A 72,089-nucleotide genomic window follows, 5' to 3' on the forward strand; every position below is an offset into this window, starting at 1 on the left:
ATTGAGAAGTTGAAGGAAATCAAAGAACCTGTTAAAGCTGAAGCACTGGAGAACATCAAGAAGAGAGCAGAATCATCAAACCAAGCACGACATGCAGCTCAACACCTTAGCTTCATTTAGTATACGCAGATCAATAAACATGCAAATAAGTGCTCCCTCAAATCACACCAGCTTGGCCTAACTGATCCACTGTAATCGATTGCAAAAATAATTTGTGACATTCTCCTCACTCCTTACACAAAAACACCAGAGAAAAGATGCCTAGCGTTCCTGCTCATACTGTATGTGTGAACATGCCATAGACCTGATGCAGGGGGATGACAGATTTGACCAGAGCAATCTTCTACAGTATCTGTTACGTGAGACACCTAATACAACATAAAGGGTGGCAGGACGGACAGATGATCATCCCAGCAATGGCTTACCTGGGATTTCTAGGGCCATTCCCTTAAAAAAATTCAAAAGTTTGTATGGTAACACATCAGAGCAAGAACAGGCAAATCTGCTGTATAACCTTAAGAGATTTGATTTGATTTGATTTGATTCAATTTATTGTCATTACACACATACAAGTACAGTGCAACGAAATGTATTTTTAGTGCAACGAAATGCACTAAAAAGACATGTTTTACATTTTTACAAGACAAGTAACAAGAATAAATCGATTTGGGGAATAATTTATATAAACTATAGATGCAGAAAATCCCACTATATTAAAAGCAAAAACTCTCACTGTATACACATATATAATAAACATTTTTTTAACACTTACGATTATGCTGAAATAGGCATAAACTTTGGAAGCCTCTGGAAGCTCTCATTGAAATTTACTCTCTGAACGTTATTTCATAAATAAACATTTTGAAAACACTCTTTGTGTGAGAAACAGACCGACATCATCTCTCCCCCACTGTGTGTTTGTGTCTGATCACTGGCAACATGTGAATCTTCCTGCCTCACTTTGTCCATCTCTGAGACAAAAGCCTGAGAGACGGAACAGTAAATGCTGGAGACTGAAAACAAACAAATACTGTATATGAGGGCAAAACAACAGACTCTTGAGTACATTAATCTGATACAGTACAAGTCATTTAATATTTGTGACCTTCTGTCCATTCAGTCCTGATATGATGAAAGACATGATATTATTCTCTTTTGTTCAAAATCTGTAGTTATGTTGTCTATGTACTATATACTATATGGCGAAAGCTATTAATTAAAAGTCTATTGTTTTACTGCTTATTAAACTGATCAAATATACTTTTTTCTAGAAAGAAAATTTAATGCAATTTACAAGCAAATATGAATTGATGAAGTAACATTGCATTGTTGTTTAACATTTACTGTAAGAGACAAAAGACAACCAGCACGACCTGTAATTTACAATATAAAAATAACATTAAATCAATGTTCATTAACTGTTGTGTGTTTTTATTGTGTTCAATTGTGTATCTACACATTAAGTTGAAGCACGAAAATACTTGAATTTTATTATTTTATTAATAATATAATATTTTTATTACATGCAACTGTCTGTAAACTGTCAGTTAGTTTACAAAATCTGTAGTATTTACTTACAGTATGTCTATTTATAGGAAGCCCCTTTGGGTGTCAGCGAATCAATGGTTGGTTGAGTGAACTGAGTCTAAATGTGCGATTGATTTGATGACTTTACACAGACTGAATGCAAGAACGTGAAATTCATTTATTTTTACAGGAATAATTTCAGGGGTTTGTGTGACTGTCTGGGATCTCATGGGTTTTCGTGCTCAACAGGTGTGACCACACATCCATATGTCACAAACCCCACCCTCTCTTTTTAAAACCAAGGGGACGTGAGACAATAATAATAATAATAAATTAAACAATATAATGTTGGCATAGATGGCTTCTGTCATTTTAGTTCTTATCACAATGATGAAGGCCTATATTTAGGTATATTTATTTCTCTAATGTTAGAAAAAGTAATGACTGATGATACTTGGTGTGTTTAAAGTTCAGTCTCTGGAAATACGGTGCCACATCTTACAATCATTAAGGCACAGACTTTTGTTCCAAATGAAAATTTCTGAGACATTTTGTCTTCATTCTTTTTACAGCGGAAGCATATGTCGGAGATCTTTTTATATGAGGTAGCTGCCTTAATTTTTTACCAAAACACTGTTTGTTGTGTGTATCTTGTCATGACCTGGCTCAGAAGTTGTGACAAAAAGAAGGGATGCAGAACTTTGGCCAAAAATACAACAAATTTGTTTTATAAACAAAGAATAATCCAACACAAAAGCTGGAAAATAAATATCAAAAGCCAAGCATGGAAGAGTGGGGCTCTCTTAAATAAGGAGGACGGAGCTTTTTATTAGGAGAGAAGATTCTGGTCCCAGGGGTCCTCGATCTCCACTATGGACTGCAGCACTGCCCCGGAAACACAAAGAATAAACCTACACAAACAAACCAAGACACAAACCAACACAAAAAGCAGGTATGCAGGCCGTCACAATCTGCAATAAATTGTGCATGAAATTATGTGATTCTTTATATAGTTATTGAACCTTTTTTTTTACTTTTGCTAAATGAATGAAGTCTACATCTATGCATGTGGATAAAAGAAAAATGTTCTGAAAAACATGAATTTGTATAAAACAATTTGTTGTCAGACTACAGAAATCGCAAATGTCATATTTCTAAACAATTCAGATGAATCCAGCTTGTCCGAGTAGGATTTCCATTTTAAAATAAAATGTTTTTCTTGAATGTGCAATTTGCAACAGCTATTCTGCAGAATTCAACAGAATGGCAAAAAAAGTCTGTTTCATGTGTTCAATACATCATGTTTATCATAAATAAATATTTGGGTGATAATTAACTTTTTTAAAGTAAACATTGGGTCCCACAGACCTGAACACCAGTGTAGCAAAAATATACATAAAACATTGAATAACCTCAAGATTGGCAAAAAATGTACTGTATTTAAAAAAAATACACTCATCTGTGTTTTGGGATTTAAAAAATCTTTTAAAATTAAAAAAATGTGGTACTCAATGTACAGACGTTATACTGTATACCATGCATAGCAAATTTTAAAGAAAAAGAAAGCAAAGCACTTTTTGTGAAAGTCATACGAGCAAACAAAAAGCCACAGAGTTATAGGAACAAAGAATAATGAGTCAGAAGCCATTTGGACATTTCGAGAAGTCACGAACAAAAAAGTGATTGAGTTAGCAAGACCACAGACATGTGCCAGCATAATCCATTAGCAGTGCATTAAAGATCAGACTCTAGAAGACCATCATCTCTACGCATACAACATGTTATAAAGCAGTGGAGGCATCTGTCAGATGAGAGAAAGGAACAGCCGGAAATATCAACAACACTGTGAGCAGGGCCGGACTTAGGAGGATGCAGCCCCTGGGCTTGAGTTGTTTTCGGGGCCCCCGCACTATTTAAAATCATCTGCTTGTTAGCATTAGTGAAATGTTTTTTTCTCCAATGACACTTGTTCATATGTTTACACGTTTATAATGCTTGTTTTGACATTGGAAGTCACAAGTGGTGCGTTTATAGCCAGCAGGATGTTTCAAACATACGTAAATGTAAAATACAATACGTGCATGCGTTTCACCCTATTCTGGAGGATCTAGAGAGATCATACGTCTCGGATGTAAATTTACATTTTAGACTATGTACAATAAACATTGTGGAACATAAGATAATATAAACGCTACAATAATAGTTAAACTAGCATAAGCATGTCAAATTATTACAAACCAACTGGCTAATATGTATTGTCATTTGAGCAGCACATAACAATACTTAATGTCTCATTAAGTTAACAATATTGTTAACAATACTTAAAGGCAGCGTTTGTGGATTCGTCATGCCCACACTGCGGGCGAATGATGATACAGACGTTGCGGTCACGGGTGGCTGTGTTCTTTCGGGAATCAGCCACCACCTCGAATGCTTCCCGTCCCGCGTCAGCAGTGGCATCAGCCCTGCCGTCCGCCTCGGCGAGCAACGAGGGTGATAGGGGGACCCAGGACTTATGCCGGAACTCCGCACTGCCACTGACCTCGCTCTCCGGGCGACGAAGGTGACAGCGCGGGCCCTGGGTCGGACGATGTCCACACTTGTGGTCCAGGAGAGACACCTTTGGTTGAACCTTGCGCAGATGCGGGACGCTGAGAAGGTTTGCTTTCTCGACGCTCCCATCGCTCAGGGTGGGCTGTTCGGTGACACGGTCGAGGACTTCTCCCAGCAGTTCTCGACTGTGAAGAAGCAGACGGAGGCGATCAAGCACATCCTGCCCCGACGCGACCCGGCCGCATTTCGCCCGTCGAGGTCCCGCTCCCCAGCAGCCCGCCCCTCTACAACCCAGACTCCGGCTCCAGCGCCCCCTGCACAGGCTGCCTCCTGGAGAAGGACGTCGAAGAGGAGAGCACCATCCCGTCACCAACCTCCACAGAAGCAGAAACGTTCCTGACGGGATGAACCCAGGGAGATCGAGTTCACCGGGCCCGACCCAAGCAACTACATCGCTAGAGGGTCGGACTGGGACGGTGCCTGCCCCGTCCCAGCAACACCAGCCGGGCCCTTTTCAGGGCCTGGTGCCCACATCCTCACAAAAAGAGCTTTCTCTCTCCCTGGGTCTTCCTCACAGCCGCTCTCACCCTCCGCAGGACGGTGCTCGGCAACCCCACGTGGTGTCCCGGCGAGACACACGGGCGGGTGTAACCCTCAGTGAACACCAGCACCCTCAGTCAGACGGTGGGGTGTGCCACGGTATCGCCAGGCAGGCATCTCGGCAGAGCATAGTGCGGTACAAAACGAAACTGATGACAACAACGCTCAACAAAACTCAGTGGGAAACTCAGGCTTAAACAGACAACAGGTGTGGTGGATGAACAATCCAAGCTGGCGGGTGAGTGTGCAGTGCATATTGGGAGTTGAAGTCCTTTAAAAGTCCGGAGATGAAGATCGTTTGAAAACAGCAGGGGGTGATGATCTGGGGGGTGTGATCGGAGTTCTTACACATACAAGAGCAATAATACAATAATACCAAGTTACTAGTTTCAATAAAAAACAGAACAATACCTGTTGAGAGAAAGAGAGAGTTTTATTTCATTTGGCAATTATAGAATCATTATTTCCATTTTACTAAATGCTACTCTTTCACGTTCCTGTCTCATTCTAGTTTTTTATTTGTTTTTAGCGCAGCACTGCCACAGCACTTGTCAGCCATTATAACAGCGTCTTAATGCAGACAGGTTTCATCTGCGGTAAACGTGACAGATAGAATCCACAAATAACCAATCAGGAAACGCCAACATGACTGACGGAAAGTTTAGCCAATTAAACGACATCAATCCCAGACAGCAAATAGTAATTGAAACAATGTTAAATCAACATCCCGCTGTCAACGATAAATTCATTGAATCAACGTTGAACTCTGATGTTGATTCTTCATCATGTTGCACCCTTATTATCATTGAAACAACGTTTAAATCATACCTAGAGATCAACAGAATTTCAATGGTATTTCGATTACAATGTTGAAATCCCAGCATATCAACAAAAGTTCAATGATGTTTTAATATACCACAGGTTTAATCTGAAGGTCTGTAATTTTAATATAGGCCTAATATTAAAAACATTATTATTAGGCTATAATCCTGCTTTATCGACAGCCAGGATTTAGAAAAGAGAAACTATACCTTTAGGCTGTAACCTAGACTAGCACAAATGACACCCCACGCATTCTTTAAAAATTAAACAATCATTTTTATTGTATTATTTCTTTTTTTTTTAACATGCTATAACTCCTGCTGCGTCGGTCTTCCAGCTCCTCCAGCTCGGTCTGGGGCGTATAGCGCAGCCACTTCTGTACTGCTTGAGTGAAGTCATAGGTGTTTGCCGTAGTAAGACGTTGAGTCAAGGCATCTAGAAGTAAAAGTATGTTATGATTTAGTCAATGATTTGTTCAATCAAGCTGTCGTCAAGGATTGGGAGCAGAACATGGCACGAACACAGTAGCCTACACACAAAGTCAAATACACACACACGCTACACACACAGGGGTGGATGCAGCCACCCTTCCCACACAAGGGTCACACACGGGGTAGAATTAAAAGGGTAATCACAGTACACTAAAACACGTACATAAACAGTAATTAAGGCATAACACACACAAAACAACCCCAAAGTTCTCCCAGAATCCCAGCATGCATCATCGTCAGAGCCGTAGTGCATAGGCACCGACGTTACAGTACAGTTTAACATTAGCCTATGCCTGTGCCTGTGAACGAAATAGGCTAAACTTGATAACCCATACAGCCTTGAAATGTAGAAAAAAGTGTGTGGCATAGCTATCCTTCCCTCAAAACGCCTCACACCCAAGTCTTAATAGACCAATGGACATTAACAGTGTTTTTCTCTTAGCCTACTTATATTTTATACCTGTTGAGTTTAAATTTTTTAATTAAATTGACTAATAATGTGAATCGGCGCTATATTCCAGTCTTTTTAAAATAGTTGAATTAATCGCGAGGTGCCTGTAACGCTACATAGGCTATTTAATTAATCTTCAACAGTACCTAACACAGCTTAGAGGAGAATGACAGTCAACTTCTTTGAATATTAATTAAGGATTTTGGGCATGCTGAACATGTAAATAGTAAAAATAGTAAATATAGTAAAAATATTGACATTGACAAATTAGCCTACACAGAATGATTAAAATATTTAATCCAAATAAATAAATGTTCGTGGTTCATCGCGGTCACTAGTGTAGACGAACACTGACACCCTGTGGTGAAATAATGGCGTATTTTTAACAGCCGCATCTTTCTCAGATTGGCTTGGTTTGGATAAAAATTTCATGTTCCGATGAGTTTGGAAAATTATGCACACAGTAAACATCAGAATATCCCTTCTTCTGTTTGCAGTCACTCATTTTAGGTGGCGTTTGTTCAACTCACTGACCACAGTATTGAAAGTAGACATGACCGGAAATAAGTGATATGTATTGTTTCCAAACGGAAGTGCGTCATGAAGTTCAGTGCAAGTGGTCCATTGACTTGACTAATTTAATTTGTGCACGCCCATGTATTTTCCGCTGATGCCCTTCAGCTGGGCAAAAATCTTACATTAAACCTTGTAAAATTCAATCAATTCAATCAATTTTTATTTAAAAAGCACTTTTCAACAACCAAAGTTAATCAAAGCGCTGGACAGGGACAGAAGTAAAGGCAAAATAATAAATGAGTGAAATACAAAACAATACAATAAAATACAACACATCTATAAAATTATCCATGGTATCCCCAGGAATGAAATTTAGAAATCTGGGTCTTTTATAAAGTGTATTTAACATAAAATGCTGTTTTTTTTTAGTAAAAAGACTATTTAAATAAATATTTATTTATTTATTTAAATTAAAAAAATATCATAAATCCTCCAAAAACTGCACAAATGTTGAGTAAAAACATTAATAAACAGAGTAAAATTATATTTGTTAAAAAAAAAAACTTGTTCTGTTACAAAATTAAATGTTATTGTCTGGGGTCCAATAGACCCCAAAGGCTGATAACGTCACTTTTTTTAAGACCATCAAGAGGGTTAAGTACAAGATACCTATATCACGTCACATCACGGAATTTTCTGTCACATGTGCTATAATGTCTGAATGGAACATATATCTGTGACTGGTCGAGTGGCAGGTCCACCTGCCACGCAAAGATTTTACCCCCTCTCTCATCTTGCCATCTCATAGTTAGGTAAATATTTGTATATTTCTGGGTAGAAACGCATTTTTGTTGAGGCTGTATAAGACGGACTACATTCAAAGCACTTTTCAAAACTGCCCAATATGTTCATGGATGTATTTGAATTAAAGGGAGGCAAAAAGTGACTCTAAGAAAATCATGTTTATTATTTTATTAAATCAGAACTAATTGTTAACTCAACAAATTAAATATAAATAACTGGATACTTATAACTAATTAAATAGTAAATGTATTGATTAGAGTTACCATAGACAAAAGATTTTTCTGGTTGACTAAATTGCACATTAATTTCTGCTTAAATGCTGGGTGCATGGAGGAATATGCATAAATCTCACCGCAAAAACAGGCTAATAATAAGGCTATGTCTTTTAATTGTTTCTAAATGAAGTATGTGGGGCTAATGCTGCGTTCCAGGCAACCTGTAACTCGTGTTTTTACAACTCGTAACTGGGAGTACATCGATAGTACGTGTTCACGAGTGGGAAGTCACGGGTTTGACTGCCGTTCCAGTGCACTTTCACGGGTATAAGGTTGGAAAAACACGGGTTACAGGTTGCCTGGAACGCAGCATAATACTCCCCCTTGACGCCAGGCCTGGTTGTCAGGCGCTGTATAACAGTGCGCGCGCCCCGCGCTCAGAAAAGGTGCAGAAGATCATTCTTTTTAAATGATTGAAAAAAAAATTATTTCGTCTTTGGCTGAATTGTATACGTACCTGTGCGTCTTTAAGTGAATCCGTATTAGGAAATTAACCAAAATCATTCTCTGGGTGAAACTCCCAGGGTGGTGTAGTCGGTGTGTTGGGGCAGGTTTGATTTAGACCATCACCTCCTCAGTTTTGTCTGCTTTCTACACTGTTCATGCCACACATAGAACATAGACATATCATGAAGCAAGACTAGAAATTTCCATTACATTCCCCCCCTTTTATCATATATGATAACCAAAATCTTTATACTTTGACCTGGAAGATGAGCAACGCCCTTTCTCTTACAGGTTTCATTCTTTTATCTAAACAGTTCTTAAAACAGTGAATTAAACATGGTAACATAATCATAACCAACAACAACCCACAAGAGTCGGCAACACCACCTGCTTGAGCCCCACTCTCCAACCTATGCAGTTCCACCACTTCACCTGAGTTACACGTACCTCTACACAAATACATATTCGGTCCCCAGTATCTAGCAGAATTAGGGTCACACTGTCCCTCCCCATACCATTTTATTAAACTTGGAATATAGTGTTGAACAGAAACAAAATTCTATAATCTCTAATTTCTCTGGGTTCGATGCGTCCCGACTCAAACAGTTGATTCCCTTTTAAGAGCTCTAGCAGCGCCGCTCCTCCTGTCGCTTGAGACAGCACGACCATAACGAAGCGCCATGTGGATGCCATTGTGATGGGCCTACAGTTGGGGTTGCCACTCCTTTGTAGACCTTTTTGCAGTGGGAGGTGTGTCTTTTCAACGACTTCCTCCCACAAAGTCTCCTGGCTGGAAGCTGTGTAATGATTTGTCAGCTCCGTCTGCTACTGCTCTTTTGACCTGCACAAATATTTTGAGAGCAAAAACACAAAAACACATTGCCTGTAACATCCCCCCAAAATCGCAAAAGCAGGGAAAAAATGTTTTGGCAAACAGGTGAGACCATTTTGGCCCCCCCAAACATTGTCTGTGTATTTACATGAGCACTCCATCCAGAGTGCACGCTCAGCTGGTTCTGCAAAATGTTTACGTCTCTGCAAGAGAAAGAGTTTTGTTAGTGATTTCGGGAGAAAATCTGTCTGTGGCTCTGATGTTGTTTGCTTTGCTGCAAGGTCAGCTCGTTGGTTTCCTGCAAAAATAGTTTCAGATACAAAAGTGTGTGTGGCACAGTCACACACAACAATGGCTGATGGGAGAAGAATGGCAGATAGCATATCAGCAACCTGTGTGTGATTACGAATGTTTATACCATCAGCTTTTAAAAAGTTTCTGTGTTTCCACAGTGTGTCATAATCACGAGTTACACCAAATGCATATCTACTATCTGTGTGAATGTCTACATTTTTACCCTTTGCTAATTCGCATGCGTGTGTGAGTGCAATGAGCTCTGCTGTCTGAGCAGGGAAATGGTCCCTAAAAATGATATCAATTGCTTCTTTGCTTTTGGACTTGCGATGTCTGTAAATGCAGACATGCTTTGCGGACAGCTGTCTGCCGCGGTCTTTAATTTCGTGACCCAAAAAATGAACAAATTGTTTTGCCAGCTGGACTTTGGAGACATTTACATTGTGTTTTTACATTGTGCTGCACTGCAAATCAATCGGGCAGCAGTCAGACAAGAGAAACCTGTGTTGAAATTTGACACTCCCAACTCCCATTGCACCCTTTTGACAAAAATTATTTTACATTAGAGCCACTAGCATTTAGGGAATACACAGCTAGTTTAGACTCTGGCAAATTAACACACTTCTTGTGAATCACAGTAGGCTATTTGTTGCCCCTGAATCTATAAAAAAATCAAGCAGTTTGTTGCACACAAGCATTGTGCATTTTAGCAAAGTTCAGAAAGCGGTTTCATTCATCATGGAATGTGAGCTAAGCAGATCGTCATTGCATACAGTAGGAAAAAGCATTTCTTCATTGCATATGCTAAGGAAAATCATACTCACCACCCTCGGAATGATGCCTCACCTCCTCACTTAAATCTCCCTTTTCTTTTGACCTCCGCGCTCCTGGAGGCTCAGGATAGTCTTTGTGCCAGTGCCCCAAGTTCCCACAGTTGAAACACTTCTCTTCATAAGTGCCAGAGGGTTTAAAACCTCCTCTCCCTCTTCCACATCCACGCCAGTTTCCTTTCCCTCTATGCTCTTCTCCGATGTTTACTAGAGCCATGTGAAGTTCTTTGTCTTGTTTGTGTTTCCTCTGAAGCTCTTTTTTTTCTGTTTATCTTTCTGCGTGCACAGCATGACGGACGATCTCACTCATTCTCGCACGATCTGGCTCGATGCACGATTTTTCCACTTCTCGTCCCAGCTCTCCTCGGAGGTTTCGCAGAAAAGCGAACCTGAGATGTCCTTCGAACGGACCAATGTCTGGTCCGTCTGCATCCGGTTGAAGTCCAGAATGTTATTTACATACCTCCTCCAGTCTGGCCAAGAAATCCTCCACTCTTTCATCCGTTTTTTGCACACAAGCGGCGATCTTGTCCAGGTTCAGAGATCTGGGAAACGTAGTTATTAGTCCCTCTAAGAATTCCAGAATCCTCCTGTACTCGGCATTGTCTGCATGTGACCAGTTGACATGTTTCCTTCTATAATCCTCCACAGGCCATTTACCCTGTAACTTTCATAGGTAAGACGGTTTCAGTTTGACTTTCAACAGTCTCTCTAATTCTCTCGTTCAGGGGGAGAATTCTTTGCCACCTCGACCATAGGGAACTGCTGTCCATTTTCATCAAAAGGTTCTTTAGGATACCAGTCGAGTGAAGTATTCTGCCAAACGGGTGGAGCATTCAGCTGTGTCTGTCTTTTTTCCGCTCCTCTCGTCATGGGAACTCTGGCGACTGGCGAGGCTGGACGGGCTTTTTCTTGCTTTGGGGTCACCACGGGCTCTGGCATGTGCGGCACTGGTGCTGGTGGAGACACTGGTGGGGGCACTGGAGCTGCCTCGATCGGGTCTGGGATTGGGTTCAGATGTCGGTGAGGAGGGACACAATCATCCTCCGGTTGATTGTGGGGGCGTTCATTAAGGGGGGGGGGGTTCTGTCATGATTCTGCATTCTCTTGTCTTGATTTTCTGGTCTAGGGGCAGAATCATGACAGACCCACGTATTTTATGTGGAGAGAAACATATTATTGTCAATCAGGACATAATATGCATTCTCTCCAGTCTCAGCATTTGGCCCGCCCCTCTCGTTGCTAGTATAGCTTTCCTCCTGTGTCTCATTACCCACACCTGCCCATTGTTATCTCCTTTGTTAGTCTCCCTATTTAATGCCCTCTTGTCTATTGTCTTGTGCTCGCTCGTTGTACATGTTTCCTGCCCTGTATTAGTCTGCCAAGTCATGTATGTAAAGTGTCAAGGTCCTTGTTTGTTTTTCTAGTTGTTTATTTTTGCCCCACTTCAGGGAAGTATTTGGTTTCAATTTTTGTATCAAGTTTGGTTAGAATGTTTCCGCATCGTGCATGTTTGTTTTGTGCTTTATAATAAAGCTTCTATTAACCCCTTCATTGTCACTGCCTGCAATTGGGTTCTTCCTCTGTGATTCGTGACAATTTCAGAGTAGTCCCTGCTCTACAGACTGTTTAGAAATCTATTTCTTATTTCAGAGTAGTCCCTGCTTTACAGACTTTGTAGAAATCTATTTCTTATTTCAGAGTAGTCCCTGCTTTACAGACTTTGTAGAAATCTATTTCTTATTTCAGAGTAGTCCCTGCTTTACAGACTTTGTAGAAATCTATTTCTTATTTCAGAGTAGTCCCTGCTCTACAGACTGTTTAGAAATCTATTTCTTATTTCAGAGTAGTCCCTGCTTTACAGACTTTGTAGAAATCTATTTCTTATTTCAGAGTAGTCCCTGCTTTACAGACTTTGTAGAAATCTATTTCTTATTTCAGAGTAGTCCCTGCTTTACAGACTGTTTAGAAATCTATTTTCTATTTCAGAGTAGTCCCTGCTTTACAGACTGTTTAGAAATCTACTATTTCTATTTCAGAGTAGTCCCTGCTCTACAGACTGTTTAGAAATCTACTATTTCTATTTCAGAGTAGTCCCTGCTCTACAGACTGTTTAGAAATCTACTATTTCTATTTCAGAGTAGTCCCTGCTTTACAGACTTTTTAGAAATATATTTTTTATTTCAGAGTAGTCCCTGCTCTACAGACTTTGTAGAAATCTACTATTTCTATTTCAGAGTAGTCCCTGCTCTACAGACTGTTTAGAAATCTACTATTTCTATTTCAGAGTAGTCCCTGCTCTACAGACTGTTTAGAAATCTACTATTTCTATTTCAGAGTAGTCCCTGCTCTACAGACTGTTTAGAAATCTACTATTTCTATTTCAGAGTAGTCCCTGCTCTACAGACTGTTTAGAAATCTACTATTTCTATTTCAGAGTAGTCCCTGCTTTACAGACTTTTTAGAAATATATTTTTTATTTCAGAGTAGTCCCTGCTCTACAGACTTTGTAGAAATCTATTTCTTATTTCAGAGTAGTCCCTGCTTTACAGACTTTGTAGAAATCTATTTTTCATTTCAGAGTAGTCCCTGCTCTACGGACGTTTTAGAAATCTATTTTTTATTTCAGAGTAGTCCCTGCTTTACAGACTTTGTAGAAATCTACTCTTTCTATTTCAGAGTAGTCCCTGCTCTACAGACTGTTTAGAAATCTACTATTTCTATTTCAGAGTAGTCCCTGCTTTACAGACTTTTTAGAAATATATTTTTTATTTCAGAGTAGTCCCTGCTTTACAGACTTTGTAGAAATCTACTCTTTCTATTTCAGAGTAGTCCCTGCTCTACAGACTGTTTAGAAATCTACTATTTCTATTTCAGAGTAGTCCCTGCTTTACAGACTTTTTAGAAATCTATTTTTTATTTCAGAGTAGTCCCTGCTCTACAGACTTTGTAGAAATCTATTTCTTATTTCAGAGTAGTCCCTGCTCTACGGACTTTTTAGAAATATATTTTTTATTTCAGAGTAGTCCCTGCTCTACAGACTGTTTAGAAATCTATTTCTTATTTCAGAGTAGTCCCTGCTTTACAGACTTTGTAGAAATCTATTTTTCATTTCAGAGTAGTCCCTGCTCTACGGACGTTTTAGAAATCTATTTTTTATTTCAGAGTAGTCCCTGCTTTACAGACTTTGTAGAAATCTATTTTTTATTTCAGAGTAGTCCCTGCTCTACAGACTGTTTAGAAATCTACTATTTTTATTTCAGAGTAGTCCCTGCTCTACAGACTTTTTAGAAATATATTTTTTATTTCAGAGTAGTCCCTGCTCTACAGACTTTGTAGAAATCTATTTCTTATTTCAGAGTAGTCCCTGCTTTACAGACTTTGTAGAAATCTATTTTTCATTTCAGAGTAGTCCCTGCTCTACGGACGTTTTAGAAATCTATTTTTTATTTCAGAGTAGTCCCTGCTTTACAGACTTTGTAGAAATCTACTCTTTCTATTTCAGAGTAGTCCCTGCTCTACAGACTGTTTAGAAATCTACTATTTCTATTTCAGAGTAGTCCCTGCTTTACAGACTTTTTAGAAATATATTTTTTATTTCAGAGTAGTCCCTGCTCTACGGACTTTTTAGAAATCTATTTCTTATTTCAGAGTAGTCCCTGCTCTACAGACTTTGTAGAAATCTATTTCTTATTTCAGAGTAGTCCCTGCTCTACAGACTTTGTAGAAATCTATTTCTTATTTCAGAGTAGTCCCTGCTCTACGGACTTTTTAGAAATCTATTTCTTATTTCAGAGTAGTCCCTGCTCTACAGACTTTGTAGAAATCTATTTCTTATTTCAGAGTAGTCCCTGCTCTACGGACTTTTTAGAAATCTATTTCTTATTTCAGAGTAGTCCCTGCTCTACGGACGTTTTAGAAATCTATTTTTTATTTCAGAGTAGTCCCTGCTTTACAGACTTTGTAGAAATCTATTTTTTATTTCAGAGTAGTCCCTGCTCTACGGACTGTTTAGAAATCTATTTTTTATTTCAGAGTAGTCCCTGCTCTACGGACTGTTTAGAAATCTATTTTTTATTTCAGAGTAGTCCCTGCTTTACAGACTTTTTAGAAATATATTTTTTATTTCAGAGTAGTCCCTGCTCTACAGACTTTGTAGAAATATATTTCTTATTTCAGAGTAGTCCCTGCTCTACGGACTTTTTAGAAATATATTTTTTATTTCAGAGTAGTCCCTGCTCTACGGACGTTTTAGAAATCTATTTTTTATTTCAGAGTAGTCCCTGCTTTACAGACTTTGTAGAAATCTATTTTTTATTTCAGAGTAGTCCCTGCTCTACGGACTGTTTAGAAATCTATTTTTTATTTCAGAGTAGTCCCTGCTCTACGGACGTTTTAGAAATCTATTTTTTATTTCAGAGTAGTCCCATCTCTACGGACTGTTTAGAAATCTATTTTTTATTTCAGAGTAGTCCCATCTCTACGGACTGTTTAGAAATCTATTTTTTATTTCAGAGCGGTCCCATCTCTACGGACTGTTTAGAAATCTACTATTTCTATTTCAGAGTAGTCCCTGCTCTACGGACTGTTTAGAAATCTATTTTTTATTTCAGAGCGGTCCCATCTCTACGGACTGTTTAGAAATCTACTATTTCTATTTCAGAGTAGTCCCATCTCTACGGACTGTTTAGAAATCTACTATTTCTATTTCAGAGTAGTCCCTGCTCTACGGACTGTTTAGAAATCTATTTTTTATTTCAGAGCGGTCCCATCTCTACGGACTGTTTAGAAATCTACTATTTCTATTTCAGAGTAGTCCCATCTCTACGGACTGTTTAGAAATCTATTTTTTATTTCAGAGTAGTCCCTGCTCTACAGACTGTTTAGAAATCTACTATTTTCTATTTCAGAGTAGTCCCATCTCTACGGACTGTTTAGAAATCTATTTTTTATTTCAGAGTAGTCCCATCTCTACGGACTGTTTAGAAATCTATTTTTTATTTCAGAGTAGTCCCTGCTCTACGGACTGTTTAGAAATCTATTTTTTATTTCAGAGCGGTCCCATCTCTACGGACTGTTTAGAAATCTACTATTTCTATTTCAGAGTAGTCCCATCTCTACGGACTGTTTAGAAATCTATTTTTTATTTCAGAGTAGTCCCTGCTCTACAGACTGTTTAGAAATCTACTATTTTCTATTTCAGAGTAGTCCCATCTCTACGGACTGTTTAGAAATCTATTTTTTATTTCAGAGTAGTCCCATCTCTACGGACTGTTTAGAAATCTATTTTTTATTTCAGAGTAGTCCCATCTCTACGGACTGTTTAGAAATCTACTATTTCTATTTCAGAGTAGTCCCTGCTCTACGGACTGTTTAGAAATCTATTTTTTATTTCAGAGCGGTCCCATCTCTACGGACTGTTTAGAAATCTACTATTTCTATTTCAGAGTAGTCCCATCTCTACGGACTGTTTAGAAATCTATTTTTTATTTCAGAGTAGTCCCTGCTCTACGGACGTTTTAGAAATCTATTTTTTATTTCAGAGTAGTCCCTGCTCTACAGACTGTTTAGAAATCTACTATTTCTATTTCAGAGTAGTCCCTGCTCTACAGACTGTTTAGAAATCTATTGTCTATTTCAGAGTAGTCCCTGCTCTACGGACTGTTTAGAAATCTACTATTTCTATTTCAGAGTAGTCCCTGCTCTACAGACTGTTTAGAAATCTACTATTTCTATTTCAGAGTAGTCCCTGCTCTACAGACTGTTTAGAAATCTACTATTTCTATTTCAGAGTAGTCCCTGCTTTACAGACTTTTTAGAAATATATTTTTTATTTCAGAGTAGTCCCTGCTCTATAGACTTTGTAGAAATCAATTTCTTATTTCAGAGTAGTCCCTGCTCTACGGACTTTTTAGAAATCTATTTTTTATTTCAGAGTAGTCCCTGCTCTACAGACTGTTTAGAAATCTATTTCTTATTTCAGAGTAGTCCCTGCTTTACAGACTTTTTAGAAATATATTTTTTATTTCAGAGTAGTCCCTGCTCTATAGACTTTGTAGAAATCTATTTCTTATTTCAGAGTAGTCCCTGCTCTACGGACTTTTTAGAAATCTATTTTTTATTTCAGAGTAGTCCCTGCTCTACAGACTGTTTAGAAATCTATTTCTTATTTCAGAGTAGTCCCTGCTTTACAGACTTTGTAGAAATCTATTTTTCATTTCAGAGTAGTCCCTGCTCTACGGACGTTTTAGAAATCTATTTTTTATTTCAGAGTAGTCCCTGCTCTACGGACGTTTTAGAAATCTTTTTTTTATTTCAGAGTAGTCCCTGCTTTACAGACTGTTTAGAAATCTATTTTTTATTTCAGAGTAGTCCCTGCTCTACAGACTGTTTAGAAATCTATTTTCTATTTCAGAGTAGTCCCTGCTCTACGGACTGTTTAGAAATCTACTATTTCTATTTCAGAGTAGTCCCTGCTCTACAGACTGTTTAGAAATCTATTTTTTATTTCAGAGAAGTCCCTGCTCTACAGACTGTTTAGAAATCTATTTTTTATTTCAGAGTAGTCCCTGCTCTACAGACTGTTTAGAAATCTATTTTTTATTTCAGAGAAGTCCCTGCTCTACAGACTGTTTAGAAATCTATTTTTTATTTCAGAGTAGTCCCTGCTCTACGGACTGTTTAGAAATCTACTATTTCTATTTCAGAGTAGTCCCTGCTCTACAGACTGTTTAGAAATCTACTATTTCTATTTCAGAGTAGTCCCTGCTCTACAGACTGTTTAGAAATCTACTATTTCTATTTCAGAGTAGTCCCTGCTTTACAGACTTTGTAGAAATCTATTTTTCATTTCAGAGTAGTCCCTGCTTTACAGACTTTGTAGAAATCTATTTTTCATTTCAGAGTAGTCCCTGCTTTACGGACTGTTTAGAAATCTATTTTTTATTTCAGAGTAGTCCCTGCTTTACGGACTGTTTAGAAATCTATTTTTCATTTCAGAGTAGTCCCTGCTCTACGGACTGTTTAGAAATCTATTTTTCATTTCAGAGTAGTCCCTGCTCTACGGACTGTTTAGAAATCTATTTTTCATTTCAGAGTAGTCCCTGCTTTACGGACTGTTTAGAAATCTATTTTTCATTTCAGAGTAGTCCCTGCTCTACGGACTGTTTAGAAATCTATTTTTTATTTCAGAGTAGTCCCTGCTTTACAGACTGTTTAGAAATCGTCTCGGTTACGTATGTAACCTCTGTTCCCTGATGGAGGGAACAAGACGTTGTGTCGAAGCCGACAGATGGGGTTCGCCCTTGAGAACCAGTCATCTCTGACTATTTTGAAAAGGCCAATGAAATTTGGCGAATGAAATTTGCATGCCGGGCCCCGCCCCCGGAAATCCGGGTATAAAAGGGGCGCCGGGGTGCTCATTCATTTACCTTGTGTGCTGAGGAGCCTAAAAGCATCTCGTGACTGCTGCAGCGGACGGCTATTGTCGTGGCAAGAAGGACACAACGTCTTGTTCCCTCCATCAGGGAACAGAGGTTACATACGTAACCGAGACGTTCCCTTTCTGTCGGTCTCTCGACGTTGTGTCGAAGCCGACAGATGGGGTTCCTATGGAAAACGCCACGGCAATAGTCGCGTCACAATCTCCAGCGAAGCGACGTTGGCCAGCCTAGGCGAGTCGGACGAAGCGCTCTCGCGAGATTGTAACCTTCCAGTAGGTAGACAGGGGGACTCAGAGCTTCCAAGAAAAGATGGGTAGCCCCTGTCCTCTGCCAACTCAGACGGCCCCAATGGCGAGAGCCGTCCGGCCCTAGGACCACTGGGTAAGCGCTATTCCCTCAAGGGGGAGGTGCGCTATGGAGACCACTTCCCACCCTCGGGGGGAATACAGTGGAGAAACAGCATGGTCTTACCGGCAGGGAAGAACTCATGGGAGGTATGTGCGAGAATCCGCAGGGTGGATGCTCACTCGGGGAAGGTCACGAGTTCCGGGGGAACAGCTCATGACGGAATCTCAGACGGAACCACCCTGCTGGGGGGTTACCACGTCTGGAGCACTGAGGTCGGTTAGAGTCACACGTAGATAACTCAACTTGTGCCCGCCAAAGGTGGCAGGCTGCTCTGCCCAGCCCGCTGCCTTGAGTGCTTAGTGATGGATGGAATGCCTATTCTTCGCCCGAGGGGAAAGAAGGGAGGCAGATGATTGCGCACTGACCCCCCCCAAGAGGGGGGCTGGCGCTTGTCGCAGGCGTACGCCCTGCCGGCCGCCGGTCTTACCTGGTGTTATCCTGCAAGACTCGAGCTGACACCGGATCCACGCGGAGGTTGTAGAACCTCGCGAAGGTGTGGGGCGTAGCCCAACCCGCAGCTCTGCATATGTCTGCCAGAGAGGCGCCCCGAGCCAGTGCCCACGAGGAGGCAACACCCCTGGTGGAGTGCGCCCTCACTGCCAGCGGGCACGGGCAATCTTGAGATCGGTACGCCGCCATGACGGCGTCCACGATCCAGTGCGCCAGTCTCTGTTTGGAGACAGCTTTCCCCTTCTGCTGACCTCCAAAACAAACAAAGAGCTGCTCAGAGCCTCTGAAGCTCTGCGTGCGGTCCACGTAGAGGCGCAAGGCGCGTACTGGACACAACACGGACGGGGTTGGGTCTTCCTCCCCGGTGGGGAGCGCCTGCAAGGTCACCACCTGGTCCCGGAAGGGAGTGGTGGGAACCTTGGGCACGTAGCCGGGCCGAGGTCTCAGGATCACGTGAGAATCACCGGGCCCGAAATTTAGGCACTCTGTGGACACGGAAAATGTTTGCAGATCCCCCACCCTCTTGATGGAGGCGAGCGCCGTCAGGAGAGCCGTCTTCATCGAGAGATGAGAAAGATTGGTCTCTCCGAGGGGCTCGAAGGGAGGCCTCTGGAGGCCCGCCAGGACCACATTGAGGTCCCAAGAGGGTACGGAGCGCGATCGAGGTGGGTTAATCCTCCTCGCGCCCCTGAGGAACCTGATGATCAGGTCATGCTGCCCTAGAGGTTTTCCAGCAACTGGTTCGTGATGAGCGGCGATAGCGGCTACATACACTTTCAGTGTGGACGGAGAGAGTTTACTCTCCAACCTCTCCTGCAGGAAGGACAGCACGTGCCTGACCGAGCAAATCCGTGGGTCTTCTCTGCGAGAAGAACACCAAGACGAGAAGAGGCGCCACTTAAAGGCGTACAGCCGCCTCGTGGCAGGTGCCCTAGCCTGAGTGACTAACCACCGCGGGGGGTAGACCACTCAGGATCTCCTCGTCCCATCCAGGAGCCAGACGTGGAGGTTCCAGAGGTCTGGTCTCGGGTGCCGCAACATGCCCTTCCCCTGAGAAAGAAGGTCCTTCGTCAGGGGAATCGGCCAGGGGGGAGTTGTCGTCAGGAGCATTAGCTCCGAGAACCAAGTCCGGTTGGGCCAGTACGGCGCAACTAGTACCACTTGATGCTCCTCTTCCCTGACCTTGCACAGGACCTGTGCAATGAGGCTCACTGGGGGGAAGGCGTACTTCCACTTGTCCCGTGGCCAGCTGTGCGCTAGGGCATCCGTGCCGAGGGGGCCCTCGGTCAGGGAGTACCAAAGCGGGCAATGGGTGGTGTCCAGGGAGGCAAACAGGTCCACCTGTGCCCGCCCGAACTGCACCCAAATAAGCTGGACCGCACGGGGGTGGAGTCGCCACTCTCCACGGGGCGTCGACTGACGAGAGAGCGCATCGGCTGTCTGGTTCAGGTCGCCCGGTATGTGAGTGGCACGCAGAGACTTCGTCACCTGCTGACTCCACAGGAGGAGGCGTCGGGCAAGTTGCGTTAACTGTCGTGAGCGTATACCCCCCTGGCGGTTGATATACGCTACGGCAGTCATGCTGTCTGATCGGACCAGAACGTGCTGGCCCTGCACGAGGGACCGTAGTCCCTTGAGTGCCAACAGAACAGCCAACAACTCTAGGCGGTTGATATGCCAACACAGCTGGGACTCCGTCCAAAGACCCGCCACTGTGTGCCCTTTGCACACCGCACCCCAACCCCGTAAGGAGGCGTCGGTCGTTACCACGACGCGCCTCGGGACCTGCCCCATGGGGACGCCAGTCCGTAGGAAGGTCACTGATGACCACGGGGTTAGGATACGACGGCAGAGAGGTGACATGACGATCAACCTCCTGCCTGCGTGCCACGCTCTCCAGGGAACTCGTCTCTGTAGCCAGTGCTGCAGCGGTCTCATGTGCATCAACCCGAGGGGAATTACCCCCGCCGAGGACGACATGTGGCCCAGGAGCCTCTGAAAAAGTTTCAGGGGGACCGCTGGTCGCTGCTTGAAGTGTTTCAGGCAGTTCAGCACTGACTGTGCGCGCTCTGTCGTGAGCCGATCTAGAATGGGGCGCAACCCTCCACCCTTCTTGGGGACGATGAAGTACGGGCTGTAGAACCCGCTGGACATCTCGGCCGAGGGGACGGGCTCGATCGCTCCCTTCACCAGAAGGGTTGCCACCTCCTCCCGCAGCACGGGAGCATCTCTGCCTCTGACCGAGGTAAAGAGGATGCCCCGAAACTTGGGTGGAGGTCTGGCAAACTGGATCGAGTATCCGAGACGGATCGTGTTCTCCAGCCACCTTGACGGTCTGGTGAGTGCTAACCAAGCACTCAAAGACTGCGACAGGGGCACTAGAGGTACGATCTGCTTCATCGCCCCTGGGGAGGGCGGTTCGCTGGCTAGCGGTGCCGGCCCTGCCTCGTGGGGGGGCCGGCTCCGCTGATTTGCCTGCCTGGCGGCGCAGCTCAACGCACCGTCGAGGTGAGAGTGCTGAGGGCTGCGCAATTTTATACTCGGCCTTGCGTGTCGCCACAACGCAACGTCGAGTTGCCGAACACCGTCCTGCGGAGGGTGAGTGTGGCTGAAAGGGGGACCCAGAGAGAGAGACTGCTCTTTTTGTGAGGAAGTGGGCGCTAGGCCCTGAAAAGCAGATGTTGGGACGGGGCAGGGACCGTCCCTTTCCGACCCGTCAGCGATGGAATGGCTGGGGTCGGGCCCGTCAGGAACGCTTCTGCTTCCGCGGCGGCTGCTGACGAGACGGTGGTCGCTTCTTCTCCGTCCTCTTCCGGGGGGCCGCCTGAGGAGGGGGCACCGTAGCCGGAGCTGACGAAGAGGAAGGCCGGGGCTGCTGGGAGGCAGACGTTCCACGGGACCTCGACGGCCGAAAGGCGGTCGGGTCGCGGCGGGGCAGGATGTGCTTAATGGCCTCCGTCTGCTTCTGCACTGCCGAGAACTGCCGGGAGAAGTCCTCGACAGTGTCACCAAACAGCCCTCCTTGCGAGATGGGAGCATCGAGGAAGCGAACTTTCTCGGCTTCACGCATCTGCGCAAGGTTTAGCCAGAGGTGTCTCTCGTGGACCACTAGTGTGGACATCGCTCGACCCAAAGCTCGCGCTGTCACCTTCGTTGCCCGGAGGGCAAGGTCGGTGGCAGCGCGGAGCTCCTGCATAACCTTCGGGTCGGTCTTACCCTCGTGGAGCTCTTTCAGTGCCTTGGCCTGATGGACCTGCAGGATGGCCATGGCATGAAGAGCTGAGGCAGCTTGTCTAGCAGCGTTATAGGATTTCGACACCAGCGATGCCGAAACCCTACACGGCTTGGACGGGAGTCTAGGTCGAGACCTCCAGGTGGCCGCCGTCTGCGGGCACAGGTGCACCGCGACTGCACGTTCAGCCTGGGGGACATCAACGTAGCCTCTAGCTGCCCCGCCATCGAGGGAAGAAAGGGCGACAGAGTCAGCATGACGGGAACGAGCCGAAAAGGGGGCGTTCCAGGTCTTGCTGAGCTCCTCATGCACCTCGGGGAAAAAAGGTACAGGGGGCGTGCGCGGCTTGGAGCCGTGCTCGGACCCGATGTACCAATTATCCAGCCGCGAGCGTTGGGGCGTGGGCGGTGCGGTGCACTGCAGCCCGATGCTCGCGGCGGCCCGATAGAGCATGGCTGACATCTCGACGTCTGCCTTTTCCTGAACTCTATCTCCGGACGGAGACGGCTCGAAGGAATCTTCAGGGTCGGATGCCAGGAGGTCGCCCTCCGATGCTGCGAGGGACATCTCATCGTCGTCACGCATCGAGTCCGATTGCGTGACGAAGGAGTAAGACGGTTTGGAACCGTCTTCCTGGGAACGGCCAGACGAGCGAGTCGGGGCGTGAACGGTCCGCGAGCCATCGGCTGACGGGTTTACGCTCACGGAAATCCCCATGCCACCCAAGCTGCTCGCCGCTGCTGACGGCGGGGCTGTGGCCACCGCGGTCGCAGAGCGGGAAGCAGACGAGGTGGTGGCTGGCTCTCGAAAGAGCGCAGCCACCCGTGACCGCAACGTCTGTATCGCCATCTGCCCGCAGTGCGGGCAGGATGACTCCACGAATGCTGCCTCAGCGTGTTGGACCCCCAAACACCTGACGCAAGCATCGTGTCCGTCCCCCTCCTCAATGAGGGAACCGCAACCACGAGAGCAGCGGGACATGCCACGCTGAGAAATTTGCTCTTTTAGAATATATCTCTTTCAGAAACACCTCTGAAACTGCTGAAACGCCGGAGGGATGATCGCTCGGAAGGGACAATCCGCTGCACCACGTCAGGAATTCAGCTGTCGTAGTCATTCGATGCATAGGCTCCGAAGAACAAAAGGTAAATGAATGAGCACGCCGGCTCCCCTTTTATACCCGGATTTCCGGGGGCGGGGCCCGGCATGCAAATTTCATTCGCCAAATTTCATTGGCCTTTTCAAAATAGTCAGAGATGACTGGTTCTCAAGGGCGAACCCCATCTGTCGGCTTCGAAACAACGTCGAGAGACCGACAGAAAGGGAACTATTTTTTATTTCAGAGTAGTCCCTGCTCTACAGACTGTTTAGAAATCTATTTTTTATTTCAGAGTAGTCCATGCTTTACAGACTTTTTAGAAATCTATTTTTTATTTCAGAGTAGTCCCTGCTCTACAGACTGTTTAGAAATCAATTTTTTATTTCAGAGTAGTCCCTGCTTTACAGACTTTTTAGAAATCATTTTTTTATTTCAGAGTAGTCCCTGCTTTACAGACTGTTTAGAAATCTATTTTTTATTTCAGATTAGTCCCTGCTTTACAGACTTTTTAGAAATTTATTTTTATTTCAGAGTAGTCCCTGCTTTACAGACTTTTTATGAATCTACTATTTTTATTTCAGAGTAGTCCCTGCTCTACAGACTGTTTAGAAATCTACTATTTTTATTTCAGAGTAGTCCCTGCTTTACAGACTTTTTATAAATCTACTATTTCTATTTCAGAGTAGTCCCATCTCTACGGACTGTTTAGAAATCTACTATTTCTATTTCAGAGTAGTCCCTGCTCTACGGACTGTTTAGAAATCTACTATTTCTATTTCAGAGTAGTCCCTGCTCTACGGACTGTTTAGAAATCTACTATTTCTATTTCAGAGTAGTCCCTGCTTCACAGACTTTTTATAAATCTACTATTTCTATTTCAGAGTAGTCCCTGCTCTACGGACTGTTTAGAAATCTACTATTTCTATTTCAGAGTAGTCCCTGCTTCACAGACTTTTTATAAATCTACTATTTCTATTTCAGAGTAGTCCCATCTCTACGGACTGTTCAGAAATCTACTATTTCTATTTCAGAGTAGTCCCTGCTTTACAGACTTTTTATAAATCTACTATTTCTATTTCAGAGTAGTCCCTGCTCTACGGACTGTTTAGAAATCTACTATTTCTATTTCAGAGTAGTCCCATCTCTACGGACTGTTTAGAAATCTACTATTTCTATTTAAGAGTAGTCCATGCTTTACAGACTTTTTAGAAATCTATTTTTTATTTCAGAGTAGTCCCTGCTCTACAGACTGTTTAGAAATCAATTTTTTATTTCAGAGTAGTCCCTGCTCTACGGACTGTTTAGAAATCTATTTTTTATTTCAGAGTAGTCCCTGCTTTACAGACTTTTTAGAAATCTATTATTTCTATTTCAGAGTAGTCCCTGCTTTACAGACTTTTTAGAAATCTATTTTTATTTCAGAGTAGTCCCTGCTTTACAGACTTTTTATAAATCTACTATTTTTATTTCAGAGTAGTCCCTGCTCTACGGACTGTTTAGAAATCTATTTTTTATTTCAGAGTAGTCCCTGCTTTACAGACTTTTTAGAAATCTATTATTTCTATTTCAGAGTAGTCCCTGCTTTACAGACTTTTTAGAAATCAATTTTTTATTTCAGAGTAGTCCCTGCTTTACAGACTGTTTAGAAATCTATTTTTTATTTCAGAGTAGTCCCTGCTTTACAGACTTTTTAGAAATCTATTTTTATTTCAGAGTAGTCCCTGCTTTACAGACTTTTTATAAATCTACTATTTTTATTTCAGAGTAGTCCCTGCTCTACAGACTGTTTAGAAATCTACTATTTTTATTTCAGAGTAGTCCCATCTCTACGGACTGTTTAGAAATCTACTATTTCTATTTCAGAGTAGTCCCTGCTTCACAGACTTTTTATAAATCTACTATTTCTATTTCAGAGTAGTCCCATCTCTACGGACTGTTCAGAAATCTACTATTTCTATTTCAGAGTAGTCCCTGCTCTACAGACTTTTTAGAAATCTATTTTTTATTTCAGAGTAGTCCCATCTCTACGGACTTTTTAGAAATCTACTATTTCTATTTCAGAGTAGTCCCTGCTTTACAGACTTTTTATAAATCTACTATTTCTATTTCAGAGTAGTCCCTGCTCTACGGACTGTTTAGAAATCTACTATTTCTATTTCAGAGTAGTCCCATCTCTACGGACTGTTTAGAAATCTACTATTTCTATTTCAGAGTAGTCCCTGCTCTACAGACTTTTTAGAAATCTATTTTTTATTTCAGAGTAGTCCCATCTCTACGGACTGTTTAGAAATCTATTGTCTATTTCAGAGTAGTCCCTGCTCTACGGACTGTTTAGAAATCTATTTCTATTTCAGAGTAGTCCCTGCTCTACGGACTGTTTAGAAACTACTATTTTTTATTTCAGAGTAGTCCCTGCTCTACAGACTGTTTAGAAATCTACTATTTTTTATTTCAGAGTAGTCCCTGCTCTACAGACTGTTTAGAAATCTACTATTTCTATTTCAGAGTAGTCCCTGCTCTACGGACTGTTTAGAAATCTACTATTTCTATTTCAGAGTAGTCCCATCTCTACGGACTGTTTAGAAATCTACTATTTCTATTTAAGAGTAGTCCATGCTTTACAGACTTTTTAGAAATCTATTTTTTATTTCAGAGTAGTCCCTGCTTTACAGACTTTTTAGAAATCTATTTTTTATTTCAGAGTAGTCCCTGCTTTACAGACTTTTTAGAAATCTATTTTTATTTCAGAGTAGTCCCTGCTTTACAGACTTTTTATAAATCTACTATTTTTATTTCAGAGTAGTCCCTGCTCTACAGACTGTTTAGAAATCAATTTTTTATTTCAGAGTAGTCCCTGCTTTACAGACTTTTTAGAAATCTATTTTTTATTTCAGAGTAGTCCCTGCTTTACAGACTTTTTAGAAATCTATTTTTTATTTCAGAGTAGTCCCTGCTTTACAGACTTTTTAGAAATCTATTTTTTATTTCAGAGTAGTCCCTGCTTTACAGACTTTTTAGAAATCTATTTTTATTTCAGAGTAGTCCCTGCTCTACAGACTGTTTAGAAATCTACTATTTTTATTTCAGAGTAGTCCCTGCTTTACAGACTTTTTATAAATCTACTATTTCTATTTCAGAGTAGTCCCATCTCTACGGACTGTTTAGAAATCTACTATTTCTATTTCAGAGTAGTCCCTGCTTCACAGACTTTTTATAAATCTACTATTTCTATTTCAGAGTAATCCCATCTCTACGGACTGTTCAGAAATCTACTATTTCTATTTCAGAGTAGTCCCTGCTCTACAGACTTTTTAGAAATCTATTTTTTATTTCAAAGTAGTCCCATCTCTACGGACTTTTTAGAAATCTACTATTTCTATTTCAGAGTAGTCCCTGCTTTACAGACTTTTTATAAATCTACTATTTCTATTTCAGAGTAGTCCCATCTCTACGGACTGTTTAGAAATCTACTATTTCTATTTCAGAGTAGTCCCTGCTCTACAGACTTTTTAGAAATCTATTTTTTATTTCAGAGTAGTCCCATCTCTACGGACTGTTTAGAAATCTATTGTCTATTTCAGAGTAGTCCCTGCTCTACGGACTGTTTAGAAATCTATTTCTATTTCAGAGTAGTCCCTGCTCTACGGACTGTTTAGAAACTACTATTTTTTATTTCAGAGTAGTCCCTGCTCTACAGACTGTTTAGAAATCTAATGTCTATTTCAGAGTAGTCCCTGCTTTACAGACTTTTTAGAAATCTATTTTTTTATTTCAGAGTAGTCCCTGCTTTACAGACTGTTTAGAAATCTATTTTTTATTTCAGAGTAGTCCCTGCTCTACGGACTGTTTAGAAATCTATTGTCTATTTCAGAGTAGTCCCTGCTTTACAGACTTTTTAGAAATCTATTTTTTTATTTCAGAGTAGTCCCTGCTTTACAGACTGTTTCAGAAATCTATTTTTTATTTCAGAGTAGTCCCTGCTTTACAGACTTTTTATAAATCTACTATTTTTATTTCAGAGTAGTCCCTGCTCTACAGACTGTTTAGAAATCTACTATTTTTATTTCAGAGTAGTCCCTGCTCTACAGACTGTTTAGAAATCTACTATTTCTATTTCAGAGTAGTCCCTGCTTTACAGACTTTTTATAAATCTACTATTTCTATTTCAGAGTAGTCCCTGCTCTACGGACTGTTTAGAAATCTACTATTTCTATTTCAGAGTAGTCCCTGCTTTACAGACTTTTTAGAAATCTATTATTTCTATTTCAGAGTAGTCCCTGCTCTACAGACTGTTTAGAAATCTACTATTTCTATTTCAGAGTAGTCCCTGCTTTACAGACTTTTTAGAAATCTATTTTTTTATTTCAGAGTAGTCCCTGCTTTACAGACTTTTTAGAAATCTATTTTTTATTTCAGAGTAGTCCCTGCTCTACGGACTGTTTAGAAATCTACTATTTCTATTTCAGAGTAGTCCCTGCTTTACAGACTTTTTAGAAATCTATTTTTTATTTCAGAGTAGTCCCTGCTCTACGGACTGTTTAGAAATCTACTATTTCTATTTCAGAGTAGTCCCTGCTTTACAGACTTTTTAGAAATCTATTATTTCTATTTCAGAGTAGTCCCTGCTTTACAGACTTTTTAGAAATCTATTATTTCTATTTCAGAGTAGTCCCTGCTTTACAGACTTTTTAGAAATCTATTTTTTATTTCAGAGTAGTCCCTGCTCTACAGACTGTTTATACATCTACTATTTCTATTTCAGAGTAGTCCCTGCTCTACAGACTGTTTAGAAATCTACTATTTCTATTTCACAGTAGTCCCTGCTTTACAGACTTTTTAGAAATCTATTATTTCTATTTCAGAGTAGTCCCTGCTTTACAGACTTTTTAGAAATCTATTTTTTATTTCAGAGTAGTCCCTGCTTTACAAACTGTTTAGAAATCTACTATTTCTATTTCAGAGTAGTCCCTGCTCTACAGACTGTTTAGAAACTACTATTTCTATTTCAGAGTAGTCCCTGCTCTACAGACTTTTTATAAATCTACTATTTCTATTTCAGAGTAGTCCCTGCTCTACGGACTGTTTAGAAATCTATTTTTTATTTCAGAGTAGTCCCTGCTTTACAGACTGTTTAGAAATCTATTTTTTATTTCAGAGTAGTCCCTGCTTTACAGACTGTTTAGAAATCTACTATTTCTATTTCAGAGTAGTCCCTGCTCTACAGACTGTTTAGAAATCTACTATTTCTATTTCAGAGTAGTCCCTGCTCTACAGACTGTTTAGAAATCTACTATTTCTATTTCAGAGTAGTCCCTGCTCTACAGACTGTTTAGAAATCTACTATTTCTATTTCAGAGTAGTCCCTGCTTTACAGACTTTTTAGAAATCTAGTTTTTATTTCAGAGTAGTCCCTGCTTTACAGACTTTTTAGAAATCTATTTTTTATTCCAGAGTAGTCCCTGCTCTACAGACTGTTTAGAAATCTATTTCTTATTTCATAGTAGTCCCTGCTTTACAGACTTTTTAGAAATCTATTTTTTATTTCATAGTAGTCCCTGCTTTACAGACTTTTTAGAAATCTATTTCTATTTCAGAGTAGTCCCTGCTTTACAGACTTTTTAGAAATCTATTTTTTATTTCAGAGTAGTCCCTGCTTTACAGACTTTTTAGAAATCTATTTTTTATTTCAGAGTAGTCCCTGCTCTACAGACTGTTTAGAAATCTATTTCTTATTTCAGAGTAGTCCTTGCTTTACAGACTTTTTAGAAATCTATTTTTTATTTCATAGTAGTCCCTGCTTTACAGACTTTTTAGAAATCTATTTCTATTTCAGAGTAGTCCCTGCTTTACAGACTTTTTAGAAATCTATTTTTTATTTCAGAGTAGTCCCTGCTTTACAGACTTTTTAGAAATCTATTTTTTATTTCATAGTAGTTCTTGCTCTACGGACTGTTTAGAAATCTATTTCTATTTCAGAGTAGTCCCTGCTTTACAGACTTTTTAGAAATATATTTTTTATTTCAGAGTAGTCCCTGCTCTACAGACTGTTTAGAAATCTACTATTTCTATTTCAGAGTAGTCCCTGCTCTACGGACTGTTTAGAAAGTTTCCGTCCTTGTGAAGCGCCTTTTGTTAAACCTGTGGTAACAGACAGCAGCCCGGCATCTCCACAACCTGAGTGTCAGGTTGAGCAGGTTGAAGTGGAGGGTTCTGATCCAGATTGTGTTGTGGAAGAGGTCACATTTCCAAATCTTGCGGAAGCAGAGCGTGTGAATTGAAGCCAGTTGAGGAGGTGTCTATTGTTGGCTCTTTCGTTCGGCTTATTCGGAGCTCCGGCCACCTTTCAGCGCCTCATGGACCGCCTGCTCCGACCGCACGCCGCGGCTTACCTAGATGACATCATCATCTACAGCAATGACTGGGAGCGACACATGCAGCACTTAAAGGCGGTTCTGAGTTCTGAGTTTCCCAGGCTGACGGCTAACCCGAAGAAATGTGCAATTGGGCGTGTGGAGGTAAGGTATCTGGGCTTCCACTTGGGTCACGGTCAGGTGCATCCCCAAATTCACGGCAGCGGTTGCGACCTCACCGAGACCCCAGACCAAAAAGGAGGTGAGGCAGTTCCTGGGGCTGGCGGGATACTATAGAAGGTTTGTACCCAATTATTCGGACCTCACTAGCCCGTTGACTGACCTCACTAAAAAGGAAGCACCGGATACCGTCCAATGGACGGAGCCATGCCAGCAGGCTTTTACCCAGGTGAAGGCTGCTCTCTGTGGCGGGCCGTTATTGCACTCCCCCGATTTTTCTCTTCCCTTTCTGTTGCAGACTGACGCATCGAACCGGGCGTGGGGGCGGTTTTGTCCCAGGAGACGGAGGGTGAGGAACGACCGGTGCTGTACATCAGTCGCAAGCTCTCTAGGAGAGAGACGAGGTACAGCACCATTGAAAAGGAGTGTCTGGCGATCAGGTGGGCCATCCTCACCCTCCACTATTATCTCCTGGGGCGCGAGTTCACGCTCTGTTCGGACCACGCTCCCCTCCAATGGCTCCACCGCATGAAGGACACCAACGCGCGGATCACCCGTTGGTATCTGGTGTTACAACCATTTAAATTCCAGGTGATCCAAAGACCTGGGTCTCAGATGGTGGTAAATGACTTCCTCTCCAGGAGGAGGGGGGAGGCTGCAGGCCGGATGGGCCCTCGGCCTGAGTCGGGCGGTGGGGGTATGTGGCAAGGGGGGCGAGGTTTAACGGAGGCTGCACTGAAGGGAAGAGGCCTGGAAGGACGGTGAGTAAGTAGGTCAAGTGCATATTAAGATCACCTGTGTCTCGTTACAGTGATTGGTGAGGAGACTCTTTAAAATGCCAGCAGTCAGCAGACAAAGCAGAGAGAGACTGGCTGGGAGACATCTGTGCGCTGCTCGTGTGGAACGGAACGAATCCACAAAGTCTGCAAGCGAACCGGATATCAAGTTGTACGTTGTTGAGAAGCGCAGTGGCACTATATTTTTTACTTTAATAAATATTATTTCTGGATTACAGCCTGATATTTGGAATTAGTGCCGATTACCCGTTTATCAATGACTAATATGATTTGTTTTTAGGACGAACTGGATACTGTTGTAAACATGTGGAATAACCATCAAATCCGACGAAGCAATGGACGTGACTTAGAACATGGGAAACCCTTCCTCATGTACAACTTACCAGAACTTTATCAATCAAAAGACTACTTGCATCATGTAGATGCTGAAAAATTTAATGTGATAATCCATGAAAATGTCTGCCTGTGGAAATCAGACATACCATGTGATCGCGACCTTTATGACCTATGACATATTAAAATGCTCTTTACCTGCAATAGGCCTATAGGCTAAACACAAAATACGCATTCGGTAACAACCGTACGATCAATAACCAAAAACAGGAATAATAAACAATATAGCAAGTTAGCAACTTACTGCGTTCCAGTCGTCTGAGATTGTCCTCTGGGACACCCCTTTCTCTTAATGCGGAGATAAAGTCCATTGTGGGCAACTGTGTTTTGACGGTGACAGAACACCAACGTATATGCACCAGCAATCTAGTTCAAAATGCGCAAAAAAATACGTCATGAGATATGTCGAGATCACGTGAAAATTAAGTCGTGATCACGAGAAAACAACTTTTGTTATGTCGAGATCACGAGAAAATTAAGTCGTCGTGATCACGAGAAAACAACTTTTGTTATGTCGAGAACACGAGAAAATTAAGTCGTGATCACGAGAAAACAACTTTTGTTATGTCGAGATCACGAGAAAACAACTTTTGTTATGTCGAGATCACGAGAAAATTAAGTCGTTATAACTAGAAAACAAGTAAGAAAAAAATTATAATGCATGGCCTCTTAGAACTTCCGTATGAACGGGAGACAAATCTCTTAAAGGGCCATACACGGATTTGTTTAATTTTCTTTACCACCTGGCCACAGGAGTGTGGGGAGAGAAATTTCTCTCTCATTGAGTATTTGTATTTTCATCAAGTTTGGGAAAGAGATCTTGTGAAGTTAACGTCTAATATAAAATATTTTTCTATATTATTTCTATTCTCGTTCATGCTCACCTCCACCTTTGAAAATAAACCTGTGTGTCTTACTGGTAATTTGGCGGTGTATCCCGGGTGGCTTAGTCGAGTAGCTTAGTGCATCTATTTTTCTTGTCCAGTATCCTTGCTGCCCACTTTGCCACACGAAGTTATGAGGAGGATCAGTGCCAGCATATTTTGGATCTACTTTCATGATGTCACGGCTCACGTGCCGGACGAGACAGACGCGGATCCGGGAATACAAAAAACGGGTAAACTTTAATAAAGCAAACAGACAGGTACAGGTAACACAAGACATTCAATAACCGACCAAGGGAAAATAGAAACACCGAGTATAAATAGTCTTTGGTGATGAAACTGATGGCTGGCAGGTGCGGGAAACGACGTGATTACAAATGACGGACAGGTGCGGGATCGAGAAATGAAGTCCATGGGGAAAAACAGGCAGGGAAACGGACGGGAGTGTTACAGTACACCCCCCTCCCCAAAGGCGCGTCCACGCGCCAACGAAACACCAGGGAGGGGGGGTGGGCAGCTGAGAGACTCGTGCGGGACATACAGACTAGGACGGGACAGGGAGTCTCTCAGCTGGCTTCCCCCTGGCTTGGGGTCAGGAGGCTTGGGCTCGGGCTGTGGGTCCGGAGGCTTGGGCACGGGCTGAGGGTCCGGAGGCTTGGGCTCGGGCTGTGGGTCCGGAGGCTTGGGCTCGGGCTGTGGGTCCGGAGGCTTGGGCTCGGGCTGTGGGTCCGGAGACTCGGGCTCGGGCTGTGGGTCCGGAGGCTCGGGCTGTGGGTCCGGAGGCTCGGGCTCGGGCTGTGGGTCCGGAGGCTTTGGGCTATCCGGGGCCATGGAAAGACTGATGGGTGCCGGGCTCCCCGGATAGGCAATGTGCACCCCCCCAAAAAACATTTGGGTTGGCCCCTGGGGTTCCTTGGACTCTGGAGAGAGCTCAGAGACGGGTACGGAGGCCTGGTGAGGCTCGGGCACGGGTACGGAGGACTGGTGGGGCTCGGGCACGGGTACGGAGGCCTGGTGGAGCTCGGGCACGGGTACGGAGGCCTGGTGGGGCGCTGGCACGGGTGTGCATCGGAGCGCTGGCACGGGTGTGCATCGGGGCGCTGGCACGGGTGTGCATCGGGGCGCTGGCACGGGTGTGCATCGGGGCGCTGGCACGGGTGTGCATCGGGGCGCTGGCACGGGAGTGCTTCGGGGCGCTGGCACGGGAGTGCTTCGGGGCGCAGGCACGGGAGTGCATCGGGGAGGCCGGAGATTTTGACCCTCATGGCCTTCCATATTCCACTGCTGCGGAATCTCGGGATCACACTCGCGCTGCTTGCGCTGTTGTGCCCGCCGACGTGGATGGCGCCGACGGGACTTCGTGGAGGAGTGGAGCGCGGTCCCGGAGTGAGTCGGAACGACCCCCACGTGGATGGCCGGTACCGGACGCGAAACGCTCAAGCCACCGTCCAGCTCCCCAACGCGGTTCACGGATTCCTCCCCCGGGAGAACCTGACTGATCATCTCCTCCAGGGGAAGGTCGTCCGCGTACGGGAGCAGAACGGCGGCGAGCATGTCATCGTCCAGACCGGTCAAAAACATACTGTTAAGTGTGGGATCGTCCCAACCCACCCGGTAACACACTCCAAGGAATTCCTCCACGTACCTCTCCAGTGGCCGTCCGTCTTGAAGAAGACCCACGAGCTGGTTCACTGGAGAGATGCAGATGTAATCCATTTTTGGGTCGGTTATTCTGTCACGGCTCACGTGCCGGACGAGACAGACGCGGATCCGGGAATACAAAAAACGGGTAAACTTTAATAAAGCAAACAGACAGGTACAGGTAACACAAGACATTCAATAACCGACCAAGGGAAAACAGAAACACAGAGTATAAATAGTCTTTGGTGATGAAACTGATGGCTGGCAGGTGCGGGAAACGACGTGATTACACGGACAGGTGCGGGATCGAGAAATGAAGTCCATGGGGAAAAACAGGCAGGGAAACGGACGGGAGTGTTACACATGAGGGATTGCATCTTTACACAGAAATGTAATCCGCCTCAGAGCAGCCTTTACTCACCTGTGCAAAGACACCTCAGTAAACTTTGTGGAACAATGAACGTGCACTGAGCCGGTCGCGTGACGGCAAGCGCTACAACACAACTCAAAAATGCAAACACTGAGTAGGGAGCGCTAATCAGAAATTTAAAGTGTAGAAGGATATCAGGAACGCAGAAAATTTAAAATATAGACCGAAAATAGGGAATTTCTTTACGCTAGTAAACGTTAGCAACTAGTCTGCTAAGGCACCATCCGTCAATGAGGACAGCTCAGCTAGCCAGTACATTTCTTCACTGCCGGCGCTAGCTAATGTTCACAGCCCCGAGAGCAAAGAGCCCCAGCAGCATCTTCAACCTACGACCCGGATTCTGCTGCGAGTGCAACATTGAGGGAAGCGGTGATGGGTCTCGAGTCTAACCACCATTTGAACCGCTCGTCGAGTCTGCGAGCAGCCACTGTTTCACATTCAAAGTCCAGAAAAATGCTCGTGTGAGATGTGTTTGCCAAATTAAATCAAGCATTTCAATTTTATAAATGCTCTTCCCCATTATTTAGGATTCAAATTGTGTATTGTGCCAGATTATTTAGCATTTCTTTTTGTCTTGTCTAATTGAGATAAATTGACAGATTTCCAAATGTTTATATTGCACTAAAATGTTTAACCCTTGCCTGTCTTGTTGAACTGTGATGTGACAAGTTGTTTTCTGTTTTAAAACTGTTTAGGAGCAGATGATACTGCATTTGATACATTTGTTCCTTGTGGTGGCTCCATGTAAATGCTGCACATTTTGTTTTTTAAAAATTTAAATTAAAAAATGTTTATATTGCGCTATAACTTGATTGTCCTATTGAAATCTGAGGTGACAGTGATTTCTGTTTAAAATAAGATGAGGACCAAAATGCTACTTGATTCGAGGAGATGGATTCTATGGATTTTTGTTTGTGTCTTGTCTGTGAACTTCCTCTGTGATGGCTCTATCAATTCTATGCAGTTGTGTTGGGTGTAGGTGTTGTTAAATAAATATTTTTGGATACTTTGAAAGTCGTTGCTTATTTATCTTTTGTGACTATGTAGTGGGTCAATTTTGCCAGATTGATGCTGATGTGACTGAGTGCATTTGTAGTTCGATGAACATTTGCACATCTGTACATCAAAATGCACTTGATGGCAGTTAGTTAATGAAATATTGAGTATATTGACTGTATTACTGTAATTTATTCTGTATTTTGCCAGATTATGGTGATCCTGGGGTTGTGATGATGGGGCCCTTGAATATTGTTGCCCAGGGTACAGTGAAGTGTTAATCTGGCCCTGCCCAGACAGCAAGCCAACATTGAATAAACATTGTTTTTCCAACTGAATCATCATTATGGTTGATGTTGAAATTTCAATGCAAAATAAATGTTGAATCACCATAACCATATTGATGAAAACCTGACGTTATTAATGTTGATGCCAACAATATTGGAACAACATTGATCTATAGTTATCTGTATGATTGATTAAGCATTGATATTTGGTTAACCGGGCGATCGCTGAATGTGTTGAAAAGTCATTGATTTATAGTTGACCGGGAAACGACGCTGTTGTTGAAGAGTCATCAACATATAGTTGACCGGGAAATATGATTGAAAATCCATCGATTTTTGGTTGACCGGGAGATCAACAACAACGTACTGCACGGGACACAGCTCATTTCTGGACCTTGGCACAAGCGTACAGGTAAGCTTGCTTAATGTTCGTTATGAATGAATTGTACCAAATCAAAAACATGATGGTTAATGAAGTAACCGACGCAGTGCTGCAGTCACTGAAATAGATTTTTGTTTTACCAATGTGTCAAAATCTGCCAAAATTACTTGATCTCTTCTAGGTTATAAAGTTAGCAAAACCTCATAGTCCAGTCTATTTCTGTGACATCTAGCTCAAAATACATGTCCGTACCCATTAGTGTCGTGAAATCTATATTAACACAGCACCGCTATTTCTTCTGACCGCCGGAGAGCACCGGCGGAACCAACGCTAGCTAGCGCGCGCTACCCACAGCAGTGACCGCGGTGGGCCAGAATTACACAAAAGACATGGTTTACCTTTACTTTATTCAATGCAGGACTGTCTCGAGTTGTAACGTTGGAAATGGCGATTAGACCATCTCGTAATAGCCTACAAATCCAAAATATGAATAATCCTCGAGCAGGGCTGCTATGTTTTACACAACTCCATGTGTTTGTTTTCAGAAATGATAACAGTCGTGTTATACTAGTGCTTATGCGATATCACAATTTTTGCTGATCTTCTGCACCTTTTCTGAGCACTGGGAAGCGCGCGCACAGCGCCTGACAACCAGGCCTGGCGTCAAGGGGGAGCATAATGCTGCGTTCCAGGCAACCTGTAACCCTTGTTTTTCCAACCTTATACCCGTGAAAGTGCACTGGAACGGCAGTCAAACCCGTGACTTCCCACCCGTGAACACGTACTATCGATGTACTCCCAGTTACGAGTTGTAAAAACACGAGTTACAGGTTGCCTGGAACGCAGCATTAGCCCCACAAATTTTAAAGACAGCCTTATTATTAGCCTGTTTTTGCGGTAAGATTTATGCATAGTCCTCCATGCACCCAGTGTGTGTAGCGTGTGTGTGTATTTGACTTTATGTGTAGGCTACTGTATTTGTGCCATGTTCTGCTCCCAATCCTTGACGACAACTTGATTGAACAAATCATTGACTAAATCATAGCATACTTTTACTTGTATTCTAGATGCCTTGACTCAACGTCTTACTACGGCAAACACCTATGACTTCACTCAAGCAGTACAGAAGTGGCTGCGCTACGCCCCAGACCGAGCTGGAGGAGCTGGAAGACCGACGCAGCAGGAGTTATAGCATGTTAAAAAAAAGAAATAAGAAATAATACAATAAAAATGATTGTTTAATTTTTAAAGAATGCGTGGGGTGTCATTTGTTCTAGTCTAGGTTACAGCCTAAAGGTATAGTTTCTCTTTTCTAAATCCTGGCTGTCGATAAAGCAGGATTATAGCCTAATAATAATGTTTTTAATATTATATTAAAATTACAGACCTTCAGATTAAACCTGTGGTATATTAAACACCATTGAAGTTTTGTTGATATGCTGGGATTTCAACATTGTTTCAGTATCCATTGTAATCGAAATACCATTGAAATTCTGTTGATCTCTAGGTATGATTTAAACGTTGTTTCAATGATAATAAGGGTGCAACATGATGAAGAATCAACATCAGAGTTCGACGTTGATTCAATGAATTTATCGTTGACAGCGGGATGTTGATTTAACATCGTTTCAATTACTATTTGCTATCTGAAGTTAGTGTGTGATGTTTTAAAAGGCATCAATGATCACATATTAGCTAGCATTATACTATTATAGTGTTTTTTTTGTGTTACGATGTCATAATATTTGTGACCCTCTCCACTTTGTCCCAGAATAAATGTAAAGCATTAAGCTTTTGAAATTGAAAGGTTAAAGGCAGTGGTCCTTGGCTGTCTGGATATCTTCTCTCGCCTAAAGAGTGAAAAGCAGTGAAAAGTCACATTTTGCCTAATGACCACATTATGTGTTATTCATTTAAAATGTCTTCATTTTTAATATTACAGCACGAGATCAATGCAAGCAAGAATGAAATCCACACATAAAAACAGACAGCAGGTCTATATAGTCATTCTTACAGTGTGATAAATAATTGTCTTATGGCCAGAATTGAGTAAAAGTGCATTTTTACAGTGTTAAGTCAACAGCCTTACCCTAACCCTGTTACATCAAAACCTGGTCATGATATTCGACAGAAGTCGGTTACCATTGAATTTTCAAATGCTTTTGTCAAGAGTTCAGAGTTTGACTGCATGGTTATTGTGACTCTGTTGACCTCCGCTGGTTGATTCTGCTTCTCAAAATAATCTTATTTTTTTCAAAATTAAATATTTTCTAATAAAAACTTGTGATTTATATACATCAGATGTAGTCAAATGTCCTTTAATGTATGCAGGTCAGTTATTTCCAATCACAGGTACAGATTATATACTTTTATTACCGTCAGAAATAATTATACACAAAACATGACAAGCCTTTTTAGTCTCATGGTAAACATGTAGGTGCTCATTGTTTTTCTCCTGCTCTCTTCTTGATGTTTTCCAGGTCTTCAGCTTTTTCAAGCTCTTTGATTTCTGTCAACTTTTCAATGAGAAAGCCAATGTGTTGAAGAATGAACAAAGAAAGGCTGTTCAGTGCAATCATCTCCAGAGCTTCCACAAAGTGAAAAGCATCAATTATCAGCTTTGTTTTCTCTTTCTCTAATTCATGTAGTTCTTTCTCTAAAGTGTTTTTCAAAGACGATTCAAAGTCAATTTTGTCATTTGATTTCTTCTTTAAATCTTCATAGGTCCTCTTCTCAGTCTTTATCTTTGTTACATATATTTTATCTTCTTTGACATGTCTGCTGTAGTGGCATTTATTTGTACACACTGTGCAGTGATTACTGCTCATTGCACTACACCAGGAGAGATCATTAACCCACCAACATCCTGGATAGTGACAGTTCTCCTCACAGACTGTGCAACATGTCGCTTTTTTAGATAAAGCAGGATTAGTATCAATCCTTACTTTGTAGGCCACTTCAACTGTATACTCAAAGTTATTGTTGTCTTTGATATCTTTGTTGTGTTTTCCCAGAGCATCTTGAGTTTGTTTCAGCTCCTTTTGCTTTAGTTCTATCATTTCAACATGTGTTTGTAGATTGGAGATGTTTGCCTCTAGCTGTTTCCGTTTTTGCAGAACGTCTTGAGTCATCTTGAAGGCTTTTGTGGTTATGTTTTCAAGAAACCTGAAAAATCCCTTCATTCCATTATAACTGAGAGTCCATGACTGTTCCAGTATCAAGTCACATTCTTCATCACAGGGCATTGACTGACAGTTGTTAAACAGAAAATAGATGGGCTGTATCTTCTCATCTACAGCACACTTGATTTTAGCTTCTTTGACGGCTGTCAGAGCATTTTTAGGGTAAGAACCAGTTGAGCGTGTGAAGAGTAACACAATGTTCTCTTCAATATCTTTACTAAATAAAGATTGAACAGCATCAAATGTGTATCGCTGACTGTCAGTGAGTCGCGTCTGAGATGCATTAATAACTAAACACACTGCATCAATTTCATTGAGCCAATCATCAGAATTGCATAAGTTGAGCAAATTCATGGCCATGTTTTGATGTGAGCTCATATCTCCGGTGTCTCCATATCCTGGTGTGTCAATGATTGTTAGGTCGAGTGAACTCTCTGGTATATAAAATCCATAGACAGTGATGATGGAGGTCTGACTGTGAGCTGATGTTGCTTTACTCTGATCATCTGTGATCTCAAACCATATCTTGTCTTCTCTCTGTACACCACACATGTAGTTGATCATAGTGTTGATGAGGGTTGTTTTTCCAGTGCCTGTTTCTCCCACCATTAGAATAGTTTTATGAGGTTTCTCTGGGTCTCTTTCACCAAAGATGATTTTTCTGTATGATTCAGATTGATCCAGTTTGTCTGTTCGCAGACAGTATTGAGCAGGATTTCCATCCTTAATTTTGGTGCTTTTCTTAATGAGCTCTGTTAACATGTTTTCCTGTAAACACAGATACAACATATAATCCTTTACTTACTCAGGTTAAAAACAGTAAATACTGATGAATCTTTTATTGTTAACATGCTGGCTGTCGATTTTATCTCAAACATAAAATTTGCATAAATACGATAACTGTGTGTTCTGTCAGGATCACAATCGACATATATTTAAACGACAGCATATTTTTATGTTGTCAGAAGGAATCCGTTGTAGTGGATTTAGCTGTAAATTTTCGGTTCCTGTCTACATCGCTGCCGACAGTTTGTTTGTATCTTTGCACTTCGTTTTGATATTAATGTATTTTATTATTGTTACGTATCACTGATATTGCTAACTTAACTGATATCTCAATAACACTGCCCTGGTTATTTACTTGAAGATCTTAATCCAAAATTGATAGTTAACTTAGCGCCGTTAGCATAGCACTGGCATGCTTTCTGTTTACTCTGTGAAATATAATCTTGCCTTCTAGTTGTCTTGTCTGCTAACCATTTATCTTTTAAGCGTATATACTAATATTCATAGAGCAGCCTTGGTAAGTTGGAATGACTCTTCAAGCCCGGTGAGTTATGGCTTCTTCTCTTATTATTGTCACTTGCACCTCATGTCAAATGTTTAGCTTAACCTTCTCTGTCAGCGGCCAGGGCTTTACGTGCGATAAATGCAGAGTTTTGCATCCATCTTTATCTGAGGATAGTAAGAGTGTAAGGACCTTAGAAAACACTTTGGACGCGAGCAATGTTAGCGCACAGCTTGGTTCCGATTGAAGATCAGCTGGGAAACTTTGTGACTGTGAGACGGCGTAGTCGCAGGACAAAACATCACTCAACCGTTCCGATTACATTCTCAAACAGGTTTGCCCCGCTCAGTGACGCGCCGACTGAAACCCAGCTGAAAGTGCCCTAGTTATCGGTGATTCTATTGTTTGGAAAGTTAACATAGAGGCAGCAGCCACCATAGTCAAATGTTTACCAGAAGCCAGAGCGCCTGAGATCAAGTCAAATTTAAATGTGCTGGCTAAGGCTAATCGTAAAATAGTTTTTATAAATAACTGGAATAGTTTTGAGGGCAGACCTGACCTGTTGAAAAGTGATGGTCTCCACCCCTCCTGGGCTGGAGATTTTCTTATAATTAGAAATATGGCACATAATTCTAAAACTTGACTCACTGGGCCCCAGCTCAGGAAGCAGACAGAACGGCATAATGAATGGTCTGCTTGCCGTCTCACGTCACAGACCACACAAAATGCACAACATGCGATAATCCTTTCTCCCAAACATTATAAAATAGAGACTCTGTCTGTCCCCCGGATTAGCAAACAAAAAAGAATGCATAAACCTCTCAAAGGTAATTTACTTAACGTTAAACTAATTAAACATGAACAAAATACAGATAATCAACTATTACGACTCAGATTTCGAACCGACAGATGGGGTTTGACTTGAGAACCTATCATCTTCTGACTATTTTGAAAAGGCCAATGAAATTGCCGAATTAAATTTGCATGCCGGACGCCCCCAGATATCCGGGTATAAAAGGGAGACGGCGTGCTGCATTCATTCACCTTTTGTGCTGAGGAGCCAGAGAGCATCTCTTGACTGCTGCAGCGGACGGCAAGTGTTGTGACAGTAAGGACACAACGTCTCGTTCCCTCCATCAGGGAACAGAGGTTACATACGTTCCCTTTCTGTCGGTCTCTCGACGTTGTGTCAAACCGACAGATGGGGTTCCGATTGAAAACGCCACAGCACTGTGCCATGTCACAATCTCTAGCAAAGTGAAGGTGACTGGCCTAGGCGTGTCAGACGCGAGCGCTAGAGCGAAATTGTAACCATCCAGTGGGTAGGCAGGGTGTCCTAGAACTTTGGCTAAGATGAGAGGCCCTTGCCCACCACAGACGAAGGCCTTGTTTCTCTAATGGCGAAAAGTCGTCCAGTACCGTAGGGCCACTGGGGAAGCGCTTTTCCCTCAAGGGGGATATGCGCTACGGAGACCAATTCTCCCCGCAGTGAGGAATATAGTGGAGACACCAACATGGTCTTGCCAGTAGGGGAGAACTCATGGGAGGTATGTGCGGAGGAGGTCATGGGTCGCCACGAGGGGAACCATCTCATGATGATACGTCAGACGGAACCACCCTGTTGGGGGGTTACTACGTGTAGAGCACTAGGTCCAGTTAGAGCTATGTGAAAACTCAGTTGAAACCCGGCACAGGAGGAAGCGCTGCCATGGAGTGCTTAGTGATGGATGGAATGCCTATTCTTTGCCCGAGGGCACTGACCTGCCTGGGAGGGGGGAAGGCACTTTCGTAGGCGTACGCCCTATTGCCAGCCTCGGGCTGACACCGGCCCTACGCGAAGGTTATAGAACCTTGCGAAAGTGTTGGGCGTAGCCCTACCCGCAACTCTACAACTCTACGCGGCGTGGGGCCTCCTTGTGGGCTCTGGGCGTACCTGTGACCGGTACACCATCGCATCAGCGTCCACAATCCAGTGTGCACAATCTCTGTTTGGAGACAGCCCTCCCCTTCTGCTGACCTCAGAAACAGACAAAAAGCTGCTCAGAGCTCCTGAAGCTCTGCCTGCGGTCTAGGTAGAGGCGCAACACGAGTACCGGACACAACACGGATGGGGTTGGGTCTTCCGCCTGCAAGTTCACCACCTGGTCCCAAAGGAGTGGTGGGAATTCTGTAGCCATGCCGGGGTCTCAGGATCACGTGAGAGTCACCGGGCCTGAAACTTAGGCAATCTGCGGATACGGAAAATGCTTGCAGATCCCCTACCCTCTTGCGAGCGCCAACAGGAGGACGTCTTCATCGTCAGATGAGGAAGAGTGGCCTCTGCTAGGGGCTCGAAGGGGCATCTGAAGGCCCGCCAGGACCACATTGAGGTCCCAAGTGGGAACGGAGCGTGAATGGGCCGGATTCAGCCTTCTTGCACCCCTCAGGAACCGAATGACCAGGTCATGCTGCCCCAGGGGCTTGCCAGCAACTCTCCTCATCCCATCCAGGAGCCAGACATGGAGGTCCTAGAGGTCTGGTCTCGGATGCCACAACGTGCCCTTCCCCTGCGAGAGAAGGGCCTTCGTCAGGGGAATCGGCCAGGGGGGAATTAGCATTCGTCAAGAGCATTAGCTCCGAGAACCAAGTCCGGTTGGGCCAGTAAGGCGCAACTAGTCAGACTTGATGCTCCTCTTCCCTGACCTTGCACAGGACCTGTGCAATGAGGCTCACTTGGGGGAAGGCGTAATTCCGGAACTCGTATCTCTATCCAGTGCTGGAGCCGCCTCATGTGCATCAACCCGAGGGGGACAACCCCCGCCAAGGATGCCATGTGTCCCAGGAAACTCTGAAATAATTTCAGGAGGACTGCTCTTTGCTGCCTGAGAAGGCTCACACAGTTCAGCACTGACTGTGCACGCTCTAGGGTTGTGCCGTCACAGAGACAGAGTCGAGTTCCACACCGAGCAAAAAGGAGCTCTGCGCAGGGGAAAGCTGGCTCTTCTCTCGGTTGACCCGTAATCCCAAGCGGTCTAGGTGCCGGAGCATCATGTCCCTGTGTGGACACAACAGATCTCGCGAGTGTGTCAAGATAAGCCAGTCGTCAAGATAGTTGAGTACCCACACACCTCTCTCCCTGAGGGGAGCGAGCGCGGCTTCCACGACCTTCGTAAAGACCCGTGAAGACAGGGACAGACCGAATGGGAGGACCCTGTACTGATATGCTCGTCCCTCAAAAGCGAACCGTAGGAACGGCTGATGGCGAGTGAGAATCAAGACATGAAAGTACAAGTCCTGGATGGAATTGGATCGCATAGCCGAGACGGATCGTATTCTGTAGCCACCGTGACGATTTGGGAAGTACTAACCAAGCACCCAGGGACCGTATAGGGGGACTAGAGGTACGATCTGCTTCATCGACCCCGCGGGGGTGGTTCGATGGCCAGCAGTGCCAGTCCCCCATCGGGGTGACCCCCTCGGAGAGGAACCAGCTCTGCTGTTTTTCCTGCCTGGCGATGGCGCAGCTCAATGCACCGCCGAGGTGAGAGTGCTGAGGGCTGGATATGTTTAGACTCCGCAGCTATGGAATGGCTGGGGTCGGGCCCGATCTCATTCTCCCTGGGTTCGTCTCGTCAGGAACGTTGTGCTTCCATGGCAGCTGCTGATGAAACGGCGGACCTTTCCTTGATGCATTCCTCCGAGGGGCCGTCTGAGGAGGGGGTGCCAGGGACGACGACGAAGGCGGTGCTGTGCACTGCAGCCCAATGCTCGCGGCGGCCCGAGAGAGCATGGGCGACATTTCGACAGCCATTTCAACCCGATCTCGACCTCCCGGGGTAGGGGGCTCCAAGGAATCATCGGGGTCGGAAGCCAGCAGGTCGCCCTCCGATGCTGGAAGGAACATCTCATCTTCATCACGCATCAGGTCCGAATACGTGGCGGGAGCAGCAAGACGGTGTGGTGCACTCTTTTGGGGAGCGGCCAGATGAGCGAGACGGGGCATGAGCGGTCCGTGAGCCGGTGGCTGACGGATTAACGCTCACGGTAATCCCCATGTCCCCCAAGATGCTCGCCGTAGCAACCGCGGTCACAGGACGGGAAGCAGACGAGGTGGTGGCTGGCTCTTGACAGAACACAGCCCGCAGTACAGGCAGGACGTATCCACAAAGGCTGCCTCAACGTGTTGGACCCCCAAGCACTTGAGGCAAACATCGTGTCCGTCCCCCCCTCAATGCATGTGTTGCACCCACGAGAACAGCAAGACATGCTGCGCTGTAGAAATTAACTCTTTTAGAGAGAAAAACACCTCCGGAACTGCTGAGATGCCAGGGGAAGTCACTGACGAGGGACAGTCCGTTGCAAGTTCATTGGCCTTTTCAAAGTATAATCGGAGATGATAGGTTCTCAAGTCAAACCCCATTCTATCAGTCTCGACACAACGTCGAGAGGCCGACAGAAAGGGAACCCAGGCTAAGATCTCATAATCTAATTCAGGGCCAGCCCGAGGCATAAGCAAACTAAGCGGCTGCTTGGGGCCCCCTGACCACCTTTTATTTTATTTATTTATTTTTACAATTAAATAACTTAAACAAGTGATATAAATGAATGAATGAATGAATGAATGAATGAATGAATATGAATGAATAAATAAATGAATAATTAAAGACAAGAAAATTCTGCTGCAAGAAAAAAACTGCTGATGTGTCTGCTAGCGTTTGAGTAATACGCAATAGACATCTCGCGTGCATTGACAATTAGCGCCGGTGCGCAAGTGCGCGTAATTGTAATAAATGATAAGCCATGTAACAAAAAAGGATGTATCCTCTGGTGCCGAAAAGAGAAAGAAGAAAAGGACAGAGAAGGAGAGAAATGAGCAAGATAAGCAGGAGCAGCACAAATTTTGCTCACGTCACTTCAGGTAGAACTCATGATTTTATATAAGCCATCACCAGAGCTAACGTAAACGTCCCCGCCATCAAAAGTGAAATGTCTCGCATTATTAATATACATTTATCTATGTGTAGTTCACGTATTGATTATATATATATATATCAGTTTAAGTTGGAGGAAACAGCCGAAGTGGAACTTAATCTTCTAAGTGAAAGGGATGCCAGCTAGCATTGCTGTGTGTGTTGAAGTGAACGTTAGAAAATATACCAATACCATGATGGGTTGGGAGACTTCTGTGATGAAAATAGACTTCGATTTTATTAGCGAGTGTTGTAGCAGTGCTATCCTCATATTTATAGGCTGCAGTTATGCGATTTTGAGGTCATTGTTGTACAATTGTCATTGTTGAACCGCTTGCTGTTCTTATGTTTGCTTTCATTATTTAAGTATCATTTTTTTTGTAACATTCTACTTTTGATTATATTAATGTTTGCACATTTAATGCACATTTGCATTTGCACATTTGCAAATTATTTATTTCATATTTTGTGACAGTTTGTATTCAGAAGTTTAAGAGTAAAGTATTTTATTTAAGTATCGATTTTTTATTATTTATTTTGTATTAATACATAACCTGACTGTATTCATTTATAATGTAACATTATAGCATGACATTTGTGTCAATAATCTTCAAGCAAATGGTGACTCCGCGTGGTAGGAGGGGGCCCCCAAATCAAATTCTGCTTAGGGCCCCCAAGAGGCTCGGGCCGGCACTGATCTAATTGATTATAATAGCAAGCATCATAGATTAATTTCAAGCAATTTCACAAAGATTTTGATATTAGTCAGTCAATATTGAAGATATTGTTATATTTTCACAGAACATTCTGTAGGATGATTTTATGAAGGACTTTTGCTGTGTTTTCACAAGCAGGTTCATATTTTGTAATGAACAACGGTTGAATTGGGAAATTATTTAGGTAGATCTGTCATGAAAGTTAAAAATTTTCAATGGCATGGAAAGGCAAATTTAGTTAGTAAGTCTGTTTTCTTTTTATGATTATAATTGTTCAATAGCATTTTAACATTAATTTGTACAATTACATTTGCTGTTTACATGTTGTCAGTAGTTTTTTTTTATTTACAAATTAATTATTAATTATCAGACTTCTATTAAGAGGGCATTTCCCTAAATCCACAGAGCCTATACATACCTATATCAAAATATAAAATAAATGGCATTTTAAAAGATCATATTTATATACAGTATATCCAACTTGGCAAAAATGTTTTTTTTTTAAACATATTGTCCGGACCTCCCTTTGGAAGAAAATATAAAGACCGGACCTCTTAAAAACTTTAATCGAATACCCCTGTCATTCAGGTTTGAAATGACTAGAAGGTGAGTACATGATGACAACATTTTCATTTTGAGGCGAACAAAAAAAGGTTTGCAAACTAATTTGACCAGAAAAGCCTAAAAACTGTAATTCATAACATTTGTTCATTAAAACAACAAGGCTATATTGTTTATACTCTTCATCATTTTCTTTTCTTAAGAGCTGCTAAACAGTCTTTTGCTTTTTTGTAAATGATGAAATGAAGAACTAATCTGTTCTTGTTCAAATTACCTAACAGAGTTCTTAATTCACAAATTTGAAATACTGTCTTCAGATCTGAAACAATTCAGAGAATTTTCTTCAAAATTCAGTAAAGTGAATGTACTTACAATATGATCTGTTTTTCTTCCTTGTCCAAGTAACCAACAGCTAGATCAGGTCATTTATATACTAAAGACAACACCCATTTATTCCAGATCATGTGATTTAGAAGAAGACGTGTTTCTCCACAATGTAAAAAGTGCATAATTTGTAGCGTTATCTTTGTAACTATATCTGACTTTTAATATGTTCAATTATTTAATATATATTTGAAAATATTTATAAAAAAATATTTTGTACAATATCTAACAATATCTTAAACAACGTGTAAGAATATACTCAGAAGAAAGTATAGGGATTTGGTTTTAACATAAATATTAATATATTTATTATATTGCGTTATATTTACCAGTATATTTCCATATGTTTTTTTCGTGGGGAAATGTAGAAACAATACACTTGCTGTAGCTTTTACTCCAACAAGACACACTTGTGTTTTTACTTAATCAATCGTATCAACTTTAATTTTAATTTATTAAAAAGCACAGAAGGTCTACCAGCCCCAGTCACTACATTTAGATGTATTATTTAGCAGATGTCTTTATCCAAAGCAGTATACAAATGAGAGCGCATTTAACATATTTCTCATAAAACAATAAAGATAAGGGTACAAGGGTTCAAATTAATCAGCGTAGTTAAGATAAACATGTCTTCCCCTAAATCACGTGGCATTTTGAAAATGGGTGTTGTCTTCAGCATATAAGTAAACTGATTTAGCTTTTTGTTATGGAAAAAGGAAGAACTTTTTTGAACAGATAATATTGTAAGTAGATTTACTTGGCTGAATTTTTATTTGAATTATGTCACATCCTAGGACATTCTTTATAGTATGTGATTTAAGGATTATTTGCAGTCATAACATTTAACATTGTGAGCTCTAAATGTGCATTTTTGTCATCGCATTTTTAATACGCCAATGATTTCTAATATCCACTGATAATTTATCTATGTAGTAAAATAATTGTGTTGAATTTAGCTCTGATAAGTGGTTGAAGGGAATATTTATTCATGTACGTTATGTCTGAATTGTTTTACTCTCTTTGTTACAAACATGATTTTGTCTCTGTTTTAATCTTTTCTGCAGCATCAAACGTGAAAGAGTCCCTGACCTGCCAACAGTCATGACAGACTTTCAGTGCTTCTCACATGGGTAAGAGTAGAAAATACAACATCAAATTATTGCCAACACATGTACTGCAAGTACTCGGAACACAAATACAACACAATCTCAAGGCAATTAATTTACCCTTTTACATGGTGACTAATTTATATGATTTTGTATGATCTCTTTCGAACACTTTGGGATCTTTTTTTGTGCCAGTGATGGTTAGGTTTAGGGGTGGGGATAGATTATTGATTTCCCCCCAATAATTAAATGTTTTGTCTGCGTAATAATGCAGCAGAGTATTGCACAGATATTCTATTTTAGCTATTGTACTTTTGAAGAAGTTATTAGGTTATAAAGGTGTTTTTATAGGGTTAAGGTAAATTCAAATGGGTCAGATGATTTGATCAGGGCCATCTGAGGGAGGAGTTAAATATGATGACCTCAGGCAACAATTATGAATCTTGGTGCAATAAGTCTTATACTGAATACAGTCCTCTGGTAAATGAATAACTAGGTTAAACAAGGTTAAAACAACTTTTACCCATTTAAATATTAAGAACAAATGAAAATCAAATAAGCCGTTAACTTACAAAGTAAAGACCCATTATTACGGTATTAACGGAGTACTTTCTGATTATTATTATTATTATTTGCATCAAACACATGTACGTTGAGTTAACTTAACACTCACATGTCCCAAACTAAACGGAGTCGAAGCAATAATATTTAGTAATATATTTTATTAATGATATTTAATAGTTTTAACTTTGCTTAGTCCAGTTGTGTCCACAAATCATTTTATAAAAGTGTAGATACTAAGCCTTGAAAGGTTACCTAAAGCTTTAGCTTTAACTGGTTCAACCCTCCCCAGAATAAATTACTCAATTAACACTTTAACAAGACCTTACCGGTCTCTACATTAATGTATCATATGAATTTAAAAATGTATCAAATTAGTATGTTTTTCTGTCTTACACTACAGAGAACGGAGTGTCACAAAAACTTTGTGCCACACTGATGAAATGATCAAAAAAAGCTTCTTAATTGAAAATGGAAATCCTGTTCGATATCGCCTGCAAACAACAACAGACAAACTGGATCAATCTGAATCATACAGAAAAATGATCTTTGGTGAAAGAGACCCAGAGAAACCTCATAAAATAATTCTGCTGGTTGGAGAAACAGGCACTGGAAAAACAACCCTCATCAACACTATGATCAACTACATGTGTGGTGTGAAGAGAGAAGACAAGATCTGGTTTGAGATCACAGATGATCAGAGTAAAGCAACATCAGCTCACAGTCAGACCTCCCTCGTCACTCTCTATGGAGTTTATCTAAAAGAAAGTTCACGTGATTTAACAATCATTGACACACCAGGATATGGAGACACTCATGGAATAGATTGTGATAAAGAGATTGCCAAGTGTTTGCAAAATTTATTCAACTCTGATCATTTGATCGAAAAAATTTATGGTGTGTGTTTTGTGATTAAAGCGGATCAAAATCGACTCTCTGACAGACAACAATACATATTTGATGCTGTTCAGTCTTTATTTGCCGAAGATATTGCAGAAAACATTGTGTTACTCTTCACGCACTCAGATGGTTTTCCTCCAAAAAATGCTCTAACGGCCGTCAAAGAAGCAGAAATCATGTGTGCTGTGGATGAGAAGAATCAGCCCATCTATTTTCTGTTCAACAACTGTCAGTCAGAGACATTTGAGGAAGAATATCAAACAATGCAGGAACAGTCATGGAATCTCAGTTACAGAGGAATGACAGGGCTTTTCAAGTTTCTTGACCCGATAAAACCAAAAACATTAAAAATGACTGCATATGTTTTGCAAAAACGGCGTGAGTTAGATGCAAAGATCTCAAGTCTACAAGCATGTGTTAAAAGGGTAGAACAAAAACAGAATGAGCTGGGAAAGACTGAAAAATCTCTGGAGGAGCTCAAGGACGAAGGAAATACAAACCCTACAAAGGATGTTCAAGTGTCCTATAAAGAAAAGGTTGACACTGAATTAGGCAGACAGGCGACGTGCTGCACAGTCTGTGAGGAGAACTGTCACTATCCAGGATGCTGGTGGGTCTGTGATCTCAAAGGGTGTAGTGTGATGAGTAAAAAACACTGCACAGTGTGTATAAATAAATGCCACTACAGCAAACATGTCAAAGAATATAAAATATATGAAACAAAGACAAAGACTGAGAAGAGGATTGATGAAGATTTAAAACAGAAACATGAAGACAAAATTGACTATGAATTGTCTATGAAAAACACACTGGAGAAAGAACTAAATGAATTAGAGAAAGAAAAAATAAAGGATGTAATTGAAGCTTTTAACTGTGTAGAGGTTCTGAAGACGATCGGACTAAACACTCTTTCTCACTTCATACTTACACACATCGATTTTCTCATTGAGAAGTTGAAAGAAATTAAAGAGCATCAAAAAGCTGAAGACCTGGAAAACATCAAGAAGAGAGCAGAGGAAAAACAAGTACCACATATATAGAAGAAAACATAATATTCAGGCCTACCTACCGCTTTTATGTTGACCACAGGGGGACTTTAATGTACAATACTCCAAATGGTGGGCAACTGTGGTCCCCTTTTTCACAAATTCAACCTGAATTTTATGTAATAAAATGTTTTAAAATTGAAGACTTTGACGGAATAATGAAGTATTTGATGTTACTGACAAATTATAAAATAAAAATAAAATTAATAAAAATTTCAACTTTATCATGTTTTTTTCATGTTGTTTTTTAACGTCACCAAACATAAACACCTTTTCAAAACCCTTTCAAAGCCAGAAATAATTCCCTGTTTCTCGTCATTGCCTCTCAAGTGTTACGTATGTAACGTCTCGGTTACGTATGTAACCTCGGTTCCCTGATGGAGGGAACGAGACGTTGTGTCGAGACTGACAGAATGGGGTTTAACTTGAGAACCTATCATCTCCAGAACTAATTTGAAAAGGCCAATGAACATGGCGAATGGGTCGGCAGACTCCGCCCATACATACGTATGCCTATTCATTCACCTTTTTGGACTGAGGAACTTGAGAGGTACTCTCGTTCGCTGCAGCGGGCCGGTGCAGCACTCGTTCCATGACGGCCACAACCTCTCTCTCCCTCCATCAGGGAACCGAGGTTACATTAGTAACCGAGACGTTCCCTTTATGTCTGTCTCTCGACGTTGTGTCGAGTTGCGACATCTGCCATGAACATATGCCACCTGACGGTTGATGTACACTAGGGCAGCCATGCTGCTCTGGAACATGTCTGTCCTTGGGGCTAAGGTGTACCGGCAGACAGACGTGATGGGAACATGCCTTGTGCCGGTGTGCCAAGCTCTCCAGGGAACCCGCCTCTGAAGCCAATGCTGAATCGGTCTCATATGAATCAACCCGAGCCGCTTGATTGCCGACAAGGACGCTATATGCCCCAGGAGCCTCTGAGTGTTTCAGCATCGACTGGGCACGCTCTCGTGAGGCATGCTGCATGGTAACAGAGTCTAGTCCCATACCGGGAAAAGAGGTGCTCTGACAGGGAAGAGCATGCTCTTATCCTGGTTGACCCGAAGGCCCACTCGGTCGAGGTGCCAAGAAAATGGTTCCTGTGCGTAGACCACCAATCCCATGTTCATCGAGATAGTTAGCATAAGCATGGTAGGCCACCAATCCCACGTTCATCAAAAAAGTAAGCATGCAATAATCTTTTTTGACTTTATAGGTGCTACAGCTACAGTTAATGTATAAGAGAAAATGTCATCGAGCGATTCTTTATTTATTGGTATAGTTATGAAAGGAGTCAGATCTGGCAAGCTCTTCGCAAAGCTATCTTTAGTAGTCGAGGCAATTGTTCTACCCTGACGATAACAAGTTAATCGGCTGATTCCTGCAGTGCGCAATGTACATGTTATAAGATAGTGATCGGTGACATCGTCGCTTTGAGGCATAATATCTATATTGGTTAAATCGGCTCCATGGGATATAATCAGGTCTAGTGTATGATTAAATCGATGAGTGGGTCCTTTGATGTATTGTGTTACTCCAAAAGAGTGTAGTAGTTCTGTAAACACCACTGCTAATGCATCGTTAGCGCTATCTACTTGGATATTAAAATCTCGGACAGTTATTATTTTATCAATGTTAACCAATAGGTCCGATAAAAAGTCTGAAAATCAGTGTAGGGATCAGGGGGTCTATACACCGTAGCCAATGTAAAAGAAAGCAATGTTTTTTTTACTTTTGTTTGGAATAATTATGTTCAACGCAAGCACTTCAAATGATTTAAATTTATGCTCTGTTCTCTGAGTTACAGTAAGAAAGTTTCTAAAGATTGTAGCCACACCATCATCCCCCAACTAGATGTGGCTCATGCATATAACAGTAGCTTGGTGGGGTACACTCATTTAGACCTAAATAATCATTTTGTTTTAGCCAGGTTTCGGTAAGACAGATGTAGCGGTTTTAGCTGCATGTTAAAATAACGATGAGCTTAGCTCACCAAATATTTCTCCACCAGATCTGTCAAGATCAAATTAATTAACTGAGTTATTCAAACATCAGTTAAAGTCAAGGAATTAGTTTTGATCAAAGTAAAATACATATAATAATCATTATTAAATATACATATTTTACAGTCTCTGATTAGTAATGTACACTATAACAATATTGGTATTAATTCATCCAGCGAATGTATCAATGATTAATACACTTTACACTATCTCATGGCCATAAGTTACGTTACTTCACTAAACAGTGACTGGAGTAATGGTAGCATAAATCTAACACGGTTTAAGGGACTTTGCATTGTGAGCATTGATCACAGAAACCCATCACCAATGAATATATGGTTGTTTATTAAACTACTCTTAATGGTACACATAACGATTGCAAATACAAACAATACACAAAAGATGTGAGAAAAAGATTGTGAGAGCAGTTAAAGATAAAATCATCTTTAATAAAGAGGCACAAACTAAACGCAGCTATTCTATGAATAGGACGGAATACTTGCGAGCTCTGTGCTGTATATGTATCCATAGCACATGGAGAGATGGAAAGGCTGCAATTGATTGGTTTCTGGTCGAGGCAGGTCCAAAGTAAAAGAAACGAAACAAGGAAAAGGAAGAGAGAAACAAGTGATCTCTTATTTAAGTTGTGAGGATATCACGCCCTATAGCTGTGACTCACCCAATCAGACGATGGCACCTTTGGAGGGAAAGTAAATTGTCTTTGTCTTCCAGCTCTTGCTTTACATGTGGGAGGTGATTGGTGTCCTTTAATAAAACGTATTACGATCAAAGAACAGTCGGAAAAAATGGCTGGATGCAGGCCAACCCGCAGCTCTGCAGATGTCTGCCAAAAAGGCGCTCTGAGCCCATGCCCACGAGGAGGCTGCACCCCGGCAGAGTGAGCGTCACTACAGTGGGCAGGGGCCTGAGATCGGCAAGCCAAGGGATGGCGTCCACGATCCAGTGCACCAGTCTCTGTTTGGAGACAGCCCCCCGCTGTCCCCTGACACAGACAAAGAGCTGCTCAGAGTGAGAGCTCTGTGTTCGGTCCAAGTAGAGGTGCAGGGCGCGTACTGGACACAACATGGAAAGGGTTGGGACTTCCTCCCAGGGGGAGAACCTGCAGGTTCCCCACCACCTAGTCTGCGCAGGGGTGGTGGGGACTCTGGGCATGTGGCCAGGTTGGGGTCTAGCCCACGTGGGGTACCCCAACTCTAGGCACCCGCTGGACACGGAGAGTGCGTGCTGATCCCCTACTCCCTGATGGAGCGCCAACAAGGGAAGCGTCTTCATCTTTCGAGAAAGGCAGGGTTCTCCAGGGGTTCCAACGGGCATTACGCAGGCCCACCAGGACCACTCTGTGCTCCAGGAAGCGCAGCAGGGCGAGAAGAGACGCCACTTATGGCGACAGTCACCTAGTGGTAGTGCTCTTGCCTGAGGGACCATGCTCACGAGAGCGGGAGACAGGTCCTTCAGATCTTCTCGTCCCGTCCAGGGTCAAGATATGGGGTCCCAGAGGTCTGGTCGTGGGTGCCAGACAGTGCCCTTCTCGCCAGGGGTGGAGTGGCGTAAGTCCAATCAATCGAGGTGCTAGGCACTTGGTCCCAGTGCGTAGGCCACAGATCCCACGGGTGCCAAGATAGGTCAGTCGTCAAGATAGTTAGCATACGCACGCCCAGCTCCCGGGGGGAGTGAGGGCGGCCTCCGTGACCTTCGTGAAGGCACAGGGAGGGAGGGCCAGACCGAGGGGGAGGAGGCTCTACTTGTAAGCTCGACCCTTAAGAGCAAAAACCGAGGAAACGGTCTGCTGGAGAATCGAGGCACGAAGTACGGGAGCGATCTCACCTCTTAGGATAAAGAATGTCCCATGACTTGGGTGAGTGCCTGCCAAACGATCGCGAGGCCAGGACGGATCATCCTCACTAGGCACCATGACGTGCTGGGGAGCTGTGACCAGGCCCCGAGACATTGTGATGGAGGAACTAGCGGTGAGATCTGCTTCATTGCCTCGTGGGGGAACGTTCTGTGGTTGCAGCACAGCTGTCCCGCCAGGGTCAGGGCCCTGGAGGGGCGAGCGGGTCTGCTGACTTACCTGCCTTAAGTCTTCACTCCCGAATGCACCGTCGCGTGGAGAGTGTGGAGGGCTGCGGAACCGCAGGTGGAGGTACGGAGGGGCGGGGCTGCTGGGATGCAGATGCCAACCGGGACCTCGACGCCCTAGTGGGGGCCGGGTCGCGGCGGAGAAGCTGATGGCCTCCGTCTACTATTTCGTCAAAAAACTCGAAAGTCTCCGACGATGCCCAAGCAGCCCACGTTGTGTGATGGGTACATCAAGACAGCAGACTCTCCCGATGCCTCCCATCTGTTCAGAAGAAAACTCTGTCCGCGGGGGGGCACCTGAGGAGGGGACACCCGAACCACAGGTGGAGGTACAGGGCTGCTGGGATGCATACACCAACCGGGACCACGACGCCCTAGTGAGGGCCGGGTTCTGGTGAAGAGGCTGATGGCCTCCGTCTGCCATTTCGTCAAAAGACTCGAAAGTCTTCGATGATGCCCAAGCAGCTGCGAATGCGCCGAAGGGGGCATTCCCGGTTTTCGTGAGCTTGTCGTGCACTGCCGGGAAACTTGCCCCGGGACGGAACGCGGATTCCCGTGTTCCGTTTCCAGGTACCAGGGTTCCTGCCGTGAACTGCTGACGGCGGTCCGGGCAAGCACGCCTGACATCTCCACACAACGTCGAGAGACCAACAGAAAGGGAACTATGTGTGCTGCCATATCCGAGAATGGTGTGGCCACACACATCCCCAGTCTTGGCCCATACAATTGACAGAAGCTCCTCATCTTCTTAGAGCTCCTTCATTTTGATTTGATCCCTGAAAATAAGGGATCGTAGAGCCTCACCTACCACAATATGTCATTGTATGGGACTATGTGAATTTTCACCGAGGCCCTCTCATCAGGGCCTGGTTCACTAATCATCCAAGGATGGTCATGGTGTTCCAACCACCTTTCTATCCTTTCCTCAATCCTATTGAGCAGTATTTCTCCGCTTGGAGGTGGAGAGTGTATGAGCATCGGGCTCAAGATCAGAGGTCCCTGCTCCATGCAATGGACGATGCGTGTGAGGCTATTACAAGAGATCAGTGTAGGGGATGGTTGCGACATGCATGCCGTTTCTTCCCTTGTTGCATCGCAAGGGGAGAATATACACTGTGATGTGGACGAGAATCTGTGCCCAGACACACAACAGCGTGTGGATGGAGACGGAGGGTAAGGACAGTGACCAGTGAAGAACTGTTAGTTGTGAAACTCCAGCTTTATTTACAGCACTGTAGGCTGCATATAATTGTCATTGCTGTATTATGCTGTATACATTTTCTTTTTACTCTAATGTATGGAAGTAACTTCATCTTTGTGAATCATAGTGGTTACAATTTCCTTGGCAGTATGAGTACAATCTGTGATGTCAAACCTTGGCGGCTACTCTTACCCTAAAATCTTGAGAAGGATCTTTGCCATTTTCGTGGCACTGACTCTTTATATGGGAAAGGAATTTAGTTTTTAAGCATGAGTGAACAGTTTTGGGAGAGATATTAGCTTTTGCAAGTTAGTTATAGTGTTTTGCTGAACTGTAAGACTGTTTTGCCAAATTATCTTAGAAATGTGAGAATGTCATTTATGTTTCAAGAAATCAGCCAAACCAATGGATAAATCTGTAAAACTATATGTACAGATCTCCTTCTTTCCTTTTATGGATCCTGCTACAGTGGTGCCGAAACCCGGGAGGAAGAAGAGACGGTGGTTCTGAAGCATACTTAAATGCTTTTGCATGATTCTGCCTCATCATGTCTTGGATTACTTCACCTTGTGGATATCTTTGCCGTGTTTTGATGTTGTATCATTATTTTGGTCTTGACGTTGTTTTTTATTAGTAAGTCTAGTTTTTCTGTTTTTTTGTTTTTTGCCTGTGAGAATCCAGAATTCTATGTCAGTGGTTCATGAGATCATTTAGAAAGTGTTAGTAAATGATTAATAAACTATTTTAATGCACATTTATATATCTTATTATTCAGACATATAGTAACAGTTACTCAATGTGTTAATAAATGGTTTATTAACACACATGCCTGCTGTAATTCATGATTAGTTAAGGTAGTTATAAAACATTTATAACTAATTTTTGTGAGCTCATCTAAAGTGAGGACTATTTATGCCTTGTAAAGCATTTACAAATGAGAGTTAAAGGCTCAATTATCTTCTAAACAGAAAAAGGAAAACACAACACAGAGGCATACAGAACATGAGAGGCAAAATAAATTAAACTGTACATATTAATGAATATAAAACGATTTAATATAAAATGACAAAGAATAACACAGCCATGAGGCTTGATTAAATTTTGAAAAAATGAAATTTTTTATTTTGTACTTTTTTATTTTAATTGGCAAAAACCACACAAAATCGAGTTATCTAACTACTAGTAAATGTTTTATAACTAACTTAACAAATCATGAATTACAGCAGGAATGTGTGTTAATAAACCATTTATTAACACATTGAGTAACTGTTACTATATGTCTGAATAATAAAATATATAAATGTGCATTCAAAGAGTTTATTAATCATTTACTAACACTTTCTAAATGATCTCATGAACCACTGACAACTCCCAACTAACTGGTTTGTAAGTAATGTAATCCTTAATTTAGAAATGATGAATTTATCCTTAATAAAGTATGAAATTTGATTATTAAGCATATTATATACATGCTTATAAATCAAGAATAACGTATTTATAGCTGTATTTATAAACTGCTTACTAATGTCTATTAATATGGGGCAAATGCTTCATAAATGATCAATTAACTATTTACTGATGCTTAACTAATGATTCATAGCGTGCAGTTATTATAAAGTTTTACCGAATAACTAATGATCTACTGATGGCAGCTGACTCTAGGCTTTTAACCATACTTGTCCTTCTTGACTTGAGCGCTGCCTTTGATACTGTCTCACATCAGATACTCCTTGACAGGTTAATTTCAATTGGTATTACTGGCACTGCTCTGTCTTGGTTTAGGTCATATCTATCTGGACGCAGTCAGCGCATTAAATTAAAGGATTTTAGTTCAAGAATATCAACAGTCACCACTGGTGTTCCCCAAGGTTCTGTTTTGGGCCCGCTTCTTTTCATTATCTATATGCTCCCTCTTGGTAATATTCTAAGGAAATATGGTATCCATTTTCACTGTTATGCGGATGATACCCAACTTTATCTGTCTGCCAAACCCACCAGATCTTTTCCTCCGCCATCTTTGTCAAGGTGTTTTGCTGAAATTAAAGTTTGGCTATCAGCAAACTTCTTGAAGTTAAATGGCAATAAAACTGAGGCTCTGATTGTTGGCACAAAATCAGTTGTGTCTAAAACAAAAAACTTTATATTTATACATTGACAATATTGAAATTTGTCCTTCTTCTGAGGTCAAAAGTTTGGGTGTCATCATGGATGCCACACTATCCTTTAAAGCACACATTAATAATATCACGCGGATTGCATACTTCCATTTGCGCCATATCAACCGCCTCAGTCCCTTTCTCTCAAATAGTCATACTGCAGTTCTTATCCACGCACTTGTCACTTCACATATAGACTACTGTAATGCTTTTCTCACAGGTATTTCCTCTAAATTGCTGTATAAGCTTCAGTTGGTTCAGAATTCTGCAGCTCGTGTTCTCTCTAGAACACCCTATACTGACCACATTTCTCCAGTTCTCCAGCACTGGCTTCCAGTAAAGTATAGAGTTGAATTAAAAATCTTGCTACTCACTTATAAGGCACTTCATAATCTTGCACCAAAATACCTTACTCAACTTCTTCATGTTTACACTCCTTCACGTGCAGTCAGATCTTCTTCTTCAATTTATCTTGTTGTACCTCGGATCCGACTTACCACCATGGGTGCTAGATCTTTTAGTTATGCTGCCCGCCGCCTATGGAACTCTCTTCCTCTTGATGTTTGCAATAGTGAGTGCTTGCTTACTTTTAAAACACGTCTAAAGACATATCTTTTTAAACAGGCTTTTTTATAACATATTTTACTGAGACTTATCTGCACTGTACATGTATATGCTGTTGTTTTATGTGATCCGTATATTGCTTGTGAGGCGACCTTGGGAATTTTGAAAGGCGACATAAAATAAAATGCATTATTATTATTATAAAGTTCATAGCTATGCTCCTGGCCTACAAGTCCACCACCGGGTCTGCACCATCGTATCTTCACTCGCTAATGCAGACCTATGTTCCTGCCACATCCCTGCGGTCTGCAAAGGAACAACGACTAGTGGTACCATCCAAAAAGGAAAAAAGTCACTCTCCCGTACCTTCTCTGGATCTGTTCCACATTGGTGGAATGATCTACCTGCTGCTTAAAGATCAGCAGACTCTGTTACCATCTTTAAAAATCGCCTGAAAACGCATCTCTTCCTTCAACATTGGATTAAATTTATTGTCATTACACACATACTGTATCACATAGTGTATCGAAATGTAGTATGAAGAAAAATACAGAAAAACATTGGGGAAGCTGAGGAGAAAGACATGTACACAATACACCATAGACAAGACTTGGACCAGTGGAAGTAATCCAGTTCCGGCAAGCAGCCATCCGGTCCTGCAGCCATTACAGCACTGGTCACAGACCCGCTTGCCAGGCTGGCGGGTCAAAGTAATGGAGGTAAGGGATCTGGGGAAGGGAGACCGCCTCTCCAGTTAGGCATATGTGTGTGTGGGTGTGATAGTCTGTTTTTGGGCGAGCAACCGCATTCCAGTTCCACAGCTACTCTCTTTGTCCATTTTGGTCTCCAACAACATACATTTTTCTTTGCAAAGTCGTGAGCTTCTCCGTGATATAATCCATATTGCAGTTAATAGTCTCAGTTTCAGAGCTGACCGCTCTTCCCACTACTTCCATTATGACGGGCAGCCTTGTGAGACTTTGGACAGCTGTTCCCGTTTTCCGAATTTCCCGATAACCCAGGGCACAGCCTAATCCAATTAGCATAATACCTGTTATCATGGTTCCGAATAGGTAGATATCTTCAATGTCCTCCACGGAAAGAAGTGCCAGACACACGATCCACCATCTCTCCCACGCTTCCATCATGTAGGCAGCTGTGAACATTCCATCAGGACAGTCAGGTTCCCCCGAACCCAAGCTTCTCGTCGAGAAGATGGTGTCAATATCGTTGAGAGACCAGTTGATCAGATCCATAATTTTCAGTTGTAGAGCAGTGCAGAGAGAGTCTCTCAATAGATGAGACGAGACGAGACAGGAGATCAGCAGGAAAAAAGGGCAGGACGGGAGTAGGAAAAATGCGACTGCCTCCGTTGAGAGCCAAACGAGAACATCAGCAACATGTCGCTGATTGATTTTAACCTAATCCTTTTTCCTTTCTTTATTATTCATTTTTTTTAAAATACTAACTGCATTATTCTAAGCTTTCTATACTGTGCTAGGCTTTAATGGACTAGTTTTAATGCACTTTTTTGTTGCCTATGTTGTTATAATTGCTTCCAATGTTTCCTCATCTGAAAGTCGCTTTGGATATAAGCATCTGCTAAATGACTACATGTAAACGTAAATGTAGGTATTGGTTCAATCCATGAATATCTAGAATGGGACGCAACCCCCATCCTTTCTTGGGAACTAGAAAATACCGGCTGAAATAGCCTGCCTCTCTGTCTGATGGGGAAAACGTTCTACAGCCCATTTGTCCAGCAAAGCTTGAAATTCTTGTGTCAACAGATGTGCTCGCTCCGGTTGCACAGAAATGGAGACCGGGATAATGTTCAAGCAGCTTTTGTTTTTAAATGGGACAAAAATATTTTTTTTTTTGTTTTTTATTGTTTTCTACATATATATATATATATACAACATTTTGTAGCATCACATATAAAATCACAGAGTTTTAGGATTAAAGCATGTGTAAACCATTAAGTATTTTTGCAAATAAACGTACTATTCTGTGTTGTGGACTGTTTTGTGAAATAACTTGTTCAGGACAGCACTAAACAGAAAACAACACAATCAACATAAAGTTCTTCAACATAAAATTCTCCAAAGGTCAATCTTTTTTGAAGTGTAAAATCAGCAATTAAAATAAGATAATCATTCACCTGTTTATAAAGATAAATCAGTTTTATTATATAAAAGTTCCTCCAGTGATAAAATAAAAGTACAAAGATCACATTTTCATGATTGTGTTAGGATAAACAAAGCTTCTCTTAAATCACATGATCTTTTGAAAATGGCTGTCTTCAGTACACAAATCACTAATCGGCAAATTAAGAAAAGGACATAAAAACTAAATAACAGCAATTGTAATTTGTTATATTTAAAGTAATTGGAAATAGGGTTCATTTTTAATCAACGTACAAGCTACAAAAAAGTATGGTACAGTAGCCTACACAACAGTGCTGTGAGTCTGGATTCATGACGTTTTTCTGTCGTCTCAGATTTGTCTTGGACTCATTGGTTTCTGCACTCGGACTAGTCTTGAACTTGTTTCGGACTTGGTCACTGGACAACTCTAAGTGGTCTCGACCGAGTCCGATCATTTTTTTCTCTTTCCAAAAAAAACCATTGACGAAGCATATATGTTTGCTTTAGTTGGACTCTTGACATTCATTAAGTTAATAATTAAGTTCCTCTTGGAGTAAGTAAATATTTAAAAATAAATGATAAATAATAATAAATTAATGATGATAACTGAATTGAGTGGTTCACAACGCTTAGATACTGTACCAAATTAAACTGAAAGTTTTCCTAATATCACACTCATCATACAAACCTCAACAATAGTGAAAATCATCAAAATAATTCAGATAAACAGATGATGTGACTTTGGTGAAACTGCTATACCTTAAGTAAATAAAATGACCTAATTTAATCCCCGTTTTGATTATTTCAAATAAAGTATGTGGTCTTGAAGAGGATTATTATTCTCTGTCTCAGTCTTGACCTGGACACGAACCTCTTTGGTCTTGGACTTGAACCTCTTTAGACTCAGTCTTGACTAGTCCAGGTCTTGGACTTTGACCACAAATTGCTGTAATCAAATGGACAGCACAATTAGGTAAAATACACTACAAAATAGTTAAATACACACATCAACAAATCTACACTAGAAACAAAGAAATATAGCCATAATGAGTATTTATTTTAAATATTTAAGTAGAAATATTTAAGTTTTTTAAATATTACTCAAACTATTTGTATTTGAAATATATTATATACATGCCATTTATAGTTCTATAAACATCCACACATTGATTTCATTAGCTTTTAACGTCACATTCTATAAGACTAAGCATATGTGATTTCTGTAGGAAAAACACTGGTTTAAAATGTTTTCATTGGGTTTTCAGTGTGATATCAGCCGGATTGATGGATGGTTACACGTAGCCATTCACTTTTGAAACACTGAAAGAAAACGTATTCTGGGTTTTATGCATTTTATCTCTAGGACCAAAAGACATTGTGTAACAAGATGAGTCCAAACTACATTTGGAGATGATTATTTTATGTTGCACAAGACATTATAAAATTATATGATCCCAAAGTACACAGAGTTGTACCACACTGTCCTTTTTGAGTTCAATGTACCCAGATTGAACTGCCTCATGAGAACATAAGACATTTCTTGGCATTGTCTATTGAAACCAGACACTGTGAAGAAGGAAAATCTGTTCTGTACACCACCAAAAACCACAAGGAAGGGTAAGTAAACTTCCTTAATCACTCTAGAAAAGCATAATAAAAGTATACCTCACATTCATTCTCAATCAGTTTCAATGATGTAGTGTTTCTGTTAATGTCACAACCTTGAAGATTTAACATTAACCAATATGCCAGTGATCAGAGGTGATAAAAAATGATCAATCGTGACAATGCATTAATTTCAATGTTGTATGAAAAATTGGTACTGTAGATCCACTGTTAATAATATTCATAAAGCAAAAAATAATACAATAATACAAGAAAACTGATCGGTATAAATCACATTTTTCTCTGTATTCTCTTAAGCATGGATCCAGTTGGAGTGAATGTTATTGAAACAGCAGCTCTAGGGAGACCCTTCCAGCTGGGTATGCTGTATGACTGCAGAAAAGATATACTAGTACCAGGTAGAATTTGATCAAACATTTTACTCTGATAATGTGGCAAGAACAAACTTTAAATGTGTCCATTGTTTCATTCATGAATGCCCCATTTAACAGACATGTTTTAGCTTAAGCCAGGACAATGTCTTAAAGCCCCAGTGAAATCAAAAACAATTTTTTTCCAAATAAACAAAATTCCCCTTTAGAAGATATAAGCTTTCCAAACGGACAGTCTGGCACATGCTTTAAAAAAATCTTGAAATTCCGTGGCATCATGCTACACTTCAGCCTCTCGTCAAAGCTGATGAATGGTGAATGACTATCTGCATTTTTCAGTTGAGATCAGTTGAGATACTTCCAAACATCAAATAATGCTGCGCGTTTCACTGGGTTTTTAATTTAAATTAGGATATTTAAGTCGCTTCCTTGGATGAAAACATTACTGATGTGCATCTTGAGACAACACATTGGCACTGACCTATTTTAAGATGTGTCAGGGCAATTTGTTTTCACTTAAGACAACTCAAACTTTCCTTTAAGTCTGGGACTAGTCTTAAGCTTTGTCAGTGAAACCAGTCCTATATCTAAATGGCTGCTATGATAACATTTATCTGAGACAATCACAGCCTTTTTATCAGGGATGTGCTCTGTGGCTTCAGCCACTGCCTGTTTGTTCTTCAAGTCTGAGGTGCCCCTTTGGCACAACACTGAACAGTAGACCGTATGAGCGAAGTGGTGTAGTGATTAACCCAAAAACGACCTTGTGGACGGATTCGTGCAAAATCCATCCATCCATCCATTTTCTACCGCTTATCCGGGGCCAGGTCGCGGGGGCAGCAGTCTAAGCAGAGATGCCCAGACATCCCTCACCCTAGACACTTCCTCTAGCTCTTCCGGGGGGACACCGAGGCGTTCCCAGGCCAGCCGGGAGACATAGTCCCACCAGCATGTCCTAGGTCTTCCCCGGGGTCTCCTCCCGGTCGGACGGGCCCTGAAGATGCCCAAGCCACCTCAACTGACCCCTCTCGATGTGGAGGAGCAGCGGCTCTACTCCGAGCTCCTCCCGGGTGACCGAGCTTCTCACCCTATCTCTAAGGGATCGCCCAGCCACCCTGCGGAGGAAGCTCATTTCAGCAGCCTGTATCCGGGATCTTGTCCTTTCGGTCATGACCCAAAGCTCATGACCATAGGTGAGAGTAGGAACGTAGATTGACCGGTAAATTGAGAGCTTCGCCTTGCGGCTCAGCTCTTTCTTCACCACGACAGACCGGTACATCGACCGCATTACTGCAGAAGCTGCACCGATCCGTCTGTCAATCTCCCGTTCCATCCTTCCCTCACTCGTGAACAAGACCCCGAGATACTTAAACTCCTCCACTTGAGGAAGGAACTCTCCACCAACCTGAAGTGGACAAGCCACCCTTTTCCGACTGAGGACCATGGCCTCGGATTTGGAGGTACTGATTTTCATGCCAGCCGCTTCACACTCTGCTGTAAACCGTCCCAGTGCATGCTGAAGGTCCTGGTTTGAAGGGGCCAACACGACAACATCATCCGCAAATACCAGAGACGAGATCGTGTGGTCCCCAAACCTGACACCCTCCGGCCCCTGGCTGCGCCTAGAAATTCTGTCCATAAAAATATGAACAGAACCGGTGACAAAGGGCAGCCCTGCCGGAGTCCGACATGCACTGGGAACAAGTCCGACTTACTGCCGGCAATGCGAACCAAGCTCCTGCTTCGGTCGTACAGGGACCTGACAGCCCTTAGTAAAGGACCACAGACCCCATACTCCCGAAGCACCCTCCACAGGATGCTACGAGGGACACAGTTGAATGCCTTCTCCAAATCCACAAAACACATGTGGATTGGTTGAGCAAACTCCCATGAACCCTCCAGCACCCTGTAGAGGGTGTAGAGCTGGTCCAGCGTTCCACGGCCTGGACGAAAACCACACTGTTCCTCCTGAATCCGAGGTTCTACTATCGGCCGTATTCTCCTCTCCAGTACCCTGGCATAGACTTTCCCGGGAAGGCTGAGAAGTGTGATCCCCCTGTAGTTGGAACACACCCTCCGGTCCCCCTTCTTAAAAAGAGGGACCACCACCCCGGTCTGCCATCCCAGAGGCACTGTCCCCGACCACCACGCGATGCTGCAGAGGCGTGTCAGCCAAGACAGCCCCACAACATCCAGAGACTTGAGGTACTCAGGGCGAATCTCATCCACCCCCGGTGCCTTGCCACTGAGGAGTTTCTTGACTACCTCAGTGACTTCGGCTTGGTTGATGGACGAGTCCACCTCTGAGCCCTCAGCCTCTGCTTCCTCAATGGAGGACGTGACGGTGGGATTGAGGAGATCCTCGAAGTACTCCTTCCACCGTCCGACGACATCCCCAGTTGAGGTCAACAGCCTCCCACCTCCACTGTAAACAGCGTTGGTAGGGCACTGTTTCCCTCTCCTGAGGCGCCGGACGGTTTGCCAGAATCTCTTCGAGGCCAGTCGATAGTCCTTCTCCATGGCCTCACCAAACTCCTCCCAGGCCCGAGTTTTTGCCTCCACAACCACCCGGGCAGCAGTCCGCTTGGCCTGCCGGTACCCGTCAGCTGCCTCAGGAGTCCCACAAGCCAACCAGGCCCGATAGGACTCCTTCTTCAGCTTGGCCGTTTTCCCTTACTTCCGGTGTCCACCACCGGGTTCGGGGATTCCCGCCTCGACAGGCACCGGAGACCTTACGGCCACAGCTCCGAGCGGCCGCTTCGACAATGGAGGTGGAGAACATGGTCCACTCGGACTCAATGTCTCCAGCTTTCCTCGGGATCTGATTGAAGCTCTGCCGGAGGTGGGAGTTAAAGATCTCTCTGACGGGAGACTCGGCCAGGCGTTCCCAGCAGACCCTTACAACGTTTGGGTCTGCCGAGTCTGTCCAGCTTCCTCTCTCGCCATCGGATCCAACTCACCACCAGGTGGTGATCAGTTGACAGCTCCGCCCCTCTCTTAATCCGAGTGTCCAAAACATACGGTCGCAGGTCAGATGAAACGACTACAAAGTCGATCATCGACCTGCGGCCTAGGGTGTCCTGGTGCCATGTGTACTGATGGACACCCTTATGCTTGAACATGGTGTTCGTTATAGACAAACTGTGACTAGCACAGAAGTCCAATAACTGAACACCGCTCGGGTTCAGATCAGGGGGGCCGTTCCTCCCAATCACGCCCCTCCAGGTGTCACTGTCGTTGCCCACATGGGCGTTGAAGTCCCCCAGTAGGACCCTTTCCAGCACCCCTCCCAGGGACTTTCCAGCACCCCTCCCAGGGACTCCAAGATGGTCGGGTACTCTGCACTGCCGTTCGGCCCGTAGGCACAAACAACAGTGAGAGACCTAACCCCGACCCGTAGGCACAGGGAGACGACCCTCTCGTTCACCGGGGTAAACTCCAACACATGGCGGGAGAGCTGGGGGGCTATAAGCAAACCCACACCAGCCCGCCGCCTCTCACCATGGGCAACTCCAGAGTGGTAAAGTGTCCATCCTCTCTCGAGGAGTGTGGTTCCAGAGCCCAAGCCATGCGTAGAGGTGATCCCGACTATCTCTAGTCGGAACCTCTCAACTTCACGCACCATCTCAGGCTCCTTCCCCGCCAGCGAGGTGACGTTCCACGTCCCTAGAGCTAGCTTCCGTATCCAGGAATCGGGCTGTCGAGGCACTCTCCTCCGACTGCCGCCCGATCCACTCTGCACCGACCCCCTATGGTCCCTCCCGCACGTGGTGAGCCCACGGGAAGGCGGCCCCACGTCGCTCCTTCGGGCTGAGCCCGGCCGGACCCCGTGGGGAAAGGCCCGGCCACCAGGCGCTCGCATACGAGCACCGACCCTGGGCCTGGCTCCAGGGTGGTGCCCCGGTTGCGCCATACCGGGCGACGTCACGGTCCTTGGTATTTTTAACATCATAAGGGATTTTTGAACCACTCTTAGTCTGACCCGTCGCCTAAGACCTGTTTGCCTTGGGAGACCCTACCAGGGGCATATAGCCCCCGACAACATAGCTCCTAGGGTCACTCGGGTACTCAAACCCCTCCACCACGGTAAGGTGGCGGTTCAAGGAAGGGGCAAAATCATTTAGTTTTTTTATAATAAGATTAGTTGGACCTGGTTTAGCAGTGCAGTGGGCGAATAAAAAGTACGTTCTGGACAGAATTGGGCAACCATAGGAAAGAAATGGGAAATCAAATTACTAAAATTACGAGTTTTTATTTATTCAGTACACATGAATAAATCCAACACATCCATCACACATACATACACATGAAGGGATAAGTCAATACAACATTCTCAATGAGTATGTTTACATGCACAAAATAAGCGGATGTCAATCTTATAAATAACTATTTTCACATGTTTACATGTGTGGCGCCCCCTCTGGTCTCAGGTGTACTAACCTACTTAAAACAGAAAGCGCTAGATCCCAGATTCTTTAAGTAATGTCTCTCGACGTTATTTTATGATTAAAATGGGATGACCCCTTGATTGTACACTGATTCTTGCCTCTCTCCTTAAGACTTAGTGCTATTTGAGCATTAAAAATGACCAGTAATAGTTAGAACTTGTTGTTCAACTAATACATATGAAACCATTATACAGGTGACATAACACAAAGTATTTATTAACCGAATAGAGAACAAAAAAGGAAATTCTAGCATTAAAGTAATTAAATTAATTAATTGGAAATAAATAAAGTCAGTTCACTTAAACTTTGAATAAAGGTTGTTGTTTGAGTCTTCTGTTCACACCGAATACAAACCCCTCAGATGAGCTTTTACCTCTGACACTAACTTGCTTCCGTAAGCACAAACAAATATGTTGCAGTGTTAGAGTAACGTTCACCCAACACCAAACATAATACCGTATGCTTAACTCTTTAAAATACAGACACAGAAAAATGAGAAATCTGAAATTTAAATCAGAACAGGGTGCAATAACAGACTGAACACTAAATATAGCATGTGAAACAGTTGAAGCATCAACGTTACATTTCAGGTTCCTTTCGAACACTAAATCTCATTAACACTTTCTGTCTTTTGGATCACCATTCAAATCTCAAATCATAAATAGGTTGGATGTTGTAAGAGAATTATTTTGCAGATCTGTGAGCACAAAAAACACAGCCACAGAGATCAAGCTTTTGAACTAATTTATTTCAGGGAAGATACGTCTTTATATAATTCACAGTAAGACACCTGTTATAACCAAATAAGGTATAGAAAACAGCATGTCAGACAAAGAATGTTTAGTTTAGAATAAATCCCCTTCCTCCACATTTAGCCAGCTGTCCGATGTGAGCAAGAAAACCCCTTCATAGGCTACACTTAGTCATTCATTTATGTGGACTTATTTATCCATGGGAAAAATGAATCTAACAATCAATTCAATTAAACATTCAGTTCACAACCCCCCGTTGCAGGCCTGAAGCGTTGCTTGTGTACGTAAAGGCCAAATAAAATACAAACTGGCCGCTTCTCTTTGTAAACCAAAAATCATACAAACATACTGTGCCTTGGAGATCATGATGTTAGCAAGAGCCTCTCGATCATGATGTTAGCAAGAGCCTCTCGTTACCCGATAGCCCTGGACCTCGAGCGGCGACGATCAGTCAGCCATCTTCATGCTGTCCAGGTGTCAGCGAAACATTATCATCTTAGTGTTGTGTTCTTATGTGCATGTTGACCTGTAGGTGGCAGTAGAGGTTGCTTCTATGGGTATGTGGGATAGGAGACGGAGAGTGAGAAGTGTTACACCAGCGACTACATGCGCTATACTATTCTGCTACTTTCTTTGTTTTGAATAAAGTACTCTTTTTGTCCATACGCCTCCTCATTGTTACTTACTAAGGTGAATGCGCAAGGAATTCAACCTGATGAGGATCATCTTTCTACCATTCTTCATGGACCTGCACCAACAGATGCAACACAACTCCGCTCTTTCCTCGGTCTACTATCCTGGTATAGTAAGTTCATTGCAAATTTCGCAACGTTCGTGGAGCCTCTGCAGGCTTGCATCAGACAGGGCTCCAATTTCACCTGGTCGGAGGAGGTGCAGAAATGCTTTGAGGCTGTTAAAAAAATGCTTGTTTACAGCCCTGCTCTGGCATTATTCGACCCAGATTTGCCTACGGTATTATCTACGGATGCCTCTGCCTATGGCCTGGGAGCTGTTCTTGCTCAGGTTCACGAGGATAAAACAGAGCGCATTGTTGCTTTTGCGTCCCGGACATTGTCATCTACTGAACGCAAGTACTCGACCATTGAAAGGGAAGCACTTGCTTGTGTTTGAGCCGTTGAAAAGTGGCGAACTTACTTGTGGGGTCGTAAATTCCTCCAGCGCACGGATAACCAGGCTTCAACTGTGCTTTTCTCATCCAAAGGAACTGATCGTGCCTGAATGCCTATTGCGTGCTGGGCAGCGTGGTTAATGTGCTTCAACTATGATGTTGTTTATCGGCCTGGAGCTCAAAACAATACGGCCGACTGTCTTTCTCATCTGCCTTTGCCTGCATCAGCTGACGACAACTTCGATGCTGAACCAGAGTTTGTGGCTTTTCTGTCTTCGGAGATGTCAGCTTTGTCGCCTCCTGAGGTTGCTTCTGCCTCCGCAGCATGCTCAGGACTGAGTGCATTACGTGCTGAAATTGCTCGCGGGTGGCCTTCTTCTTCAACTTCTGTGGATATTCTTCTACGTCCATACTTTCATCTACGCAACAAACTAAATGTGCAGCAGGATTATGTGTTCAGGGGACAGCACCTAATTGTTCCTTTCGTGCTACGGCACACATTAGTTAAGTTAGCTTACGCGGGTCATCAGGGAATTGTGCGTACCAAACAACGGCTTTGTGAACTGTACTGGTGGCCAGCATCGATTGCTTAGTTAAAGAGCACATCCAGACCTGTCAACTGTGTTTGTCCTCTGACAAAACTGCCAACACCTCAGCTGCGCCCTTGCAGCCAGTACCTTTTCCGTCTGTTCCGTGGGACAAGATAGCTGTTGATGTGTTGGGCCCGTTTGAAACAGCTGTGGGAGACTGTCGTTATGCGCTCACATTGATTTTAAAGTGGGGGATTGGGTGCGTGTGCCCAGCCCAACTCATTTCCGAAATTTAGTAATCCTCTCCAAATTGTGCGTGAACTGGGGGTGTGTACTTACCTGTTATCCGACGGGAAGAAATGGCATGCTTCTCATCTGGCTCGTACTGTTGCACCTGTTTTGGAGGCTACTGACACAGATGCTGTGGACTTGTCCTTTCAGTTTCTTCCTCCTCCAGAGCCTCAAGCTCCTGAAGTTTTGAAAAGGGTTTCTACCCGTGTAGCCGACATCCCCGTTGGATGGAAGATTACGTTACGTAGTCATCTTGCATTACATGTTTACAAAGTTTGAGTAATTCATAGGTCATCGTATAATAGATTTTCATATGAATGCTACATTCTAATAATTCTTATGATGCTTTATTTTCCTAGTCTAGTTGCAAGTAATTGTATTATTTCAAAGTGTATACTTGGTACTTTAGTAACTTTGTTATTGGAATTTTGTGTTGTTGTTCATTAAAAACTGTGTAGACAGTTTGCTTTTAGTAATGAGGGAATATGTTGTGTTCTTATGTGCATGTTGACCTGTAGGTGGCAGTAGAGGTTGCTTCTATGGGTATGTGGGATAGGAGACGGAGAGTGAGAAGTGTTACACCAGCGACTACATGCGCTATACTATTCTGCTACTTTCTTTGTTTTAAATAAAGTACTCTTTTTGTCCATACGCCTCCTCATTGTTACTTACTAAGGACATAACACCCAGCGTAACCATCTGGAAACCTCTTTGCAGTTCTGCCACACACGATTCTGACGATTTAACAGTTTGGAGCAATTGGTTAGATTCCCTGTGGATATCGTCCTTCTTACTAATGCAACGGGCATCTGAAGAAAATATCCCTTACAAGCCCCATGAACAGTCTAAAACATGCGCAGTAGTGCTCACGTGTTAAAATTGACAGTTCGTCCAGCTCACTTCTTGACTTTTTCCTTGTGCAGTCGTTTTGACTTTACAGAAAGACCGGAACATATAATTTAACACCTGCTTCATACACCAATAGTGCAATTCGAGAGAAAACAAAGAAACGCCTGCTTACAACAGGCTAACCACGATCTTCTCCAGCATCTTTCTCCTCCCTTGTTTAGACCAATCACCATGCCTAACTAGGTAGGACTCACCCTCCTTTGATCAATAACAATCCTCAAACTTGCGGATACAAAAAGTATACATTCAAAAGTAAACATTTGTGGAAAAACTTTATGAATAAACTTCTTCCCAAAATAAACAATCATATTAAACATGCATTTAAATGAATCAAAACCAGGAAGAAACTCAACCCTGGGTTACACATGCATATCAGTACACCAGAATGGAAGTTCAAGTTTTGTCAGGTTTCTTGGGTGCAGTGACATCATTATCGATAGTCCGTCTTGTAATGAAAAATGCTGCAGGAAATCAGTGAGAAGCTGTATTTATCTCTTCTTATAGTTTCATTTTGCCGTTTCTACATAAACTGCATGATTCGAGTGTCATGAACTGTGTAGGAGTAGAACCCAAGCGCAGGCAGACACGGGGATGAAGGGTTTAACAAAAAGTTTATTCACAATAAACACAAAACAAAAACAAGACAAGATAAATAATAGTAACAATCAAGACACGGACTAACTAGGCTGGGGAAATAAAAACTAAGAACAAGACTAGACTAGACTAGACTAGACTAGACTAGACTAGACTAGACTGACTCACCAAAACACAATGTAACAAGAACTAGAGACAAGCTAATCCATGGGATACAGACTTTGAAAAGCATACAGCAAACACATTCAATGAACGAGCACGGGACAATGACCACGAGGATGTTTTAAAGGGGAAACACAGGATAATTAACATGGGGCAGGTGTAGGTAATGAAACACTAATGGGAAGGCTAACGAGACAAAAGGGCGGGAAACACCGACGAGACACGAGAAAGCACATGGCAAGTCAAAATCAAAACAACGCCATGTCTTTCTCACGCAAAACCTAAGGCTATGCCATGACTCCGCTGCAAAACCAAGAATAAGCATGACATGATAGCGGAATCATGACATCGAGAGACGACGTTCATGTTTTATACTTCTTTTGTTAAGCTGTGATAATGCCCTCATATGTTATACCTAATCAAGTGTTATTTGAATATGTGATGTGATCTTCCTTATATGGTCATATGCAAAAGAAATAAGGTTTTTGCTTGTGCCGTTTATGACCTTTCCCTGATAAAACATTTTACGAGTTTGCATGACCTTACACATTATCAGATTATTAAGCTTAATCGTAGTAAGACTGTGCATGTTAACACACTTAATGGGCCTCATTCATGAAACACAATCAGAATTAATTTAAGTTTAAAATTGTTCTGGTGCAAAGTTCAGATTCATGAAAATGCTTGTATTTCCAAAATGTTAGTTGATATGAAAGAAATGTACACCTGCTCTTTTTTTTTTGGAGATAAAAATGGATGACAAATTTGTATTGCAACGAGATCGGGTTGGACTCCAGGCAAACGACCAAAAGCAACTAAAGTTTGGCGTTATACGCATGAAATATGGCGCTTTGCTTTATGTCAAGTCAAGTCAAGTCAGCTTTATTTATATAGCGCTTTTTACAATTTTCATTGTTACAAAGCAGCTGTACAAGAAAAAATGACTATAAGTAAAACATAAAAGGTTATGGAATTCAAAACACAGGTCAAATATCAGACA

General features: G+C 42.6%; 3 protein-coding genes across 3 annotated transcripts in view; 2 read left to right on the forward strand and 1 right to left on the reverse strand.

Annotated features, from left to right (window-relative positions):
* Positions 1 to 37,715: 37,715 nt before the first annotated feature.
* On the reverse strand, positions 37,716 to 46,593 carry LOC306912058 (uncharacterized protein). Its single transcript, XM_079487910.1, has 2 exons — positions 46,482 to 46,593; positions 37,716 to 39,363 (listed from the first exon to the last, which is right to left on the reverse strand). The coding sequence occupies exon 2, from the start codon at positions 39,355 to 39,357 to the stop codon at positions 37,855 to 37,857; it is 1,503 nt and encodes a 500-aa protein (XP_079344036.1). The 5' UTR covers positions 39,358 to 39,363; positions 46,482 to 46,593; the 3' UTR covers positions 37,716 to 37,854.
* Positions 46,594 to 47,205: 612 nt separating this feature from the next.
* Positions 47,206 to 52,256, forward strand: LOC306912057 (uncharacterized protein). The gene is made up of 3 exons (XM_079487909.1): positions 47,206 to 47,236; positions 47,558 to 47,623; positions 48,564 to 52,256. Exons 2-3 carry the CDS (start codon positions 47,595 to 47,597, stop codon positions 50,098 to 50,100), a joined length of 1,566 nt encoding a protein of 521 aa, XP_079344035.1. The 5' UTR covers positions 47,206 to 47,236; positions 47,558 to 47,594; the 3' UTR covers positions 50,101 to 52,256.
* Positions 52,257 to 61,775: 9,519 nt separating this feature from the next.
* LOC306912060 (verrucotoxin subunit beta-like) overlaps positions 61,776 to 72,089 on the forward strand; it is a 15,538-nt gene continuing 5,224 nt past the window's right edge. The window contains exons 1-2 of the mRNA XM_079487914.1: positions 61,776 to 61,894; positions 62,201 to 62,301. Coding sequence (XP_079344040.1) covers positions 62,202 to 62,301 — 100 coding nt within the window. The 5' untranslated portion in view covers positions 61,776 to 61,894; position 62,201. The remainder of the gene's footprint in view (positions 61,895 to 62,200; positions 62,302 to 72,089) is intronic.

The sequence above is a fragment of the Barbatula barbatula genome (genome assembly GCF_947034865.1).
Source record: "Barbatula barbatula genome assembly, chromosome: 23".
NCBI classification, from domain to species: Eukaryota; Metazoa; Chordata; class Actinopteri; order Cypriniformes; family Nemacheilidae; genus Barbatula; species Barbatula barbatula.

Excerpts from the sequence above, each read along its gene's own strand:
- LOC306912058 (XM_079487910.1), bottom strand. The coding sequence starts at position 39,357 with ATGTTAACAGAGCTCATTAAGAAAAGCACCAAAATTAAGGATGGAAAT.
- LOC306912057 (XM_079487909.1), top strand. The coding sequence starts at position 47,595 with ATGACAGACTTTCAGTGCTTCTCACATGG. Across the intron at positions 47,624-48,563 it reads TTTCAGTGCTTCTCACATGG|AGAACGGAGTGTCACAAAAA; the intron begins GTAAGAGTAGAA and ends CTTACACTACAG.